This window comes from Gasterosteus aculeatus, chromosome 11, assembly GCF_964276395.1.
Source record: "Gasterosteus aculeatus chromosome 11, fGasAcu3.hap1.1, whole genome shotgun sequence".
Taxonomy (NCBI): Eukaryota; Metazoa; Chordata; class Actinopteri; order Perciformes; family Gasterosteidae; genus Gasterosteus; species Gasterosteus aculeatus.
Window position 1 is genome coordinate 15,948,022 of NC_135699.1, and position 60,948 is coordinate 16,008,969.

General features: G+C 46.4%; 1 protein-coding gene across 1 annotated transcript; it reads left to right on the top strand.

Annotated features, from left to right (window-relative positions):
• Positions 1–18,954: 18,954 nt before the first annotated feature.
• On the top strand, positions 18,955–60,653 carry elfn1a (extracellular leucine-rich repeat and fibronectin type III domain containing 1a). Its single transcript, XM_040191197.2, has 3 exons — positions 18,955–19,077; positions 47,477–47,558; positions 57,731–60,653. The coding sequence occupies exon 3, from the start codon at positions 58,065–58,067 to the stop codon at positions 60,429–60,431; it is 2,367 nt and encodes a 788-aa protein (XP_040047131.2). The 5' UTR covers positions 18,955–19,077; positions 47,477–47,558; positions 57,731–58,064; the 3' UTR covers positions 60,432–60,653.
• Positions 60,654–60,948: the final 295 nt, after the last annotated feature.

Sequence of the window (60,948 nt, forward strand, 5' to 3'; positions counted from 1 at the left end):
AATCAAAAACGCTGTTTGGGAGGATGATGGTTTTCCGCGAGAGAAACCATGCAGGTTTCAATCAAGCGTCGTTCTTGATGGATGGATTCTGCAATAGAATAACACATATTATTCTAGTAATAATCTAGTAAGAGTTCCTGAATACATTCCTGTGTTAGTGAGCAATAATTGGAATGTCACACTAACGAGCTAATGAGGAATTTTGTGGAGCATCGAAACCTGGATGAAAATGCCAGTGGCATGAGAACGCCCACTTGACAGAAACACGTGTGCGCTAATGCATTTTGTCTGTGTGTGTGTGTGTGTGAGTGTCATGCTGCGTGTTGTGTCGTGGCTTCGATTCTACCTGCAATAACATTCCAAGAGCATTTCATCTTCTCTCTTCTCACCTTCACAGACAGAAACAAAGCGCTTTTAGAGTGCAGCAAAACAATCCCTTTAAGTGTGCAGTCTGCCAGAAATGAAAGGCCGCCTCGTAACCTTTGACCCTCCTCTCTCTATTCAAGAAACCCCCGCGGTAGAGCGATGGAAAGTTTTGCAGGTAACAAACACTGAACAGTTTCCAACCCCCACTGATCACCACACTTGGAAATCTGCAGGGTTTTTTTTTTTCACCGTTACGTGAGCTGGGGAATCATTCCGACAAGGCGGCGTAGGCGGACGTCCTTTTGCCGGTACGTGCGGCATCTGTGTGGGCCGCCCGCCGGGCTCAGCTCTCTCGTGGATGGGGCACTGGAAGGGCCGGGCCCCCCCCCTCCGCCCCCCCCCTCCCCGGATGCAGGCAGACAGATGCAGACTGGTGGGCGCCTCGTTGCTAACCGCCTGCAGACGGACACACAAGCGGCGGCGGCGTGCCGGCGCTCGCTTTGAAATGACTGTGATGTGAAAGTACAGCACAGTCGACTTCCCTGACCTCTGACCCCCCCGTCAGTCTGTTTACATCCTGAGTCAGATATCGTGAATGAAAAACAACGAAAACAAGACTGAGTAGGATATAATCTGCATTTATGCATATATATATACATTTCACTTTAAATGTTACAGTGTTGTGTGAAAATAATGTTTTTTAAAGTGAAGAAATAATAACCTGTAACTGTGGCGTCATAATGAGGTTGTTAAGTTATTGAACTGTAGTAAGATGTGTTGTGGAAAAGAAAGAACTACTTTATTTCACTTGATTCAAAGTGTTTTCCTCTGAAGCTCAGAAAGCGTCGTGCGATTATCTCCGCTTGTTACAGTCACAATCAAAGTAAAGTTCAGACGTACCACTGTGCCGCCACCACAAGAGACTTGTGGATGTGGCTTATTCAAAGAAAGGCAACTCAACTATAAACTATTAATAGTGTAAATATTAAATGTTCCGCATTCAAATTTCAAGGCTATAAAAATAAGCATTAATCAAACACAATGTACTTAAGGTGGAGTTTTAATTCCAATATGATGCTAAATAATACTCAGTCGTGTTTTAATGGTTACATTTGGTGAGTCAGAATTTAATCTGAAATGCAACCAGTGACATTACTTTGTTGGTGTAGTACTACATGTTACACAGAAAGTCATGTGCAGCTTATTTGAAGTTACTTTGGGGCACATTGAGTTACAATAGTAATGAAGTTGAAACATCCTGGTGAATCTGTATATCGGTTTGGGGGACTTCTCAGTTGGGCGCCCCATTGCCTCTTGTATTTCTTTCACGGCCTTTTCTTTTCTGGGTATGTCACGGAAGGTGTAACGATCAGGAAGGAAACACGGTTGTTTGTCCCAGTGGTTCCCTGCAAGAAATCTGCAAGACGACCACATGCCGAGCTCTAAACGCAGGACCCGAACCGCCCGCACCTCCTTCTCCGAGGAGGATTTCCCCTCTGCTGCCTTTCTTAATCTCCATCGCCTGCTTGAGATGCTTCTCAAGACATTCCGGATGATGAGAGATGGCATCAGTTCCACGAGATGAATAATGAACTAGTTATTTTGCCCCTTTGGGGTATGAAGCGGCTGCCAGTGTGTGTGCAGACAGGTGAGAGGATTGTTGACTGTATAAACGATGGCATCGAGTCAGACAATCTCATCGTTTCACAGGCGCGCAGCCAAGCTTGTTAATAAAAAGGCCCCAGCATGGGGATTGCTCTGCTTCCAGAGCACTCGCATTTGAATAATTCAAATACAGCAGCATTGTAACATTCATGCTTCATCCGGAGTCACTGAACCTGTGCGTAAAAAATCACGTTCCCCATTGAAGGGCTCTTAATGAAGCAGTCAGGAGCTCAGACAACGTCGTCGCCATCAGCTCCATAGAAAAGAAGACGCAAAGAAAGCACTTTGCTTTGACTGCAATGTCTAATTGACGCAATATTCAAATAAATCTGCCACAGAACTTCCAATTCCGACTCATGTCGTTGTACTTGTACTTGTTGTGGATAAGCTGATCCCACAGGGATGAACAAGCCTCTGAATCATGCATGCAGTGCCATTTTCCCTCTGTAACCCTTGCGTAGAATATTTCCCCTCCTTCCTCCACGCTAATGGAAAAGGAAAAAGGTTAAAAAAAAAAAATCACCAAAGCAGGCACACAGGCACTTAGCCATTTTTAATTATATATGTCTTGCATCCCCGGGCAAAATAATCCCACTGTGCATTCGCTGTAAGTGTATCAACACGAGCTGGACACTATTTACAGACATAGAGCTGCGCTCCCTCGGTTGAAGGGAGGGCGTCAGACCCTGAACCCGAACCGCGGCATCTCATGAGAGAACCAACATCAGATATATTCAGCCCCTCTCTCTCTCTCTCTCTCTCTCCATCCGCACCATAAATAAACCGCGCTCATTCCGGAGTCAGCGGGTACGGGCGGCGTGTCACAGCTGTTTGGAATAGCCGCGTCTCTTTTGTAAAGCTCTTAGTGTAGGTGGTGTGTTTATCCCACCGGTCATGCTGAGGCAGCCACCACGGGGGCCTCGGCCCTCCTCGGTGGAGTGTTTGCTGAGTTTGCCCACGCTACGCTCTCCGCCGTGCCCGGTCTCTCTCCGTCTCTCTGTGCAGCATCTTCACGGGGGAAACATACAGAGAGGGGACATCATTTTCGCTAAATCACAGAGCAGACATGAGCCTCCCGCCCTCCCTCCCTCCCCTCGGGCAAATTCTTTATCGCAGGCCGACGGGGGAATTATGAGGCGAGTCCAACGGCGTGACTGGTCCATAATGAGCGCAGGCAAAGCAGCCAGACAATAAAACCTCGGCCAGGGTAAAGCGACATTTCACTGCAGAGCCCCTGATAAGGGGATGGAATCTCGACATTGGTCCCCTTGTCTTAGAAGACGGGTGATTGATATTCCGGCAGGAGAACAATAAGAAGTTTCTACAGCTCAATGCTAACCTGCGTAGCTCGGCGGAACGAAAAGCGCGTCCCCCTCTAGGTGACGTCTCTAAAACCTTTTGTGAACCCACAGCAGGACATTTTAGATCAATTATCATCTCGAGGAGTTTATCTGCGCTGACTAAATATTTAAATGAATGCAAATGGTACTCCCACAAAGGGTCGTGGCCACGGGATCTGTGTCCTAGTCCCACTCAGCACTACCTAGTGTTTATGTAAATCATTCTTCAAAGCTGGTTTGCTCATTACAATTCTTCGGTTATTGGATGCAGGTTACAGAGGTTCCTGTAAACATATTTCTCCTTCTTTTTATAGCTCTGTTCGGTCCCCGTGTCACCGCTTGTTATTGTCCACTCAATAAAAAGTTAGACGAAGCCATTAAATCCAAATGCTTTGGAATTGTGCATTTGCCGAGTTACTATTTAATGGGGAAATTTAACTGAGAACATCAAGTCAAATACTGCACAGTTAAGTGCACGTGTGAGGGACCGGTCGTATGCCTCTATAGTATGATGTAGGATATATATAGTAATTAAAAAGGATAAATAAGTGGGTTGCCTAAAAAATATCCAGCAAGTTCATTTGTAATCAAAATGGTCCGTACAAGGTGATGCCTTTTTACGTCTTGCGCCAAAAACAGCATTTTATGTCTATGATTAAATGATCAGCATAATAGTTGCGGATTAGTTTCTTAGTAGATGTTAGGGATTTAAGCCAGAAGTGCACCCCTAGTCAGGAAATTATAGTACGTGTAATAATGTTTAGTGTTAGAATTATAGTTTGTGTGATGTTAGATATTAGTTATTACATTAACATGTTAGATTAAGTGAATGCAATTTCAATCAAACACAATTCATAGTCATTTAAATCATATAAACACTGTACACATTAACATTCTGTCACAATGTGATGTTAAAACCTGGGGACGGATGCCAATTGCCGTTCTTTATGGATTTCTCCCAATTTTATCCCCAAAGAGGGTTTTTTGGGAGTTTTTTCTCCTGTCAGGTAATAAAATGAACAACTTATTGCGAGGCAGCCGACTGAGGCAAATGTCTTGAGAATTGAACCACATGAACTGTCTTAGATCTTATGATGAAGTGTGATGAACGGTGATCATTAATGATGGGTTGTTGTAATTAAAGTGTACTAGTTATAAGATGAAGACTTAAACGATGTATGCTTTGTTAAATTCACTCATTGAGGCATAAAGCCAACTGTATCTACATTGAGTGCATTGGAATGTGAGGGACAGCTAGGACAGAGAGGTTTCAGGTTACAGCTGCAGCTTCACACCTCGACGTGAAGGGGACAATGGAGGAGGTGACCCTTTGGAGAAGAGGCCAATGACATTCAAATGCACCAAAGAAGACACACCTCAAGAGGTTTCAAAGGACCATGGCGGGGAAAAGACTGTTAGAACTTCTCCTGCAGCCGCGTTGATAAGTCACTTCAGACTTGCTCAGAGGATTCTCTATTTCGCGAAATATTCCACTGTTCGCTTAGTATTTCACTTTGTAATTGTAATCCCTATTACGTTGTTCAGTTATTAAATAACTTTTGATTTTTGAATTTAAACGAATTGACTCATTCGTGTCCTCGTTTCCGGCCGGGACGAGAACAGAGGATTGAGTCCTCCCTCGAGAGCTTCCGAAACCTTAACAGTTGGCGCCCAACGTGGGGCTCTCGTTGGGGGAAGGAGTTGCTGAGAGGTTTGACTGCAAGTACCACGGGTACAAACAAGGTAAAACAAACTTTTTCATGAATTCTGTGATAGGTAGGTTTAGGAAGATTTAGAGTGGTGCTGGCAGTCGGCCATGAGGCAAGGCCTTAGATGCTAAAGACTAAAGGCTAGTACATTAATGACTTGGGTGAATATAATAAGCTGATATTGAATAACAGTGGGGACATGCTTTTGCAAAGTGAATGCGAATGGGAGCCGGCTTTTAGAAATTCCAAACACGCGCGTTTGGTGCGTTCAGGTACACACTTAGAGCGTTAGAAAAATCCAGGCGGCGAACTGGTCTGCTGGGACATAAAGACCAGCAGGATAAAATCATACAAGTAGACCCGTATGGGATTGGTTAGGGGGTTCGCATGAGGTGTGACGATGCGCATGTTGTCCACTAGGTTTCCCACAATAATTACGGCGTCTTTAGAGAAGACTCTTCTCTTCATTTCCCCTCTCTGTGCATAAAGTCCTTCACAATTAGGTATTGCAGGATTTAATAGATTGGGGGGGGGGAGCTTGCTCTACGGAATTGGCTTACGGATAAGATTAAGGAAGCTTGAAGCTTTAGAGGCCTGGAGTCCTGATGATAAGAAAGGGTTGAAGGCCCGGAGTCCTGCCTTGAATTTAGAGGCCAGGAGTCCTGCTTAAAGTTATAATCCAGCGGCGACTGGTGGAGGTTATAGTAAAGGAGAAATCCAGCATCGACTGGTAAGATCTGCTTATCATTTTCCACCCTCTAGAAATCCTATGAATTAGGTATATAGGTTGTCTAGAAGGGGGTGGGTGGCGGATATGCGCTTTAGTGTAAATGATAGTGTATATACATCTGCATGTGGTGTGAGTGTGAGTGAGTGTTAGTACGTGGTGCGTGAGTGTTGGAGTTGCGGGGTGCATGTGCTTGATTGATGTATGGATGTTCCAAATTATGTTTTTAATACGCGTATGTGATTGTTTAACAGTGTATATATATGTTTAGAATCCGAACTGGAGACTGATCATCTCCGGCGTCGGGTTGTAAAACCGTAGCATATTAAGGTGTTGGTGAGTAGTCCAACCCGGACCACGTGGGCTGCCTAGCTAGCGGCTAACGGGGTCTCATTGGTGATTCCACTGGGGAAATAGCGGGGCTAGCGGGGTGCTGATAGCTTGACCACGTTGTGGGTTAGCAGTTAGCTTGAGCCCATTGTTCTTCGCTACGCCGGCACACGGCGTTTTACGATCCATGTGCTGAGGTGTGAGGCACTTCCTCTTTGGTAGTTCTGTGTTCGATCTTCAGCTATCGGCTGAACAGCGCTTCATGTGGTTGGAATAAGTGCACATCGTGAGGGGAAGCCCCTGAGTGTGCCATCTGGTGGATGTAGAGGGAATTACAAGAGGGGGAGTTCAATTTCCTCACTTGCTCCGTGTTCGGACGTTGACTTTGATGCACATTTGCCTTTACTAACTAGGACAGGGCAAAGATTGATAAGATAACTTGACGGATATCTGGATTGGTGTTGACGTTTATTTGAAACATTAAAGTGCTGTAATGATACGTTGAATATGGTTTGTAATAGTCCTGCATTTGTTTTGGATTGAAATTGGAGATTGAGCTAATTTTGATGTGGCGCTTTTGTGGACCTGTTATGAATTGTTTGATTTCGATCTCCAATGTTTAGCTGAAACCAGATTGACTGTCATTGCATTGTCTCTGGGTTGGGGGTGGATCATTGTTTATATTATGGTATAATCTCTGGCGACATTTGTGGGGGAGTGCTTCTGCTATACTTCCTGATTAATATTGCCGGCAGTTTGACTGTATCATCATAACTTTGAATAATTTTGTAACCTTGATTAATAATTTGGAGTAATTCATTTTTAGACATCAAGATTAACTTTATTGAAGTTTAATTTTTAGACTTTTGAATTTTGAATGATGATTGAGTTTTGATTTGAGATATAGTTAATTCTTTCTCTTTTTCCTCTATTTAATTGTAATCATAGTCTTTGGCGTGGATCATTGATTATACTAATTTTTACAGTTCCGTGATTGATTCGATTTTGAGGTTAGAGGTACTGATAAGTTGATTTAACCTAGTGGTCTAACAAGATACTTTAGTAAATTACACGGCAGTTATTGGACTGATTTGATGTTGTAAATTGCCCTCCTTACTTTTTAGATTTGGTTATTTGTTTTACTGTGTCGATTCTAGTCGATGGTTCGATTTGACATTTCCTCGGACAGCTGTTGGAGGTGACTTGGTTTGGTTTTTCCTGCTGTTAGTGACAGAGTAACACCTAGGACAGAAGGGACAGCTTAGCGGTTGTTTAGAGTATTCCAGGTTGCATGATGGCTGCGCTTACGACTCAGGAACTGCTTGTCAGGGCCAGAGAGGAGGAAGCAGGTAGCTGTGAACATGGCCGTAAAACACCAAGTGAATACCAGGAGGCCGCAGAGGAGCTGTATATTACTTCAGGACTCCTGTCTATCAAAATACACGTGCAGAGGACCCATCCAAACAACGACAAAGAAGAAGAGGTTGCTGATGGAGGATGTCATCACAATAGACATTGTATCCTGGTGAAGAAGGCTCCAAACCGCTATGCAGACTACATTCTCCCGGTAAGAAATGAGCCACCTGCAGCCTCCCCTGTCCCACAGTGCCCACTGCTGAGAAAAGCCAACGGTCAGAGCGAGTTTGTGCCCTGGAGCCATCGGGACCTGGAAGCTCTGGAGAAGGGACTGCCGCCATTGGGAGAAGGAGCTAACCCATGGATCCTGCTCTTTGAAAAATACACAATAGGTGATAAGTTGGCACTTGGAGATATGAGGGCCTTAATAGCCCGTCTAGAGGGAACAGTCAACCTAAGAGCCTAAGAAGCAAGAGCGGGAACCACCAACCAAGAGGATGAGGCTCAATTTGATAAGGTCAGAGGAGTATTTTGGGCCACAATGCGAAACATCTGGCCTACAAAGCCAAGTATGTCCATCCTGATGGGTCTGAGTATGAAACAAGGTGAAGACATGTCTCAATATCTGAGGAGAGCAGAAACAGAATGGCATGTGGCCACAGGAGAAAGACACGACAATAACAAATCTACTGCAGTAACCTGGCGACACACTGTGCAGCAAGGCTTGCCCCAGGCTGTTCAAACAGCGTTGGAGGGAGTAGTGGGACTGGACGACATGGAGAGACCATCTAACCCACTTCTACAAAATACAGAGAGCTGCGGAGACAAGGAGGCAAGAAGAACTGGGGACGATGACGCATCGACTCCTGAAGATCCAACTGGCAGCAGCAGATGCAGAAGCAACGAAAAAACAGAGAGTCAGGAAACAACTGTCGGTGAGAGATGAACAACCTCAATACCCCGTTCCTCCAGAGGCCCAATATCCAGCCCCAGCAGTCAGAGACCGTTCAATGGTTGACCAGCAACCACCACCTCAGCGCAGAGGCAGAGGACGTGGAAATAATAGGGGAAGAGGAGATGAATGCTACTTATGCGGACAGACGGGTCATTGGTCAAGAATATGTCCAACGAACATGCAGTTCAGTGCAGCTCCTCCACGGTCTTCCCGTCAAATGCAGCCCAGGCAGAACCAGAGGTTGGGCACACCCCAGCCTCCACCTCCCCATATGTGGTGACCACAGCAACAGATGCCACTTGCTTTGATGGAGACAAAGCAGACGAGCCCTAAACAACTAACTGGTGACACACCGACCCCCGCTGCTTTCCAACAGCTCAGATAAGCACCCTCGGCCTCCACGGTTTACGACTCACATTCCAGGTAGAGGAGACTAGAGATTATACACTGCTGAGAGTGTCAGCTGAAACTAGACTTAAACCCGTAGGGAAGATTGATTAAAAAAGGAAATCAGTCATTGAAAATTAAGAGATAAGGTTGTGTAAGATTTAAAGGAGGAATGAAGGTGATAAGGAATTAGGAGAGTTGTTGTATATATTGTCGATTTTTTGGAATAATGTTTGTAGTTTTTCGAGTTTTCTCCTGAATTCAGAGATGGGCGGTAAATTGTTGAGTGCTGCTATTGAGTGTATAGTGCACGATACACTTGATACAGTATCTTGATGATGGAAGCAAATGTCTGATCAAAGGAACATTTATAGCACCAGTACACGAAATATGGAAATTTGTTACAGACGGTCATCCTGTAATGTTCCTGTAATGTTCAAGAAATAGTACACCCTTTCATTTGGATACGCTAACCATGAGAGGTTGGTGATCTATCAGTAATGAATGAATAGATTGGATCAAGCTGAGCATGAGCTGAGTTTGTGTTTGCAGGTAACAGACACGTCTCCCACCCTCTGCTTTGCTTTTGGGCTGAAGAGCAATAAAAGTGGAGATTAACACTGGAGGGGGGGGTCTGGAACAGATGGGTCTGATGCTAAGTTGATTTATTATCTCCTGGTACTTTTTGGGATCAAGGGACTCACACTCTTCATTGTTGTTTTATGACCCTGAAGGGTTTGGAGAACCTTTTGTTGATATCACCGGGGTTTGAGGTTCACATTCTGATACATTGATTGAAGTTTTAGAGACTGATACTGCAAATGCTCGACCACTTGTGAAAGTGGTCACAAAGGTCAGCAAATTGACTGTAATGATGGAGGCCTTCAGTGAGGCCATCGAATGGTTTATTTTAATGGGGAAGTAAGCAAAAATGGGAAAAGCAGGTTGAAGAGTTATGCAGTAATGCATAGGTTTTCAAAAGTGATGACACATCATGACAGAGCACACAGGCTGAAGATAAAAGGAGAAGAAATTGACTGTGAGGGTGAGAATGTGGGGTAACATTTTTGTGTAAACTTGGAATGAGCAGATTGCTTTGAGGTTAGACTGAACAAAGAGAACTTGGTTGGTCAATTAGTTGATGAAGACATGGAACAGTCATGCACTGTGTGGGTGAGACCTATAAGCAAAAACTCAAAGAGATCATTGAACGGGGACGCGAAGGCAATATTGGTGTTAATTTTTCATGAGTTGACTATGGGGGTCAATAATCAGTTATGTCAAAGATTCCAAATTTCTATAAATGAATGGCTCCTCAAATCGGTTGGAAACAAGGCCGTTTGAGAAAGGCAATTTTTCAAAACAGTGTGTAAATACTCTAGGAGCAAATAAAGATATGCAGAGGCATTCTTTACGTCAACGCATCACATTTTTCATTCAGCTGAGGCTCTAATCCAAAGCGACTTGCAGAAAGTGAATTTGAACAAGAGGGAACAGAACCAGAACAGCAAGAACAAAGAAGAGATTTCTCCTTCTAAGAAAGCAACATCTGTGAGTGTCATCCAGGTGCTAATTCTTCAGTTGTAGTAGTAGGTAGGTATGTGTGTTTATTATGTTCATTAGGGAATTCCTTCCACCATCAGGTGAACATCAGGAGTCAGGACAAATGATGACTTTGTTGGGAGTTTAGCTCCCAGTAGGAGAAACAATAGGCAGATGCTGAGATGGGAGTGAATTAGGGACGAGGATAGATTTCAAAGTGGATGCAGAGGTTGAAAGGGGATGGCGACTCATGGTCGAGGAGGGAGTGAGCAGACCTCCCTAAACCAACGACTGATAAGAGGAGGAATCCTGGGGAAGTGTCGGAGCCATAAAATCCATCCACAGGTTGTATTTCATCTCAGAGTCACCCAACAGGTTTAAGAATCACACACGGTTGGTATGGGGGGAATTATTTCACTATGACAAATTTACTGACACATTTTTCCTCGAATACATGTGCATGGCAATTGATAACTCTGTTTTGCTTTTCAGTAGGAACAGGCGACTCCAATGCGAGACGGTCCAGATCGGCAACGACACCCAGTAGAAACGGCGTTGTGGGGGTTTTACGACGTTGTTGGATAAGCCAGGAGGTGGCCTGGGGTTGATTAACATCACCAAAGGCTATGTGAAGGGATGCTTTTACACCTACCTCAACATGAGGGACTGGGGGAGAACAGAATACAACTAGAGTATCTGCCGATTTGGGAACATTATTGCATGCAGTGAAAAACACAATCATAAGATTCTAAACAACAGAGATGTGTAGATGACATAGATTTAAGGTGTTAAGAAGAACATACAGTCGTTCTATCAATGAAACAACTCACAAATTGATTAGAATGGTTATAGGAAAACACTAGATGTTAGAGTTTAGCTACTCAAGTGGCATTTTTGGGATAACAGCAGACGATGGCCAACGCAGGAAGATTCAACATGACTTTTCTTCCTGGAACGAATGTGTAATGACATTGCTCTTCTCATACACTGACACAAGGACTGATGTGACACACAGATGATACAATTACTCCACATTAAAAGAAAACGCTAAGACTAGGAAATAAGTGGGTAAAAGGTTGAGTTCCAGTTATGTTTAAATATGCACACACTAGATGGTAGAACTTGTTTGCTTGAAGAGTTTGGTAAACCAGAAGAAAGAGCAACATGAATTGGGAGAACACACACACACACACACACATACACTCACACGCACATCTAGACACACCTACACACACGCACACATAGCTGCACCACTTGTGCTTCTCTATTCAACAGCCGATTGGGGAATCTTGTCCTAATGGGACCTCCGGTTAGCAGAGCAGTCTGCTCACAGGAACTGAGGTGATCCGAGGTCCAAGGAGGGAGCGTGAAGCTTAATCACACGTCTAGGATGACAGCTACGTGTCATCTGACCAAACCGCTGACAACAACAGATGTTCCAGCAGAGGAACATCAAGGAGGAGAAAGCTGAGATCATTATTCAATGCAAGTGGATCCACACGACAACAAGTGGAGAGATGGTGTCCATTTATGGAGGGAGAGTAAACTATGAAGGGCAGGGTCTCAACAATAGACCCACTGGTTATGTTCTCCTCCTCAACATGTGTTTTCAACTTGAAGCATCACTGTGGCACCGCCACATATAGAGCGGCTATTCTGTTTGATGATGTTATCCCTCCAGAAACAAACAGGGATGGGAGCATCACTTGAAAGACACATCCAGAGCTGCCCCTGGGGGGGGGTGAATATATGTCCTATAGTGTTTTTTCCTTTAGTTTCAGATACCTTGTCCCTATATAATATACGTGTTGAACTTTAAGCGACGGAGACCAGATTCACTAAGAGATCCAGGGGGACATCTGCAGGAGGTTGTCCAACAGCAGCCATGTGGGAGAAAGATTGAATAAGGAATTATGTGTTACGAACTACACTGATTCCTCAGGGGAAACTCACGGTTTACCAATGACACTGATGTGGTTAACAGTAGACACAGTTACTGGTAGTTAAGATCACATCACCAGGAATAAACACCACCAGAGAAAGCCTTAAGAAGAAAGACAGATCTACATTAGTCTGAAGGTCACATAAATAAGCGAAAAGGATGCTAAGAAGGTGCCAAGGAGGGTGCCAGATGATGTTGAATTCCAGAATCAGATCACAGCTGGGTGTGGATTAGGGCCCATAAGCGCAAGTGGAGTGATCCAAGGTGGACCGGTCCTTGGGAGGTAGTATTGGCAACGTCACACTCGGTAAAGGTGAAAGGTAAAGCGGGAGCCACTTGGCATCATCTCACACATTGTGCACCTGCTAAGGCACCAAGCCAGACCCTTGCGGAGACCCGATTAAATACCAGGCAAGTTAATTCAGAGCCAAAAGACACAGGAGGGAACAAAGCAGCAGAAAATGTCTCGCCCACAGCGTAAGTATCAGTTGGTAGTAGGGGGTTCAAGTTCAGCTCGGGGAAGTGCAGCTGTTCACACAGGTGACGATGACATGACGTCTGTAAGTGATCTATCCCATCCCAGTCGACAAGATGTTTCCTTACCACCTAACATCCAAGCAGCAATTGCTCTCACGTTGACATTCAAGGAAAATATAACTGCATCTGTTCAATTTGATTATTGTGATATTGCAGCCTGCGGAGTCCGAGACCTCAGGTTTTGGAGGTCGGACCAATACTTGTGTTCCACCACCAACCGATGTGGACCAGGAGTCAGGTTCGGTAAGCCAGTGGAGCAGTACGGCTGTGACTGCGAGGAGGCAGAATGGAAGTTCGCACTCACTGGTAGATGGAAGTCATCTAAAACTGGTCCTAAACCTGGGCTGCAAACCCGTTTAACGATGCGGAAAAACCGATATCCAGATTTGGCTAAATGTGGGGGAGGGTTGTGCAATCCACTAATAATCACATTGAAAAATCCAGAATTGGGGGACAGTGGACTATACGTGTTGAAAGGAGGGACATACGATATTGAAAGCCCACAAGGGTTGTTTAAGATTGTTGCTAAACCCTCTGCTAACAAACAGGAATCCACTGCTGATCAGGTTGGAGCTGAAGCTGACACTTCTTGGGAGGGTGTGGTAAGACGGGAAACTGGATTCTCGGAGTCTAATCTATGGCTCCAGTGGGTACAGTATACTGCCACAAACATGCACAGTACAGATTGTATAGTGTGTTCTCAACCTAGGCCTATGCCCACTCCTATACGTTCCAGATTCAGACCAATAAGTCCTATATCAAATGTATACTGGAGCTCTTTGTCCTGCAGACTCAGCCTGTCCACCATACTTGTCTAGAGTTCCAATGGGATTATCCGCCAGCTACCTTGAGCACGCCACCTCAATTTATGGTTCCAGATGGTACATTTGATTGCATAGTATCAGAGATAACGGGAGGGATAAAAGTAGGTGACATTGTAGGAGTAATCCGTACCACAGTTCAGTTTGCTAATGTCACTCGATATTCAAGTGTGTTGAATCAGACGATTTCCAGAGCCGACCTCTGGTGATGGTGTGGAACTAAGGTTATTTATCCAACGCTGCCAGCTAATTGGACGGGTACTTGTGCATTAGTGCAGCTTATCATGCCATTCTATGTCTTTCCAGTAAAGGAGACCACATTTCAAGACTTGATTTCACCACATCCTCACGTCGCCAGGAGAGCGAAGAGATCCACTAGTCCTGCGGGCTCATTTGATAGTCATGTGTACTTAGATGCCATTGGGGTGCCCAGAGGGGTGCCTGATGAGTTTAAAGCCAGGAATCAAATTGCGAGCGGCATAGAATCCTTTTTCTTCTGGTGGGTGACAATCAATAAAAATGTAGACTGGATTAATTACATATACTACAACCAGCAGCGATTCATAAATTTCACCCGGGATGCCATAACAGGGCTCCACGAGCAGTTGGATAAGACTAGTTTGATGGCATGGCAAAATAGAATGGCACTGGACATGATCTTGGCAGAGAAGGGAGGAGTCTGTAGAATGTTTGGATCTGCCTGTTGTACTTTCATTCCCAATAATACAGCGCCTGACGGATCGGAGTCCAAAGCACTGGCTGGACTGACAGCTCGAACCAGCAGCTGGCAGACAACTAAGGCGACGACAATCCTCTCACCAACGGGTTTGTCAGTATTATAGCACAACGGAAAAGTGCATTCCTGTCTGCGTTAACCCTTCTTGTGTTACAGTCATGATCTAGTCCACTACGGATGAAGCTGCATCTCCTGCATCCTTGGATTCCTGCAGGGATTGATCGATATTGTGTTTAGTGAGACTAGTATACAGGGAAATCGGTAGCGAGTAGATGATGAGGGACAATCACTGTTGACGAATGTGACTGTATGAAAATTTTCCTGTCTTTGGGAGATGCTCACAGTGAACTGTGAGCAAGGAGGGAATTGTTAGGGATTTAAGCCAGAAGTGCACCCCTAGTCAGGAAATTATAGTACGTGTAATAATGTTTAGTGTTAGAATTATAGTTTGTGTGATGTTAGATATTAGTTATTACATTAACATGTTAGATTAAGTGAATGCAATTTCAATCAAACACAATTCATAGTCATTTAAATCATATAAACACTGTACACATTAACATTCTGTCACAATGTGATGTTAAAACCTGGGGACGGATGCCAATTGCCGTTCTTTATGGATTTCTCCCAATTTTATCCCCAAAGAGGGTTTTTTGGGAGTTTTTTCTCCTGTCAGGTAATAAAATGAACAACTTATTGCGAGGCAGCCGACTGAGGCAAATGTCTTGAGAATTGAACCACATGAACTGTCTTAGATCTTATGATGAAGTGTGATGAACGGTGATCATTAATGATGGGTTGTTGTAATTAAAGTGTACTAGTTATAAGATGAAGACTTAAACGATGTATGCTTTGTTAAATTCACTCATTGAGGCATAAAGCCAACTGTATCTACATTGAGTGCATTGGAATGTGAGGGACAGCTAGGACAGAGAGGTTTCAGGTTACAGCTGCAGCTTCACACCTCGACGTGAAGGGGACAATGGAGGAGGTGACCCTTTGGAGAAGAGGCCAATGACATTCAAATGCACCAAAGAAGACACACCTCAAGAGGTTTCAAAGGACCATGGCGGGGAAAAGACTGTTAGAACTTCTCCTGCAGCCGCGTTGATAAGTCACTTCAGACTTGCTCAGAGGATTCTCTATTTCGCGAAATATTCCACTGTTCGCTTAGTATTTCACTTTGTAATTGTAATCCCTATTACGTTGTTCAGTTATTAAATAACTTTTGATTTTTGAATTTAAACGAATTGACTCATTCGTGTCCTCGTTTCCGGCCGGGACGAGAACAGAGGATTGAGTCCTCCCTCGAGAGCTTCCGAAACCTTAACATAGATCTACTAATCGATTTGTGTATTCATTGTTGCAGACACATCATTGCTATTGCACATCTCAATTGTATTAACTCGTCTGATGGCTGTGTGCGGGAACGATGCACTGAACAACAGCAGAGAGACATAATAATCATCTGCTGTCGCTGCGTGTCTTTCTAACGCCCAACGCTCCATTGCCTGCTGTGTTTTAGTGTTGTGCTGAGGACGACAACACGGTTCATTAGTAGGGCTTTTAAACCTCAACCACCCCCTTCAAGTGCCTCTTCCCGCTCCTCCTTCCCAACATTATCATTGGTGAAGCAGCAGAAGATGTCGGTCCCACTGCTTGGTCAGTAAGATGGATGTCCTGCACTTTACCGACAGCCGATATTCCATTATATCAACCAGCAGCCACCGTCTCCTCCCCTGAATCATTGCCGGCCCTGCTACTCGCCTCAGCATCAAATTGGCTTAGCCAGTAAATGAAGGATTTGAATAATACATTCCACCTATCTGACTCCCTTTCTTCTCCCTGGACTTCATTTAGTGACATTATAATCTCCTCATTTGTAGCGGTTCCTCAAGATTTACATGAAGCATTACCACCCTCTCCAATGCAAAACAAGTCATATGGCCCGATATCCAAAGCAGAATGGCTGCCATCTTAATCTTTCTTCATTCTGTATTACAGCTGTGGGAATCTATATTTTAGTAACGTGTGCATGCTCTTAACTGGATTAAAACCTCTAGGAAGAGTTGGGCTGGTGGTCTCTTTTGCTCCTATTTAGCAATAGCAAAGTGATACAAAAGTGACCGCGGGAGTCAAGATTACTTTGTTATCAGTCTGTCAATTGATTTTCAGGGAAATCCAAAATTTAAATTTAGAGTTTTAGAGTTTCTGTGACAATTCAGGAACAAAACCACATACAGTATTCGTAGAATAATTTAGTTGAACTTGAACTACTCAGTCAAACAGACTCGTGTGGGCTGAGTGAGTTATTATTAGAATTGCAAATACTCTTCAAACTTTGGTAGGCGTAGTGCTAAAATGTGATGCTACCTAATATGTCTATCTATTTGACCTCCATTACTAAAACAGTGTGAGAAATCTTGAATAAAAGTAAAATATCTATTGCTGGGTGTATATAATATCAATATCTACCAACCCATCGCGTTATGCCACGGCATTGCACGATTGCAGACATAAAAACAAATATATTCCCCAATATAAAAGTACCTCCCACTGTGCGTAATAAATGATCAGTTTATTAGAAACAGAGAAAGCAATATGCAATAGGAATCAAAATGCATTAAAGCAATCATACCCACAAGGTACATTCAGCCGGGGAGGTTCATTATGAAAGTCCATCAATCTGTTGTGCTTCCTCGTGTTGTATCTGAAGAGAAAATAAAGAAGCAATGAAAAACAGAAGAGCATACTAATGCATTTTCTCAAAATCCTTGCATGTTGCATGCAAGGATTTCAAATCAAATTATAATAAATCAAAAAAATAAATCATGTAGCTGCTCAAAAGACCAATGAGACGTTTGGCTGTGACCCTTTTCTTGCTTTAAATGTGCGTTGCGGCAGCGGTGTGTGCGCGCGGGTTCATGCGGCTCGCCGCGGGGACACTGAGCAGCGTGACACAGTGTGTCCCTCATTCTGAGGGCCGTGACTTCCTGCAACGCCACTGCTGCAACGAGACAAGGCGCTGCGCCGTCTCCGTGCCAGGTCCTCGCAAAGCCACTCGGGCCCCCTCAGAGGGGAGTATATCTGGAGCCCCCCCCCCCCCCCCCCCCCCCTCACCCCACCTCCCTCCGAGCGACGTCATCACAGAGGACATCAGGCTGCACTCTCCACGAATTACACCTGGGACTGCGTCCACGCAGGGACAGACAACGTGGGACGTCGTTTTACCAACAAGGGAAATGGTCAAAGGAATGAACTTTTTCTTGGGTTTTTTATTTTCTATTCAAGAAGGGTCACCTTGCCATAAACTTCTTTAAATTGTATTTAAAAAGGAGGTTAAAGAAACACCCAAACGCCTGCCAAACGTCTCCCATTTATCGAAACCCCCCCACAGTGTGCGGGCACCACGTGTTTGGGTATTTGTATTCTGCAGGTTTCTCTTTTTTCAATAATTCAACATTGATGTGTATTGATTTTCTTTCTGAGGGACCGAGGCTTGACCCCTCCAGTGAAGTATGGTCTACGTCAACCGCTGCCCCCCCCCCCCTCCTCCTCCATTTAATCCTGAAATTTACACACTCTACTCTCACTGGGTTGCAGTTTTTACCCTAAATGGTTTTCATTCAGAGTGATACTGGCACCCAGAAACATATAACGGAATATAACATGTAGGTCCATGTGAATCACACATTGTGTTATGAAATAGTCCAAATAGTGTTGAATGAAGCACTTGTTTGGGTTATTGAGGGGCCCTCTGCTGGTGGGACTATTGGACATTTGTGTGGGGGAACCGCATCTGTTTTCATGCCTCCCCAAATGAATCATGCCCCCCCATCCAGACTGAAACACACTCATTTAAACACATTTCCAGTGCGATGGCGCAACCCGGACGGAGGAAGAGGAGCGAGGAAGGGGGAGGACGGGGGAGGCGGGGGAGGGGGGGGGGGGCAAAGTTTGCACACAGATTGGTTGATCGACCCCTGAAAGCCCGCGTGACGCAGCCGACACTCTCCAACTTGAAACCTCTGCGTGTTTTTCGTTGTGTGTGTGTGTGTGTGTGTGTGTGTGTGTGTGTTTTTTTTTAACGACCCGGCGGCTCATCGCGCGCGTGTCCCTTCATCCGGAGGAGCGTCCGCGACGAACCCCGCCGCCATTTACAGCCGCGCGGCGACAAACAATCTTATTAGGGAGATTTAAACTTCGCCCTCGACCAGAGCCGGAGGATCAACGCGCGCTTCTCCGCCGCAATCCGCCAGCTGACAGCCGAAGCGCGCACCCCCTCCTCCACCCTCCTCCACCCTCCTCCCCCCCGGTGACTGCGCCTGAACGCGTCTCTCTCTCGGAGCGGTGGAAAGAGGCGCGCGGGGCTCCGGGTCGCTCAGCATAAGTACAGGTGAGCGCTGAGAGGAGCTCGGCCCCGAATCTAATCGCTCACCGCTAAACGGATCCGCGAGGATCTCGCGCTGACGCAGCCCGGAGACCTGCGGAGACCTGGGATTCTTTTCTTCTTCTTCCTCTTCTTCTTCTGCTTCTTCTTCTTTTTGGTTATTTGACTTTTTATTTGCTGTGAGCAGAGACAGAAGCTCGTGGCGACTCGCAGTGAAGCCGCCGGCTTCGCGTTCGGGAAGCGGGAGGCTCGCGCGCCGCGACCGTCACGCAAGGTAAGCCGTTTGCTTCACCGGAACACCGCGGATAAAACACCGCACTTTGAGTTGTTTGCAACGGTGTGCTGGAATGTTTTTTTGTGCAGAACCGAAAGAGTAACTCTTCTAATCGCAAGGAGCTCGTGCGGAACTTGGAAATCGGTGCGTTTTACGCTCGTTTCTTTCGCCGAGTTCTCCGCATAACTGAGCCCGCGACCTGGACGGAAACGTGTAGCTTTAACTTCGGTTATTCCGTTACAACGTCCATTCTCCATTAAGTGAGTGATGTTCATTTTGCAGCAACGTTGACACTTTTTAATAAGACCCGGTAGCTTCCGCCGGTAAACACCGCCCGCGCGAGATGTCGCTTCAGCACCAGGGACAGCTCCGGCTCGGGCTCAACTTAGTTTCAGGGATTTACACAAATAAACCGAGGACCACGATGACAACCCGTGTTCTTATATTTGCATTTGTATTATATATAATATGTTTATTAATGTATAACAGACGGTACGGCTCTAACAATGTACAACAAGTAAAACATGACCGGGGCGTTTTATGGCCTGAACCCAATATGCTGTCAGTACACATTCTCCTACTTCCAGTACTGTGGCCCCTGCAGCCCCACTGAGATTAGCCGAGGGTGTTGCTGTGTCTGAGCCATCTGTCTGAAAAAAAAAAAGAATTATATATAGTGAAGGCTCGTGTTTGTTCGTATCGGGACGGGTCTGTTGTCCGTAGCGATGGGGAGAGAACAAAAAAAATGCCGAAACGTTTGGCAGTTTCTCAGGAAAGCAGCCACACGACAAACCAGAGGAATGACAAGCCCATTATCTGTGACTTTACCCCCAGCTGCACCACGAATGTGAAGCTCCATCTGTTTCGTGCCACTGGATTCACTGCATCGGGGGGCCCTTGTTCCACTCATTTCACACGGAAGATCAGCCCGAGCTGAGCTTCTACCATCAGCGTGAATCACGGTCTCACTTACTCCAACTTTTATCGTCTCCGGGTTAGGACGGTTTCAAAACGGATTCGTTTTCGCTGCTTCCTCTAAAGCCGTGTCTCGCGTTAGCCTTCGCATCTCCCCCTTTTTCCTGTCCCCGTCTTCCCTTATCTTGATTATGCAGCTGGATGATTGAGTCAGCTATTTTGTATGCAAGTTGCCTGAGCTTGGTTCTTTGTGGGAGAGAGAGAGAGAGAGGGGGAGAGAGAGAGATCGTGCCAAGGATACTGAGATAGAACTACAGCTTCTCATGACGTTGAGGAGTCGAAGGGAGGAGAGAGACCTCCTCGATACGTTGCCGTTTGAGAGAGACAGATGTCCTGGGGAGACAAGCAGTTTCCCAAAAGGTGACTAACCGTTCCAAATGGAAACGGCGGCGTCTCGTTTGTCTCTTTACGACTTAAATTGAAGCTCTGTGAAAATCGTCGTTGCGTTTCTGTGAATGGATTTGAGAGGTACTCAGAGCTGGGCGTGTACCAAAGTTGTGGATTGCTTTGGAGAATAAAGACTCCAAATCGAAAAACACTTGATCCCCGGTTTCGAGTCCAGCAGCCTTCTTTCCCCTCGGAGCTCATCACGTTCACGTTGCTTTTGAGCGCCGACAGATTTATACGTAAAAGTGTTTTTATCTCTGCTGTGATGCTGATCACGAGTCAAGATGAAGGCGATAAGTGGTGATTGTGATGATAAAGGCTGCACTTCACTCGACACTTTGGTAGTAAAAAGGAAAAAAAGGAGAGAAACATTACACATGCAAATTTGTTTAGGTTTTCACACAGATGTCGTGCTGTTAAAAAGTCCCAGAGGCCCGACTGGCGGCGATGCTCATACGGTTGACAATGTGTACTCTTAGGGGACCAGTCGGGGATTGTGGACAGAGCTGTGGAACATGTGGTATGACAGCATGTCAGACTTCAGACGGAGCTCCACGGACCTCCGCAACCGTACATTTTAAAATCAACCTTCTTGGCCGTGAGCGGAGTGAGTGCCATTTTACGAGAGCTGTCGCACCACCTCAGCTCCAGGAGTCCCGAGTGACACTCAGCTGTTTCCTGAAGGGAAGATGGAGCTGTTATCGGTATTGAAAAATCATGACATCAGACACAGAGTGAACTGAAATTTTAAAAAAATCAATCCCAGTGCTAAACGTCTGGATTGGATGCAGCAGATAAAGTTATTAGCTGCATGTATTTTCTCATATCCAGGTTGTCTAACCTTAAATAAAAGTGTTAGATGATAAGCCTGTCAGAGGATGCATGAACCGTTGGGCTTTAATAAGACATCCTTTCGTCTCCTGGAACGCAATCTGTTGACCTTTATTGGTTTTATTCGATGATGTGGCAGCTCCCCTGACCTATGAGTCACGTATCGCCGCTGGTTTGAAAACCTGTGGCAACGAATGCATTAGAACTGCACACATTGACTTTCAATCTTCGTCTGCATTTCAAGTGGATTGTTTGCAGCAGCCGGAGCAGCTCTTTGAGGCAAAGGACAGGACCGTCGATGAGACCTTGGGAGCTGCGCCTCAGGACAACAGGCAGAAAAAAAGAATGCTGCTGAGAATAACTTAGGAGAAAAACATGACCAAACTTCACCGTGACGCAGCGACTCGCGAGTCATTGTGTTCACAGAGCAGCAGAGGACACATATCAGTTAAATTAGGAGAGGTTATTGAAAGTGGCTGATATTACGGTTTGGGAGCAAAGAGTCCGGTGCAACATGTTGGTATTTTCACGTGTTCCATCCGTACTCGGAAAGGAAGCCGGAGACAGTCGCGTCGGAATGAGCCGTTGTGCCATTGACAGATTGCGGGAATCAACCAGGAGATGTACGGAATCACTTGAGGCTGTGAATCAGTCATCATTTATTTTGGAGTGCACAAAAATTAATCCACCCGTGAGTGCCAGAAACGTTCCTATGTAGTTTCCCCAGCCACCTGCTGGCTGCCTTATGATAGATGGAGCCCTCTGGTATAAACAAGCATCTCAAAATGGCAGAGCGAGGCGTATTGAACGCCGCTGCGTCTCTCCCTCGCCGTCTTCTCTGGAATAAATAATTAGATGCCGGGATGCAAAACACCGCGGCGGTGTGTCTGCAGGCACCTGCTCCGCTTGACGGATATCCTGCACACGAGGGCCCATTAAAGCTGGCGATACATAACGGATCTGTCATTTCAAGTCAAATTCATGGCTTTCTTAACTTTAGATCACGCGCGAGATGACGAGCGTAGCAGAATGCGTTTGTCACCCTTTCGCTACGGAGCGAGGCGGCCCGGGCGAAGGGACCTTTCACGTTAAAGTTGGCGGAGACACGAAACACAGCCTTCACTTCTCATGTGTAGCCTTTCATGAAATTAATTCATCCATCAAACAGGTTTCAATAATCTTAATTATTTAAAAAGAAAACGCCACGTTGTTGTTTTTCTCTCCCGGGCCCGACAGGGGAGTTAATACGTAACCTGCGTAATACGTAACCTGCGTAATCGAACCAAAGGATGAAATATGGGGGTTTCACAAATTAAATCTTATGTAGTATGAAGTTATCATGACTTTAGAAGAACAAGGCTGAACTGATTTAGCCGTCGTGGAACAATGTTGTTACAGGATAATATTGATTAAAGTTTAGTACCATCTTAAGGACCGTGCACATGTATGTATTTATGTTATGATCGACTTACTATCCATCATTATAATGGCGAACTATCTCCGAGGAGACACACAAAAGGCCTCTGTCTGTCTGTCTCTCTCTCTCTGAAAGGTTCACCAATCAAACTAATTGGTTCCTTGGGGAAATATAAAAGCCAAGAAGCGGCTCCGCAAAGTCCACCAAACAGGAAAAATGTATTTTAGACTGTGAGCTGTCGTCAAATGTCCATCAAATTAAAGTCATTTCGCACAGCGTAGTTCGTACCTCGTGCTCGGCGGCGAGCTGAGCATCTTTTGGTTGGATAATCATATTAGATTTCGGCACAGTTACAAATAGTGTCAGAAAAAGTGGCTGATTAGATCCCTGGTCGGGAATGCGGCGTGATTACGCAGTTTGCCGTTTCCTACCAATTATGAAATTTAAAACCCACAGCCTTTAGAGATGACAGATGCTACGTGAATAAAGTCGCTCCCGCGTGCCACACTGAAGGCAAAATGCTTTTCATCGCTCGGTGAGAAAATTCTTTGAGGTCAATAGCTGCCAAAAGTCCCAAACGTGGTGATCAAAACATGGCCCTCCTCCCGCTGAATGTTAAGTAATCCCAGTCTGTGCTTGTAAACAGCTGATGCACTAATGGCGCACTGAGGAAATTAGCCCGTTCACTGACTTCGTCAAACATCTCCTGCCTGTAGGAATCACGTGTGTTTATTCCTGCACGCTTTGATTAAGACCAACAGCCTTGCGTACGCATCCGCGCTAAAAGTGGAGTTCTTTCTTTGGACAACTTATCCTTTTTTCTTTTTTCTCTGCACGCCCCACAGTTTTCTATTATCCCGACCTTCTCAGAGTCCTTTTTTCGCCTCCTAATGCTAATAAAGCCACTCGGTTAGTGAAGGTAACCCGCCTCTCTTGAGTACACAGCTCACACTGTTCCATCGCGTCAAAGTCATTCACACGCAACATGCGAGCAAAGAGGAGACCGGATGGGTTGATTATTGCTGCTCAAAGGTCTCACCGCTTCCCCGTGTGTGTCCCATTCATCCGTCTCTGTCTCCAACTAGTTGTTCAATCAGCTTCGTTTGCACGCATACATACTAGTGAAAACAGTGTGTAGTCCTTTAAAAAAGCCACCAGTGAACCTCCGGCACCCAGAGCCGCCCTCCCCTGTCTGCTGGGGGTTAATGGCTCTGCGTTTTAACTCGAGGGGGGGGGTTGATTGCTGCTTTTTCCCCGTGCAGCCGATTGCCCCTCGCTGCCTGAACAAACATTTAAGCGTAGAATCATCTGGAGAGACAAGGAGCAATCAGATGATCGTCTGAAGATTCCTTGATGTGGTGGGAAGGTCTGCACCTCATGTCGCCGCCAAAAGCACAATAAATGCTTCTGTTATTGTTACTTACAAGGCCAGTACATTTCATTGGTATTGTAAAATTAAGTAATTGTACTTACTGTAGATTTAATTCTCATTCATAATAAAGAACAATATCTACCACTTATTTGCTCATGAGTGTTCGTTTCCACTAGACAAAAGGCCCTGTTTTACAATTCAAGTTGTTGTGATCTGGAAAGCTGGAAGAAAAACAAAATTAAATTCAGCACTTTTACATTTCCTGGTCTTTAAATGGCTCAGTTGTTGGAACACAATCCCAACGCGAGTGAAAAGGTCCGAGCAAAAAAAAAAAAGAGGCACCGACTGAGCTTCTCAAAGGGACCAACAGCGCACAATATCACAGAGTCTAACTTCATCCAATGATAAGACGGCTGCTTCAAAGACCAGCCGAGAGGTGCGGGGAGGGGGGGGGGGGTGAACAATGGGGTATCTGACTCATCACAAAGTGTGTCCAGCTTTGCAACCTGCAGACGACCTTGTTTGTTGTGCTGCAGAGTTCAGGGGTCAGTTTGTGTGAGGAAATAATAAAAATTTGATAGCCATTGACTCGCAGTGCGCGACGTAATGCATACAGCTCACCCTAAAAGCCTTCACAGCGCCTCCGTCACGCGGGCGGATAGCTTTTAAATTTGTGAGCAACTTTGCTTGCCTAAGCAGCGCACGCGTCTGCTGCCCTCACGACTGTCAATGCAATTCATGCCCACCGCCTTAAATGGAGCTACTTCATTTTTTAATCAGTAAATCAGTTGAATAAACAGATTGTCAGTGAGCGGGTGAAGATAGCACGGCGTTACCATGGCAACTGCCTCCAAACTTGGAGCAAGCATACTAGCATCTACTTATAAAAATGTGCCAGTATTCACACCATCGGCGGGCCACAGTGTACCATAACACTCATATTGGAGAGCGTCGCTGGATACTTCACATAGTGTTCATTGACACTATCCGAGACTCCCAATGTGATGCAAAGTATTCAAAGAGACGCATTCCTACAGAGTCATCTAAATGAAGTCTTGTGGAGGGCAAAGTGCAAGAGCTTCGCACAAGGGACCTTGGATTAAAAAAGCAGCATGATAAATTGATGAAGTCTCACAGTTTGCGTCGCCGAGTCACTCTGCGTTTCTTGGTTTTGCGGCTGATGAAACAACGCAGCCGTTTGGAAAAAGAAAGCGTCCATTACGGGAGGAGATTGATTGCAGAGCAACAAAGCGAGGCAGAGCGCTGGTGTTTCAAAACAATAACTGGACTGAGCCACATCAACTGGAAAGAAATCACTAAATCTGGTTGAGCCCAGAGCAATGAAGAAAGTGGTGGACTGTGCCAAGAGCCGAGAGCGCCGCTACCAAATGCTACAGATCATGAGTCCGGGCGCCAGACCTTTCTTGGCAGCTCACCAGCTGCTTACGGCAGAGAATCAGAAACAAATCAATATATACCTGGATCGCTGCCACGCTGAACGCTGGTGTCTCTGAACAACAGCCAGACGGACAACATCTCCCCTTATTTCTCCCAAAAGCCGACGAAATCACAGGAAATCACAGGTACAAAAAAAAAAACCTGATTGTCATCCAGGTGGACAGCTGGCATCAATCTGACGCTCCACCTGTTGCCTCTTGTCTCAAACCCCTCCGCTGCTCATTAAACCCCCGCTGATCGCCCGCTGTGACACCAGAGGCGCGGAGAGGAAACCCATCCGGGGAGCCGGATCTTCATTCGTCTGTGAGGTGTTATTTCCTCAAAAATGTGGAGATTTTTGATTTTTTCCAAGTGAGCCCCGGAGTCAGTGTGAAGCTGTGAAACAGAAAATGTCCTGTGCACGACGGCCACGAGGACGAGGGTGGAGGGAGAAGGAATTCACCACAGTGAATCAAGGAGAGACCGTCTGCAAAACGAAGATCTGGAAAGACCCTTTTGAAGGAGTCTGGGACACACGCAAGAACATGTCCCAGCAGAAGACAGTCCACTCCGTGTCCGCGTCTTCCTACATAGTCCAGAAAGGCGGCTCGAGCCTGTCAAACTCAGTATTGATCCGAGAAATGAAGCAGGGACCCTTAAAGCCAAATCACAACCATCAACCATCTTTTGCTCAGCGATTATTCACAGTAACTAAACCCACGGTGGCAATTTCAGCAAATGGATTTCCGCCCCATTGTGAGTTGACTCTGCCGCAGCAAAACAAGTTTTCACACAACAACGTGAGCAAACAGAAAGTAGAGGCGCTCGAGCGGCACCACAGAAAATTGATTGACTTATTTTTCATTTGATATCGCAGAGCGCAAAGAAATCTGAGCCAAACGTCGAACTCATTCAGGATAGAATAAGTAGCCCGTTCAATTAAGGCCTCTGCATGACAACAACACAAGGTACAGACTCCAGGATACTCACATAAAGAACCTGCTTCCAAGTTCTACTCGTCCCTCAACGGAAAAGGAAAGATAAACACGGCCAATACGTTTGTCTTGGAAGGATCGATAAAATATTTTGTGACCAGGACGCGTGCGTCTGTGTGCGTGGGCGGCCGCGGCTGAGGCTAATGAATGTGTGTGTGTGTGTGTGTGTGTGTGTGTGTGTGTGTGTGTGTGTGTCAATGGAAGGAGGAAATGACTCCACAGGTGAGTTAAGAGAAGCCGCCACGCGAGCGAGTCCGTCTACCAGGACGTCACAGCGGGAAAACAAGCGATCATCACTCTGCTTTTTTATTTTCATTCCGAGTGAATAATTGGAACATTGCTAATCAAATGGTTGACTGATTGTCACTGATGTGCCAAATGGAAAATCATTTCACATCGACCACATAAGCGAGTGAGAAGACTGATAAGCCTGCGGCGAAGTGCCTAAAATAAGGATAGAGCGGCTTCATCTTTATATTCATGGACCTTTACGGTGTTTTGTTCCCCTTAACGTTTTGACACAGCTACCACACGAAGACCCAGAACGCCGCGTCTCTCCGGCGGCTTTCTGCAGGGTCAAAGTGCGCTTCAGAAAGCTGCTCGACGCCAAAAGCCTCGAGCTGTAAGCGCAGAAAATACCCTTCAAACGACGGGAGGAGCAAAGTGCTCGCCTCGTTTTATTTATAATGCAGCCGGATCTCGGCTCACTTGCTGCACTAGATTTTCATCAAGGAAATGCAGCTCATAAAATACAGCATCCCTGCAGGCCGCAGGCAGAAGATAAGCGCAAGTGTTGAGCGTTCCGGTCCCCCCCTCCCTTCCCCCTTGGAACCACAACCTCTTGATTTGATGCAGAAAAGCAGGGCACCTCATGACCTGCGAGTAACGAATGTCACCGCGGCGCCATGTCCCCCCCCTCCCCCGCCGCCAGGCGCGGACTGCGCGGGACGGACGGTCTGGAGGAGACGGGGACGTTTCCTTGAGGAGGACACGCGCGCCTCAGTGCAGCGTCACAGATTGGCGCGGCCCCAAGGGACGACGAGGAGAGGTTCAGGGAAACGGGAGACGTGAGCTCCGCGGGCCAACTGGGCCTCGGCTAATAGCTTTACAGTAATCTTTTACGGTCTGAACGTAGGAGAACACCACTCAGGACCTCCCCTGTCCTCAGAGGGCCGGTGGAGGAACCGCAGGAACGAGGCCGAGCAGTGATTATTACTCCTGTGTGTGATTCATGTTGCATTTGGAGGCCTGAGTGCTTATCTGCCCGCTCTGCTTTCGATCACAGTCCCTCGGTTTGTTCCTCCTCAAACAGGCACATCTTTTATGTCACAGTGAACTTGTTTTTTTTCTTACTTTGTAATTGTAATAAGTGTGTGACTTTGAGGTGAGCGCCCAGCCTTGTTATCAAGGGAGCTATAATTGTTTTTCATCAATAAATTGCATTTTCCGACATTAATTATGGATTTTTAGTATCAGTCGTCCCTCCAGTGTGGATAAACACAATAATGTGTAAACCGTTCAATTCAGCAATTTAACGCAAATATTTGGTGGATCATAATTGTTTTAATAGCCGTATAAAAGAGCTTGAAATTGTAATTCATTTTCCTTGATAGTCCTCTAAGATATGAGCGTGATTAAAAAGCGTAATCCGTTTTGACCAGCGTATAAATGTACATCAGAGGGAGTGGATACGTCCACGAGGAAGAGTGCACACTGTGGTGAAAGTCGGGCTATTAGAGGCTCAAGCTTGACCAAATGCATCCTTTTCTGTCTAATGTGATTTGCACGGCTAAAAGCATGTTCCCAGTGCCGCGTGTCACTGACACTGCACTTACTATTAAACATGTTAGGTCCTTCACGTTTCCATTATTCCTGCCGTCACTACAAAGACACAGAGCGTGAATGACGGAGGAGACACCGATCGCTGCGTGCAGCTACAAGATCTTCTCTTAATACTACATCAACACTGGGGAGATTGATTCGCAGTTCAACCCTTCATCTCGTGTGCAACACATTTCCGACGTTGCTTCTGCAGGAAGAACCGCTACGCGGCTAAAGTGCACTCACTTATGGGACCATGTTAGATAACACAGATAGTTCACAGCAGGTCTCTTCCATCTTTTCCATATTAATTAACGTGTCGTGAGGCATAAATCTTTCACGTGGACAGCGTTCACGGCCGACGCTGCGGCTAAAAGCGTGGAATTCATGCACATGGCAGCCTTTCCTTTTCCGAATACGTCGTGTGCTTGAAGGACCGTCGACTGCAGCCGGGCTTCGGTCCGGCTCAAAGTTTAAAGGGATCTCCCTCTGGGGGAGAGAGACATTTGATCTCTGGTGGCAACGGACGAACAAGTTGAATTCCCTTGATTGACCAGAAGGGAAGTTATAGAAGTTTTTTTATTTTCCACCACAAAGAATTCTCAATTTTTCTCATTTTTGTCCAGCGAGTGACTAATAGCCGCTTCCGTTCAAGCCAAGTATGAGCTTAATGAATATCTCCAACCACCCAGAGTAAACTCACACTTACCACCACGGAGCATTCATTTTTAGTCCTCTGCCAAGAATTTCTAAAGAGGACTAAAGAGGTCAGGTGGCCTTTTAGCGTCTTTAGATACTTATTATAGGCTGACCCCTGCAAGTGGACTTAGTGGCTCTAATGGGCCTGTTTGACGGAGGAGAAAAGATTAGAGATTCAGCTCCTCCCGCCGTTTGCTTTTTATGATCGTGTAATAATTAGCAGCAGGAGGCCAAGGTGATGTTTTCCTCTTTCATAGATGTAAAGTGGAGTAATTAAAAGATGCAGTAATCCACGTGAAAGGAATAGTAATAAGATTAAGCTTTCTGGTCAACTATCTACAGCTCATTACAACCTTTTACTTTCTCATCATCTAATTATTCGCACAAAAGCATTAATGCGCTTAAACGCGTGCTAACCTTTACAATATGCTTTTATCATCCTCTCTCTGTTTATTATCTTTACAATCACAACATGCGATATGAAAAACTGAAATATCCACTCATTTCAATTTAGCGTGTGTTTCATCACATCAATGTCGGAGGCCATTAAGCGGGTTCTCTGTCCTGCGTGTACTTGTCTGCATGCTGTCCGGTCCGATGGAGCCTGTGACTCATTTACATTTACATCTAGCGTGCAAGCCGCGCACCACCGTCCTTTAATGCCGCTGAACAGGGACACGTTGCACTTTGCTCCGGCGTTTATTCCATCGTGAGTGTTGGAAAATACAGTAAGCTCACGCTGGAATACTGTACTTGCAGAATACGTTATGCGTGGCTCACAAATGTGGAATGGGCCTAGTTTCAGGAGTTCAAGTTCATCGCCACGACGTTTCCTTTCCCGTTGTTTCTTCAGTCGTGTCATTCAGCGCACAGGCCGGTGTGTGTGTGTGTGTGTGTGTGTGTGTGTGTGTGTGTGTGTGTGTGTGTTGGCTTAGCAGTAGCTCGGTATGAGAAACAGGCTCTCGAATTACATAACGAGTCCTCGCACAAAACTGGAGAAAAGCCAGTGGCAGCTTTGAGGGACCAGCTGCACCGGGCTTCTCTTCTCTTTTTAATGTGCTCTGGATACACAGCCATGAGCCATCACACTTCCCCCGGCAGCCTACGTGCACTCGCGTCGCTTTCCATTTTTTTTCTTCTTTTTCCCGGTCCTCCGGGTTCGGCCTCCGAATCCACGAAGTGTCTGTCTTTAAACTCCAAACACCAGCGTTGGTTTTAAACGGGCGAGTGTGTGTGGGGGGGGGCACTCACCTTCTTGTTGTGTTGTTATTGACTCAGTCAGTCGGGGAGCACAGAGCGCTGGAGGCTTACGATAGATGACAGTGTGACAATGGATTTTTGTATCGGCCTGCTGTGTCGAGGCGGCGGGGGGGGGGGACGGGGGACAATTCATCCACGTTGCAGAGTTGATATTTGGGGATTTGTAACTGCTCTTCGGTATTAAAGCAACGCACTGACTGCTCCCCCTGTTCTCATGGGCAAACACGGCAAACCGCGACGCAATTCCTTTGACTTAAACGCGCGTTCACCTGGGCGCTGTAAGCTGTCCCGTGCGCGGCCCTGGATGACCTGTCGCCATCGATTACCGGGAGTCACTGTGGAAAGGATCTGGGATTTTCTCTCCCTCAGAATTAAGATAAGCTCCTGCCTGCCGGTTTGAGATGCCCCCCGTTGACCCACCTGTCGAGCGCGATGTGAGATGTGTGCACTTCCGCTGTGGCCGTATTATCTCTCACACACACACTCACACACGCACGCAGACTTTTGGCGAGGTGGCGGTCGCTCGCTGTCCTCTGGCCGTTTCTTCCTCGTCGCCGCTCTCATTTGTTTTCAGTCCTCGTTCTTCTCCTCTCTGCTGTAATCCCCCCTGCCGAGCTACTTCAGCTCTTTTGCACACAACTCGTTAACAGCAAATGTCTAGAACTGCAGATTTCCGCTGTTATCCAATCAGAAATAAGCAGAAACATTCTGCTTTTTTAGTTTTTTGAAAATTTGAAATATATAAATAATACCAATAGCAATAAATATGATAAACCATTGGACTTTGAATGAAAATTCACAAATATATAGAATTACTTTTGGATATCATGAGGACCGTTGCGTGAGGACATGTGGCCGAATGAGATGATAGAATAGTGATAGTCGACCCCCAAGATTGCATTACGAGTCGAGGAAGATTATTGGGAGAATATTGACTCCTCACAAAGGAAATAATCAAATGAAATTTGAAATGAAATAACTCCCTCACCTCTGCATCGGCACCACAGCGGAACTCATGGCTTCTCCGAAGAGAATAAAACGTGAGCTTAGATATTCAAACAGAAATCTCAGCCGGAGACGGACAAAGATCAGAGTGCAGCTCCAAAAATGAGTCCTGCTAGAAGGCTTATATGTTCTACTATTAATGCCTTCCAGATCTCCCTGACCTCTGGTGCTCATACGTCTCACTAACATATGGAGGCGTGTCGGGGGCGAGAATATTCTAGTGTTAACGCCCGGTTCATTTTCTCCTTTCTTACAGAAGAATGTGAAGCTCCTTGAGCTGGAGTTCAGACAAAGTATTTACGAGTCGGCCCGTCTGGTTTCCGGCTCATAATCAATGGAAGAGCTCCAAGGCCGTGCATCAACACGACACCGCAGTTAAGCCTTGGTCCTCTGCGCTTAGAGAGGGAGTTTTTCACTTTATAGATTCCGATTGGACTTTCTAATGCCCCGAGAAAATGATATGTGACTTTGCGGTTTTCCCTGAACCACCTCGAAAGCTTTCATCAGCCGGGAGACGCCGGGCCCTTAAACGAACGCTTCCCGTAATTTGCACAGCCTCAAGCTGAACGTTAAGTTGATGAGAGTCTCGCGGAAGCGAGTCTGGAATCTAATATCATTTCAGCAGAGGGCTGATTGGGCCCTAAATGGCGTGCAGACTTTTCAATATGTTGAGTTAAATAGAAAATGGGGAAAATGCATCTTCATGTTTTTTTTTTTATTCTGGGGGATTTCAATTTTCCAAATACCGATGGGGGTCTTATACCAGGAGGAAATAATGTGTGGCTTTGTGTCTTCCTTCTAAACTCTTCATTTCATTTCATCCGGGAAAACACGCAGATTTGCAAATGCACCTTCAAAGATTAAATTGAATTACAGATTTTAAGTTTGAAAACGTTTCTTAATTCTGGTAAATAATCCAACAGTACCAGAGAAAAACTGCACAGTAGCAAGTCTAGCGAGACCTTCATCACCTTATCTGACACGAGGTGGGTTCATTTGGGTCCTTATCAGAGCACTTTGTTATTGTATTTACATGTACTAATCCCCGAGGTAATCCGATCCATTTCACTGCGGCTACTCTTGTCAAACTGTTGGGACGGAGTTTTCTTATCACGCTCAACAACTTCTTATTGGCAGAATAACTGTGGCCGTGTGAAGACGTGAGAGGTGCGGCAATAACGGCCCCGTAATTGGATTCATTTGGAGATGATCACTGTCCCCATTAGTGCCATTTGTGTACTGTGATGCAGACTCAATCTTTTATTGCCTTTCATCGCCTCCTCCTCTCCCCTCGGAAATTAACAATTATCTCCCGTAAATTGATTTCTGCCACGCGGCGAACGCGCGCACTTGAAAACGCAGCAGAAGCGCGTCAGAGAGGCGCACCTTTTCCTCTCCTTCTCGGCACGTTCAGGTCCGCGGGGGGGGGCGGGGGGGGGGGGGGGGGGTTCAGAAAAAACGTGATTTTTTTTATTTTTTATTTCACGTTCGCTCGCCTCCAATCCCCCTCGATCCGTCCGTCATTCGTCGCGCTGAGAACACGCACGGTTGTATTTGAGCCGCGGTCGGGAAAAGGTATCGAGCGGCCTCGGGGGGGGGTCACATCCCACCCCATCGTTCCCCTCCGTGCTGATCTAATACGTCTGAAGGTCAGCGCGTGAGTCCGGAGGGGACGTCGCGTCTTCGGTCGTACACGGCAACAGGAAACCCGGAGAGGCGGAAACCTGACTGTCTGCTGGTCGGTCAGGTGGATTCACGGTACCGCAGAGTCGCTGAAAACACACAGACTGTTGTTCCTCACACCGGCACAGACATCTGCACATCGGAGGTTCTCCGAAACCAGTTTAAAGGATTATTAATCTCTCAATACGACAATTATTTGCAAATAAGTGACTATTAGATTCTTGACCGTTCGATTTTTGCAATATTTGTATTATATAAACAATGATATGCGATATAATACAAATACATTTGAATTGGTATTGTGATTGGACTAACCGATAACTGATTTAAAGAAAATTGCTTGTTTGCTTTTTGGGTTTTAGCGTTAGATTACCTCCTACGGGCACCTCCAGAACATATCAATCAAAATGCGTTTTCTAATTTGTTTAAGACCGGCAGAAACTTATGAAGCGGTTTCCAGTCCCGCTGCCGAACTAAGCTAAACGCAAAGCCTTTGCTGGCTCTATTTTCACATTTACTGCACAGATATTAGAATGGTATCAATCTTTTTATCAATCTTATTGCCAGACTACAAATTAACAAACTTGTCCAAATGTTGAGCTTCAACAAACGTCTTTTCTGCATCACTGTAGGAACACACAGTTACAACAATGGAAGATAAACTGTTGCGTCTCAGAATAATGCGACTGAATGACACACGCTGACGCTCTCTGTTTAATCCCGTTCACTGTCTCACAGCCTTGCGTGGAGGATTACAGAGGGAATCCACAGCAAAGCACAGCTCCATCTCCCCATTGTGGTTTTCCTGATCTCGAACAGCTTGCGATCTCTCTCTACGTGCAGAACTTTCACCCAACGTTGGAGGCGAAGCGGAGCATTTAAATAAAGCACCTGTGCAGAGGCCGCCGGTGGCTGAGGCCCCCCCCCCCCCCCCCCCCGCGCGCCCCCCGCGGAGACCCGGTGCGGCTCCTGCGGGGCGCGGAGGCTGAAGGTGCTCGCCGGGTGCCGTCTGAGAGGCGGTCCGGGGCCCCTCGGCCTCCTCTCTGCCGAAAGCCCCCGCAGACGCTCGCTCTGCACCGCTTCTTCACGCCTGCCTCCGCAGATTCCCACCTCGCGGGGCGGCGGCGAGAGGAGAGCGCTCAACATGCACGCAGTCTGGGCCTCTCAGGCAGGAGACTTGTTCTCTCTCTATGTTTCATCGGCGTATTCTGGAGAGAAAATGAAGGTGGACAGCAACAAGAAAAAATGTCAATCCACTGATTTTTGTGAAGAGGGGCCCTTATAGGCGCTCCCTGCGGCGGGGAACTTCTGCAGGTGAAGCTACTGAGACGACCCGCCTGCGAACCAGGGGGGGCAAACGGACACACAAAAGAAGCCCCTGACAGACAGACAGACAGACAGACAGCGTCATACTTTTCCCGCAGCACTGAGGCACGAGTCAATCGGGAACATCACGCTGACGGACACGCGTGTCGGGTGCTGAAGGAAAGTCAAGCGGCCGATGGTGTTCTGCCTTTCCGTGTTAGAGGGAAGATAGACTGAAGTGTTGCTCGGTACCTCTTCCTACGGATCAGCTGTGATGCTCAATGAACTGACAGTCGGTTCCAGGTGGGAAAAACGGTTCGTTTTCTTAACCTCCGTTTGTCGTACAGCATTCCTCTGAGGACGTTGCCCGTCTGGTCGGTGGGGATATGATGGAGGTAACTGGGGGCCTTTGTCAGGCAAAACAAGCATTGAAAAAGCTTCTAACAGGCTGGCTGCAAGTTGATGTTAATGTTCAAAGACCCTACTAAAAAAAGAAGGCGACCACATTAACAAGAACCTTTACATTGTAACTCAACTGTACAGTCATATAGTCAATTATTCATTATTCATTCAAAGCAGCATGCGACCGCTCTGGTGGTCGGTAACAGTGGTTGTGTGTGTGATTAAGATGCTACACATCAGTCACGATCAAGAGCAAACACCGATAGCACTCAACGTTCAAGGAGACAATTAGTTGTAATCGTTGGGATAGTTGGGATACTTTGGATTCATTCACCGATTACTGCTCTAAAAAACCCATCAGGCGACACTATAGATCGACCTGACTGATCGCGAGCTGCTACGGGGCCCGAAGGACAGTAAGTTCCCTCTACCATCCCGGTCCGCCTTTATAGGGCCCTTTAGCACATATGCATGAAGCCTTCTCGGGGATATTAGCGTATGTTGGGCCATCCAGAAGGATCCCACTGGGTCCTACGGGAGCAGCACCACTTCTCTCACTGCCAGCGTGTGTGATGAAGTGCGATTACTTCGTCCTGTGCCCTGACGCCGACACAGCAAGTGTAATTATCTTCGAGGTCGCCCAATTCGGCCCTCATATTTTAACCCTTAATCTCGATGCCTATCTACCCTGAAAGGCTGAGGGAGGGAGGGGGTGGGGGGGGGGGGGGAGACAATAGACCGTAGACAATGTGAAACTGCCAAACGAGTCCAATAGGAACAATCCGACACGTCGCGGCTTCGTTGGGAAGCTGATGGGCGGCCCTTATTGTAGCAGGATGTACTGTTCCTGTAATGGCATTAGCTTGTGTATCCCATGAATACGTACATGGGCAAAAAAACTGCTGATTTAAGCAGGAAGAAAATTACATGAAAACAAAATTCTTAGGGGAACTTTGCTCTCTGGTTGGTATTTGAACGTGTGTGCGCTCACAGTAGAAGGCAGAACCCTCTCATGGTAAACAAACGCAATATTTCACACCAGAGGGTTTTGTTCTGGTGTTAATGTCCGTTTTGCAGATTGCTCAAATTGAGGGTATTCGGTTTAATGCTTTTTACACCCCCCCCCCCCCCCCCCCCCCCTAGGCCTCCTATTAAGGTGCCCTGGTAGAGCGATGATGTCAGCACACAGGTGCTTTTAGGTGGCTGGTGAGCAGCCAGGAAGAGTGAGACAAAGCAAGGAGGGATGAGAAAATCACACTTAGGTGAACACAATCTCTACCTTGACTCTCAGGTTTCATGAATTATGCAGCACGTGCAAAGGAAAACATCTGGATTCTCCAGGAGCAGAGACAAATACCTTTAGAACTGCGCTTTAAGTGCACTTGTCTGAAAAAAGACTAAAAGCATGATATTCTTGTCCACTGAAGCTGGTCGTCTTCGTCACTGCACCGTAGTGGAGTATTCAAGGGTCCAAACATTTGTGGTTAGAGTAGTCTGAAAATGGCATGTTCAACCTCAACCTGTAAAATACTACAAATAACCAGTAAATAAAAAATAAGGTTCGAACGTAAGACACAAAATCTGCTTCTCTGTCTCCCTCATTGACTCTCTTCATTGAGCATTTCGATGTCTTGATAATCGGGCACGCGTTGTTGGACCGTTGCATCTACTACTGCGTCATAAGGAGAATACTGAGAATTAATGTGAATTTGTTCGCCTTTTATGCCAATTAAGGCAATTCCTTCCTCCGTGAGAGATCAGTTTAGTACAGTATCAAGAGAAAAGCCAACGTGAGCATAGATGCCACCAATGAATCCCACCAGGTCAAAATAGTAGTGATACGAGTACCAAAGAAAAGACGCGGAACGTTATGAAAAGACGGGAATCCAAAAGTTGAACGTAGGCGAACAAACAGTTTTCATTTCTACTAAAGGCCGCTGTACGTATCCTAACTGAAATCAGTCTGGATTAGATGTATTGACTTATTTGAGTCGGGTACTGCAACACTTGTGGCGCAGCATTAGAGAAAGAAAGTCAATGAACAAATGAGAGCAAAAGTGAAAACGAGGGGGACAAATGAGGAAAGAGACAGACAAAGGGAAAATAAGGAGGAAGGCTCTCTGCCTCGGACAGAAGCATGTGGGCCTTTGTGCGATAGCCGGCTGTGAAAAGATAAGCTTTGCTAATGGGCTGTTTCATTTGTTATCATACCTCAGTAATGCGCCATTCAGGGGAGCTTCACTTTGTAGGGGCCGCTCCAAAAAAACCTTAACTGCACAAGAGGAAGGCGGGAAGTGCAGCTTTAGAGCAGCAACGCCAGGTCCACACGCCGGAGACGCCGTCCCCCCGTCCCCCGATCGCTCCCACAAGCAAGCACTGTTTCTCCGCGGGTTTGTTCTACTCTACTCAGCCCAAAAGACGCGAAGCTGTGATTCCAAAAATGCTGCCGATTCCGATTATCTGTCACTTTATTCAACAATAGAATAAAAAATTAAAAAAAGAATTGAAACCGTCCTGAAATCCTGTTGGTGTTGGACGGCCAATGAAAATATGAGTGGATTTTTGTCGGGCTCCCAAGTCGCTTGTAACCCGCTAGTCACGTGACACGTCAGTCAGTCATGTGACTGAGCGGATACTGTTTCTTTTGCAAGAAAAGCACATCTCCCGTGTGGGATGACCAGATCCGTTTGGGGGAAATCCTCCACACGACTCATCGTAAAACGCTGATTCAGAAAACAGTGACGTTCGTCTCGTGCGTTGTGGCAGGAAAGAACACGACGGCACGATTTCTGTTCGATCGATCGACGTGCTGGTGATACGAACCCATATTCAACATTTGGTTTTCTCTACGTACTTTCCATGTTGAAGCGTTGCGATGAAAGCCGCTTCCACATCGCGGGTACCAGTCTCCCTCGTACTGACTGAGCATCCTACCTGCAGTGTTTAGCGCTGTGATGTACGACCTCGTGGCTGCTGGCTCTCTCTTATATTTAGCTCAGTCACTCATTGCGTATGACTTTATTATTTTGTCAAGCTTGTTCTGCTGTGCAAGCGTTTCTCTACGAGGCATTAAAGGATAACTTTGATATTTTTCAACCTAGACCCTATTTTCCAATGTCTCTGTGTCCAAATGACTAATGGGGGACAAAAAAAACGCATTATTATTGAATGAAGGTTCCGTAGTGTCCTGACAAGATTATATAGCAGCCAATTAGCAGCGGTTGTCCCCAGCGCTCTCGATCAATACTTGTCCAATTTTAGAAATTGTTGTCTCTATTAGTTAGGTAGACACAAAATAAGTGGGAAAATAAATTTAAAAAAATACAGTTATCATTGAGCACCGAAGGCAAGACTTTTAATCCATGAGTGAGTCAGGAAATGATCCTTATAGAGTGGAGAGCGCATTCAATAATGCAAAACTAAGGAGAAGAGAGCAGGGTAAAGAAAAGGGAGTTGTGCGTTGTGTTGTAGTCGACAGGAGGAGAAACTCGGATGCAGAGGGGAAGAAACGTCTCTTAGACAAACTGCCAGGAGGAGAAAAAGAACACGGAAAAAAACAAACCATGGAAACGTTACATCAGCAGAGAAGATGAAGAGGACGGTTGACCTGTCGGAACAAATTAGACCTTCAGAGTGTTTTTTTCTTCCTTTTTTCGTCTCGGACATCTTTTCTCCAGCAGCGAAAATAACTGATGTTCCCGACAGTAAGAAAGAGGCTCCCACAAAGAGCAGGAAGAGATAGAGAAGCCGGCTTTGTGGAGCACTCGGTGGACTCAATCGAACATCTGAAAGAGGGAATTGAGCTTCCTGATGAGCGACCCAAACCATAGATGCAGGATTACGGAGATCTACAGTGATCTCTGGGGGAGATCTACAGACACGGACACGGCAGTTTGTCTGCTGTAGATAGAATACATTCAACTGCTGTGACACAGATTTTTGATTTCAAGAAAATGTATTTGACAAAAAGCTCATTTGCATATTTCAACATATTGATAAACCCCAAAGAAGAACATTAAATCAATTGCTGTGACAGATGCAAATGTCGTCAGCCTGCTACAATCCTCAGCATGAGCTCAGCACCAACATGAATTCCAACAGAGTTGACCAAACTGCGTCTGTGCCTCGGCATCAGCGATGAGACATTAGTCTCAACGTGCCGCCTGATGCCGATCGGACATTTACAGATGTTGCAAGTCTTCATTTCTTCCCAACATCCAAGTTTTCCCTCCACATCCTGGCGAGAATTCAGAGATCAGAGGTTGTTTGGGCATTAATGACCAATATTCTACTTATAAATATAGAGACAGATACACTTTTCCTTGAGTCATTGATCTGATGTGTTTGTTTGACAAAATACTCCCCAAATGACGAAATAACCTGTGTTGGTTTTGCCTCAGTTCATTAGAATCTTTATTTAACGGTCGGCTTGAATCCAAACCCGTCAGCCTGTTTAGATGAAGTCCTTTCAATCATCTCTGCCTCAGGTGAATTTGTCTTTGTGGGGGTTCGTGTTACTTGTGATTGGTAATCCATCACAGCAGACAGCAGGCCGTCTTCCATGTTTTTTCATAGCAGAGCTGTTGCATGCTAATGAAGTTGACGTATTAGCAGAAATTTCACTCGTTAACTTGAATTATGAAAAGCTGTTTTAGAGAAACCGCACTGCGGCCTTTTAGACGAGCTGCTTAATATCCGATTCGAAAGATGAACCATCGTCATTTAAGATAAATTCCCTGTGCAACTGACATCATTTAATTACCCTGAAAACAGTGTGGTTGGCGAATTTAGTGACCTATTTCCCAGAGTTAAGAGGTTAATTTAATCAGGCGTCAGCACAAGTTTCACTGACATAAAGTTTGCTCAATGGACCATAAATGAAATAGTGTCATCGTCGTAGCCTTTTCTGGTCTATGTCACACATATAAATACACTTTCATCAGCTAATTGTGTTTCAGATAAGTCTGTCACTGTAATCACACATTGTATTTGCACATTCCTGCTCAACTCTTCCCTCTACACCACACTTGACACACTCTTCATTTGTTCTGTTCGTACTATTGTACGTTCTCATATTTTGGAATGATGTTTTAAACTATTGCACCCCCTTTATTGTTATGCAACAACCACCTCGCCAAACGCACTTAGCAGCAAACCAGTAATTCCAGTAAGACTTGAAATGATGTTGGTCGAAGTGGAAAAAGAATTGAAACAGAATTAATAACAAGCTCTTAATGACAAATCTTTTTGAAAAAAAACAGCACTTTTGCGAGCACATCGATGAAAAAGTAAGGCCTAAGTGCACAAGGTTAATGTGCTTTAATAAGCACTTACAAAAAGTTTGGGTGGTGGAATTAATTCTGCTTGAACAACTGAGTGAATAATTCCGGGTAGTGAGTTGGCTGCTACTCAGAATTTAATAACAACTTTGAATCTTGGATGACTCAGATAATGGAGGTGATTTTTTTATTTTTTTATTTTATAACTCATTACGCACATTCCTCCCATAATGTGTTCAGTGAAAACACAACGCACGTTTACAAGCTGTTTCTAATAACACGCAGGGTAACGTCCTGGTACGTCTAAACGTTCCCTTCCCTTTGCAGAGCAGAACGCCTGCAGGGGACCGACTGCTTCACCACATCCAAAGTACATTAGCAGCCGCACTCAAACCCTCTAATGAATCAACCCTGGCAAGACCCATCAATATGAAGCCACTGAATAATGGCCTCCGCGCAGGCGCTCCGCTTCTTACCCAACCCATCCCATGAGTGCTGCTTGAGGAAAAGGGGAAGTAGCCGCAGTGCACAGGTTGTTCTCATCTACCGTTTATAGAATTAGCTCCACGTGCTACGTGGTCTTAAGCAAGCGCCGAGCGCCGCTGATTTAGAGGCTCGTTTTCCAGACTCTCCGCTGTACTTTGTAAGTTGAACCGTGAAATTTTACCCCCACCGGTCAGTTTTTCTTGACCGGCTCTCTCGCGGACAACAATGCCCTGTCCCGCTCGTATCTCCAGTTACTTTCTACTCTTTGTATTATAGATGATGTCTGTTCATTTTCCCTTTTTAATTATTCAATTCCGTCAAAGGAGCCAATTACTCTAATCGTCACTCATATTGCAGGAATCGGGGGTGATTTTCTGCACCGATCTCAACTCTCACGTGCATCACTTACGTCTGCAAAGAGAGAGAGCGCGAGCAGGCCTCCTTCGCCAGAGAGTTTGCTGAGTCATCACAGCCCTTCCTCTCCGCCACTGGTTGTGCTGCCTTAGCGTCTGCAGCGTCCAAGGAGGAGCGTTCTGCTGTGATTTATTGAATGGGCTCATTGCGGGCCGGGATGCAGGGAGATTTAAGTGCCCTCACCTGGAAAAGGAGGCTGGAAGGGGTCGGGAGGGATTTTCCTTGGGCTTTGCGGCTCGCGCCACTATAAAAACGAGGTCTGAATAATCCCGTATTCATGAGTCAGCGACTCAAATATATTCTCAGCGTTCCCCATTGTTTAATGTGCAAATGAACAAGAGCAAGTGAGCAGGAGGTTGGAACGCCGACCACACCGGCTAAATAATGAACACACTGGACGTTCTGCAGCACTTGCAGCTGAGCGAGCCTGCAAACTGCTCGCCGTGGCGGCGCTCTGCACACGGCGGGCTTCCATGTTATCGTATAGACACTGCAGCTACGTGGACCTCACACTCATCTGGACACACAGAGAGTCCCCCCAGGGTGACTCTCTGTGTGAGGGTGAACTCACAATCACAGTTTGAACTTGTGTCTCAACGGCACTGATGACAGGACCCATTTCAAATGAATGCTGTTGATATTTTGCTCCGCCGCAGGTCTTAATTTAATCGTGGTAGCATTGCTGGAGATGTTCTGCCGCTGCTTCTTGATATGATCTTTATTTGGAATTAAGAGGAAGCCGCGGGGCAGAAGTTGCACTGCGACATCAGCGCTTTAATGCACCATTTGTGTTGCAGTGGAAGTATCAGAGAAAAGGCTTTCCGTCCTCGGCGGCGTCTAGACGCAAAGAAAGACAAACAAAGTGTCCATAGTTCCTTTTAAATATTCAGAGATAGTGAACGTCATCCCTGCTGAACAGGAACGGCATGTGCTCTACATGACTTCACGCATCTGCATAGATGAAAGTGCACCGTGTAGCATGTGGCCTTTCTTTTGCTGAAAGAGCCTCCGTGCATTAGTCTGTTTTCGGCGTGCACGTGTTCTCCAGGGTCTCCGTCCATCCCAGAGTACCAGCACACAAGGCCCTCTCCCCCCCCCAAAGAAAATCTGCTGAAAGCATCAAAGGCAGTGGAGTAAAACCGTGCAGATCCACTGTTGCTCTTGTCGTCCTCATCATTCCGGCCCACTTATTCCAGATAATAACTAATTCCCAGCCGTGTCACTCAAGAGCTCTGACTTTGACCCGGAATAAAAGTCATTACGGTGCTTCACAAGACGTTCCTGATGGACAATGGTGAACAGAACATCGCTCGCTGATCCACATGCAAGTGTGCACGGGCCGCTCTCGCTCACACACTCCTGTTTCTGTTCTTCACTATTCAGAGCAAAGAGGAGACTACTGTACGAGGCAGAAAGATCCAGCGCGTAACGAACGATTCCCCGGGCGAAACTAAACACCCCGCAGCTTACGGCTACTTATTAGGTGTCCGGCCTGCGTAGGTCCGGTCTGTCCCCAGAACGGGTTAGGATTAGGGTTAGGTATAGATTGTGAACGCACCGCTGGAACGAGGTTTCCACACGGGGACAACATTAAAGATGGTCAGGAGAATATTATATCATCAAATAATAGCAATGATGGCTACACCTTCGCAACATGAATTCAAACACACCATCAAAAGGATCCTAGATTCTAGCAGGAATGAGTTGTCATGGTAATACCGGCAGACAGAATGAAGTGGTTTCCATTTATACTTTCTCAGTTCAGGGTCTCGATCTGCAAAAAGCATGTTTACTTCTCACCTCGGGAATCTGAAATGCTGCAGTCTTTTATTTTTGTCCGTACATTGATTTCATTTCATATCCGTGATATCTGTCGTAGGATCAAATGAAAAATAGATGTTTTGCGTGTGCGTTTGTGCCGTAACGCAGAGGAGACGGGAAACGAGGCAGAAAACTTGAAGGCTGTCCGTCGCTCGCAGCCCACCTCGGCCCATAGGTCTCGGGACGCGTCGTCACGGCAACACCGGCTCTGGCCGTCTTGACGACGGTGGAGATGGGTTGGTTAGGCGTTAGTCGACGGAACGTTGCGTCTCACGAGGACCGTAAAGGGCCCCCGGGGGGGGGGCCTCCGTATCAGGCCCCAGCAGACCGAGCATGACGCTGCTTTTCACCTCATTACCGTTGAAGCACTTTTAATTAAGTTTGGGTTTTCTGACCCTGTCTATAAAAACACAAGTCCAGCAAATACGTTTTCTATGTTATGGCTGTTCTCTAAATGTGGAGGGGACCAAACAGAATAAAGGGAACAATGGGGAGAGCCTTACTTTTTAATCAAAATTATTCATGATCACCTCATGCCGACCCAGTGATTCTCATGCAGTCCCTTCACTATCTGTGAAGACATCCAATAATAGTAGAAATATTATACAGAAAATAAAGTATTCAGTGTGTAGAGTATATGACTAGAAGGTGGCTTATTGGCAGAATCATTAACAATTTAAATCACCTAAATTGTCGAGCCACTATACGACTGAATATTTGCATCTATTTAAGGCAGCGTGCACAATTCAACTTGAGATGTGCACATTCATAGCAAAGAAAACCCTGCGTCTCATACGGTTCCTTTCTCTTTCCGTGCGGCAGAAAGCCTCCACACAGTCATTTCGCCGTTAAGTCCACGAGCAGCCATGTTCTATTTTCCTGCAGAGCCATTACAACATAATTATGTGTGCTCTAGAAAGCATGCCATGCTAGTTAAATATTGAATGAGTGAAGGAATAGCACACCAGTATCTTGCTTTCATTAAGCTATCAGGAAACCCATTCTGTCTCCAAATGTGTTTTTTACTGTAGATAGCATTTGCTATGGTTGAGGCTACAGTAAGTATTACCGCATGTCTATTTTTAGGAAGGCAATTTCAAACTTTACTGTGTGCAAACGCATGCGCATGGCCAAGTGTTTGAATGGAAGCCTTCTGTGTGTGTGTGCGTGTGTGTGTGTGTGTGTGTAGCTTTGCCCGAGGCTTGTTGTTTGTGTGTTTCCAAAGGGGAAAGTAGCCGCGTTGCTTCTCCATTCCGACACCTTCAGGCTTTACTGAGGCTCTCGGAGTCACTCAGATGCAAACCTCACATTAGATTAGAAAATACCATGTGAACTGAATAACTCCGCCTCCGGTTCGGTTTTGTCACGATCAATTGGATCCACCAGCGTTTATATTACATCCCGATGTAACACCGCCATTCCGCCGGATCTGTTTGGTGTGATTATGGTTCTACACCACGGCGCTGCTCAGCCTCGTGCTCCAGGTTGTGCAGATGTACTTTTCTACCCTCTTCAGCATCTCGCAAGAGCCCCTTGATTGGCAGCTCGGGGTCCGTGGAGCGTAAAGCAGATGTATTCGCCACCTAAACCTTGTCATTGTGTCAAGATGATCCGATGCGGGTTACTCTGACTGAAGTGCGCCACGCGAGGAGCCAACCATGTGTCCCTTCCTACCGCTTAACCACTGAGATTTATCCTCTCTTGCTACAACAACGCAGGTTAAAACATTATATTACAATACAATATGAAGAAGTTCACCGGTCTATGTTTTTTTCCCCCCTCACATGTACCAAACAGAATTTGTGTGCCGAGGTCAGCACATTTCTGAGGAAACTTTCTCTGCTGCTGGTTGTTGGTTCCATCTGCTGCTCACCGGATCCACCGAGGAGTCAAACTCTGAGAGCCGCAGTCGTATCTTCTTGTAAACAGTTTGCATCCACTTTACAGTTGCATCTGCTACATTTAAACCTCTTTCATTTTCAAAATAGTTTCCTCAGAGCTCGACTCAAAATGCTGAATTTGACTTTCCTCCCCGTCCTTGTGAAGAAATGCATGTGTGGCTCTGCTTCCCTTTCCAGGAGATACTTCTGATGTGCAGATCTTTTTAAGCGTTCAAGCCAAAAGGACAAATGTTTTATGGTGCCGGCTCATCGAGCGCGGGAATCTTTCTTTGACTTACATTATTGGAAATCAAACATGCTGCGGACTGATCAGCAGACAAAACAAAGGACTTGCAATAGGCACTTATACCGGTTTCCAATTAGATCAATAAATCATCTAACTGCGCCAATAATTACAAACTGCGCCATCGTTTACACTTTCCAGGGGAACGTACTTCTGCTGGAGGAGGTTCACAGTTGGAAACAGTTGGAATTGTTAACATACAAACAACCGAGCGAGCTGCGCTTTCGTCTGAAACTGAATCTGAAACTAAACCTGATGACGTTAAATCAAAAGCATTCATGATGATTTGGTCATCATGATGACCAAAATGCCAGCGGTGTATTTAAATGTGGAAGAGATCTTCTTGACAATCCTACTTTTGGAACACCTCCTGCTTTTAATGAGCTCAGCATTGTCTCATGTATAAGTAACGTCTGCTCGGGGACGAGATGCTGGAACCACATGGCCGATTTCACTCTCTGCTGTTGTTGTTCTGAATGTGAGGCCTTCACTCTGTGGAGCACTTAAGCTCACTAATCTCCTCAGTTAATGAAGAGGCACAAGATGGTGCACCAGAGGACGAGGGGGCACACATGCATTGACTCCAGGTCACTTCTTTTCTGCATACTTTGACTTCTTTATTCATGCAAATATAAATACACACGGCCGATCCCTCTGCTCACGTGTTCCAAATTGGATTTTTTTTGCCCAGATTATCGGAAATTAACCTAAACATCCTTTAAGCACGATAACTGAATATTACTACTGTGTGACGGAAGTCGTCTCATAGAAAGTTGATTAGCGACAAAACAAATTGGCCACGATTTCAATTCTGATTGATTCCGGCGAGCTATTTCGGTCCTAACGTCCACGTGCGCTCCTCCTCGCCGCCTCAGCAGCTGGGCCGAGTCGGTCACGCGGTGCCGGTGCTCAACCTTTCAATGCTCTGGGTCAGCGTCCTGCAGACGTGCCAGAAACGTCAGCTCCTCAAAACCATATGGGATCCGTCCCTCCTCCTCCGAGCCGACACGTCTTATGAGGAGCAATTAAGATATTAATGCAGCATCCACCGGCTTTTCGTTATTAACACGTCACTGTACATGTATGTACCTTCTGACTTTATCCCATTTGGAGCAACAGAGAGGAGAATCAGCACTGGAGCAGAACAATGTCCGCTATTCAATTTCAGCCCCCTAAAGGAATCAATATTACACTCTAATGTAGCTGCAATATTCTCGCCTTCATCTTGCCGCCAGACAGCCGATTACCGACGGGGAACAGAAGAGAAAATAATATGTATCTATGCACCAAAATCACACAGATGAATTTAACTTTCTATTCCGTTCTCTGTTGAACAAATATTCTGAACATTTGCAGCACACTTTTGATTTCGTCGGCTACAAAACGGTTCTCCTGCTGCCCCCCGTCTACAGCAGAATATCATTCTGCCTCCACGTGTGTTTTACCGCAATCCACCGTTAAAAAACGGACTATAGATAAGAACCTCATACGATCGTTCTTCAAAACACGCAAACCCTTTAAAGCCCCGAGGAGGGGGGGGGGGGGGAGGGTGCCCTCTGGATTAAAGCATGGCAGGCCCGGGGCAGCTGCAGGACGGTCCCTGCCAAGGACAGAGAGCTTCCCATGCCCGTTCAATGCCCTAAAATGGGTCATTGAACGGCTAAATGGAGTCATTATGACGAGTAATTAAAAGAATACCGCTGAAGACTGCCGAGTTCGCCTTTTCTCTCGGTTCCGCTGCTTTTTGTGTTGTCTCGGGCATTTGCCCAAAGGCAGCTGCCTCGGGCCACTTAAACCATCACCCCTTTCACCGAGATGCAAATAGCAGCTTTAGCAGCTAATTGAATCGCATTATCTATTGTGCTCTCATTTAAGGGAAAATCGAACCATTTTGCAGATCTCCACCAGCGATTGCTGGAGATTGAATTTCGCCGCTGCGTTTCATGCCGCGCACTCTGAATCACGAGGGGGTGGAGAGCACAGAATTGTTTCGCCGGAGCAGTAACGTGAATACTGATTGCGCAGTAATCTGGAGCTCGTCTTGCGCGGATATTTAATATGTGCTGTATGTAGCGTGGGAAATTTGCGGCTTTGCATCGTTGAGCGCTTGTGGAGAATAGAATCCTAAGAGAGCGGGGACGCAAGATGGAGAAGAGATGAATCGTCTTTCATTTCTGTTTCATTTATTGTAGTGAATACAAAACATCCATCCCTCCCGAGCAGGAAGCTTCGCTTCGTCCAGCTTTTAACTTACCAATGAAAATGCATAGAGTCGTGGCCATGTAAACTCCCGCGTGCAATTTGTGCAGCACATTCCCTTCAGGGTGGGGGGGAGGGGGAGGACGTAGGGCGTATTTGATTAATTAGTAAAACTAACTTTGGCGAGACCGGACACTGAAACACAGACTTTCATCAGCTTTGCTTGCCAGATAAGGTTAATGAAGTGGTTCAGACTTTTGAAAAGAGAAAAAGGGAACATTCATGCTGCTGAATTCAACTCCGAGACGGAAGCGGCGAAGGAAGGTCGCCTCCACTGAATGCATTGTGTCCGGTCAAAAGCAGTGGCTCGAGAAAACATCTTGAAATGAAACTTATCGATATCTTTCTCTGTCGTCAATTTCAAAAGGAGCGATCGGTGAAACGTCGGCGCTGCAGGAGGTCACCAGGGATGCTTTCTCACACCGCCGATTCCAACCCAGATACCCGAGGTGAGTGCAGGTATTTCTTCCTCTTGTGGAGTCAACTGCAGCTCTGCATGAGTAAACACCCCGTAAGAGGATCAGGGAGAATCCTTTGCTAATCCACTGTTCAATACACATGACGAGAACAGCGGCAAAGGCGAGTCACTCAAAGGACACGTCATCTGGTCTTTTAATAGGCCGTGCTGCTGAAATGTAGAATCATACGTCTGCAAATGTCAATGAATGCTTGAGTCCTTGTTCTGCTGTAATATGACCCAAGTCCAACCAGCTGGTGGTGCACGACCTATACGGTAAAAAAGGGCCTTTGGCTTCAACCAGGCGCACGCCAGCAGCAGTAGACGTCGGTTTAAAGGCAACACTTTATTCTTGGTGTTTAACTTCTCATGTGATCAAAGTGAGATCAAACTCTTCGGAGGTAAACATCCACGGTTCATGTCGCTGTGAAGTGAGAGATGCCACCTCACGGGGCAGTCGGAGTAGTTATAAACATCTGCTCTTTCATTTAAAAAATAGCAGTAATTCCAACTCGGAAAACAATAACCTGACTCGGTCTGCGCTGATGTGGCCATTAAGCCAAAATGAAACTCCAGCAGTCAAATCTCAAAAAGTATAGGCGAGATAATAGCAGCCATTCAGTGGTAGCAAAGCTCTACAGAGACAATGAAGACTGAAGATGATTCATTCAGTGCTTTGTGCATCATCTTCTAAATCAGCTCGCGTCGAGACATCGAGTGTGTGACTTCTGCCAAAAAGCACTTAAGTTGATATTCAATTTGGGGTTCTGGAGTCATCAGGAACAAAAGAAGTCCTCGTGATTGTACTTTTGATGCATTTCTCATTTCTGTGTGTCATTTTAATTTGAACTAGAAGTTGAGAGACAATGAGCCTTTCCCTTAGTCTTGATAATCACATGAGAACAGGCATCTGGACCCATTTCAAGTGTAAAAAAAAAAACCCAATTGGACACATCAGACGTGTGTTTGAGGGCCGGATCAATTGAGTGACTTTGATTTAATCCTCCGTGCCTTTCAAGTGGGGCCAAAGGGATTCTTCTTCTGTCCAACTGTCCAGAAACATTTCTGCCACACCAACTCTACCAACATAAATATGAAAAACTCTCCATGCACAGTGCAACACAACCAGCCAAACAACTTATTGCCATTCTAAAACAAGTTTGGCAACCCATGAAAGAGCTCCGGCGGGTCTCTCGCCGCTGTCATTAGAACTGAAGATGTAGTGCTGCTGCTCATGGAAGTTAGCGAGTCTGTGAGCCGGAGAGGGACCAAAAAACTCCCAGTTTAATTATTTTATTTGATAAGAAAAAGTGTCCAGACCAGTATTCTTTAAGGAGGACTCATAATTCATAGTGTAGATATATGTGAAGTATACAGGAAGAAAAGCCCACAGTAAGAAACACCGGCACTCAGTCAGGAACATTTTCCTTTTGTCCAATTCACCGATTTTATCATAACATTAATCAATGGACTTAATTCATCAAAAACATCAGCAAAATAAGGCTGTTTTACTGCGCTGGTTTCATTTGCGAAAAGCCATAAAAAAGAAACAGTGTCAGTCGTGGCGATAGACAGCATGAAACTAAGCAAACCTTTTTCTGCAACATAATACGATTATTGAACCTAAAAATCGTGGAGGAAACAGACGCTGCTGAAGGTCTCTGGTGCTTCGTCATTATCTGGGTCCGGGTCGCAGCAGCAGCAGCACCATCCCCATCAAGCTGCCCAGCGTCAGCTCCTCCGTCGGGCCTGATTCCTAATTGATGGTACTAGAGAAGAGTTATTTGAACGGATTACCGTAAAGAGCATCATGGATTAGCCGGTGAGAGACACGGATCCCGGGGGAGCCTTAAACTGGTCACATCAAGTGTTAATAAAACATCTGTGTGGTCGACAATAATTGGGCTCCCTCCTCATCGAAGGGATTTAACCCTTCGTCCGCCGAGGAGCCCAACTTCCCGCCCCGCCCCGCCGGTCCTCCGCCTTCATGTACTTCACAGTCCATTAATTAAGTGACGAGGGAATCGTCGACAAGAAACACGGCCGCCCTGATTAAAGACTTCGCCCTGTAAAAGATGAGGGGTCCAAAATCGTTAATCTATGCGATTAATGTGGCCGCGATTAATGCGACTAAATATATTTAACATAGTTTACGTACCTTTGTTTTCTTCCGGTTTACGCGGGAACGAAACGCCCGCTAGCTGCAGTCCGTTAGATCGGAGAAAGCGAGACGGTAGCTGAAGATGGATGGAGGTGTTTGCATTGGAAGTAAAACAAACAGAGACGCGACACACGGCGAGAACTGCGCAGAGGAGTTACTGGCAAACGGACCACTTACAGCACCGCTATGCTAAACTAGCTGCTAGCTGCTAAGTAAGCTGGAATTCTGTCTCCAAGATGATCAAATGTGTGAAGTTTTGTGTTTAAAATAGCATTACAATTAAACAACAGTCTCTAAAATACATGTTTTCTGGAACCCACATAACGCACACAGCACATCAACGCGAGGAACTCCTACGCGGTGGTAATAAACGCCGCGCACAGCAATGAGAAAGGCAATAATGGAGAGAGCGAAACGGGAGTTACGACGGGGCCTCGCGGCTCTGACGGACACCTGTCGGCCATTCATTACGAGCCGACAGACCGGTTCTCCGCGGCGCCGCGTCACCTTTTCACCGGCGTGACGGGGCTTTTCCTCCATCCGTGACACCTCGGCTCTCCCCTCTTATTACATGCCACTCACTCAGTCAGACCTCGGGGGGGGGGGGGACTGGAGGTCTCCGCGGTTTTTAATAACTGCGCGGTCGGCGCACATGTTTCAGGCGCGTTCCTGAGTGAGACAGGAGGAGATGATTGAGGCTTTATCGCCCACAGAGAAGGATTACAAACCTGAGGCGACGCTCCTTTAAAGGAGGATCTCTGGCCATCTGCTGCCGTTTCCTTTCCTCGAAGCCTCCCCTCCATTTCTTTTGTGTGTCTTTACACATCTAACGTTATCCAACGTCCTGAAATATGAAATATGAAAAGTAATAAAGTATGCTGGTGAACCAGGTTTACATCAGGTGAGCGTAATGACGTGACTTGTGTTTATAATGAGCAGCTAAAACTCAGGTACAGAATCTTTTTTTGGCGCTTTGAATCTTGTTTAGTGATTTTCTTTAGAAGCTTCCTTTGGTCTGAAAGATAACGATGATGACGAGATGAGAGACTCAAACGAGATTCATTTTGTCCGGGTATCATTTGATAAACCATTTGCCTTTTATTACTTTTTAATCTCTCCGACTCACTTGATTATTTGTTATTTAACTTTTTAAATTCTATAAATTGACATCACACCCTGCTGTGTTACTTCTGTTCAACCGGCAGTGACCTCGCGTCCTTTTCAGAAGACAGCGCTACATCTGGAAACCGCGCCTCAAATGGATGACAGATCAGTATCGGCGTCTAACTGTCCTACTTGGGCGGCGAGGTGTCAGGACCAACAATCCCTCACCCAGGTGGCTCCGGGAAAATACATATCAAGGTGTAATAAATCTGCTACGTGTCATCGATCCGCGTCTCGGACGCCATTTGTCTCCCATCAATCCGCGATCCGGGTTTGCGGCGCAGCCGCTGCGTTTTGCTTGTTATTCAGGAAGGGATGAAGCAATTAAATCAACAGGCGAAGCGGTGACACGGGAGCAAATCTGTATATTGTACTGATATGGAAATCAAGATTCTTTAATAGAAAACACATATTGGGTCAGACGGGTCGACAACTGGACATATTAAATAATGCGGTTAAAGCAGGTTGCTCTGCTGTGCGATATATCTTGTCATCTGACCTTTCTACTTTGATGTAGGATGATAATTGACTCCTCCTCGTCTCTTTGGTACGTTAGAGCACAGGTGACATTTATTGACTGGACACCCTCGTACAGGTATTTTACAAGAAGTGGGCAAAAACGCAGCGTGGCTGAGGAGCATCGTGGGAAACACGGACAGTTGGTTGGTTTGTGTTATATTAACGGCTTGTGTAATCAATGTTGGAAACCTCATTAAAGCTTCTGCTCTTTTAAATAGTTAATGATGTATTCTAATGGAATCCCTGCCAGCGAGGAGGCATGTGCGAAGGGGAGGTGAATGCATTGTTACAGCCGTGACAACACCGTAACATGCGCGAGCCACTGAGGCACAATGGGAGTCTTTTTTTCCTACAAACTACCATCATTCTCCTCTGAATAAAAAAAATGTTGTTTTCTTTCTCAAAAATCAGCAAAGCAAACCCTCCCTCTTCCCCTTTGGTGCGTCCGTGGAGGTAAATTAAAATGGACAACAGCAATAAAAATGCAAATCCTGACACAATGTTATCGGAGCGTTTTATGTGTGTTCATCCCCACTAATGTGCCGGCCTTTATTTGTTGCATCCTGCTCCCTGACTGGGATGAAAAACCTTCCCAGCGATGTACCCGTCGTCTTGCGTCGAGACCTCCTTCTGCGGCCCGGAAGAAGCGCTTCACTCCTGTGATTGTGAGGCACCAGCTCGCCGTAGCGTCCGCCGCCCTTTATGGAGCCCGGGAGAATTTGCCTTGTCGGAAACAACGACTTCCCCCTTCGAGACAGAGGCGGTTTTACTGGTTGTCTCCTTTCGGGTTCTGTAAAAAAAGCCGCTCAGAAGTTCAAACACAGTCATTATCTCTCCCCGTTTCCCTCCCAAATCCGATGATGATGAGCGCATCTCCCTCAGCGCCATCCATACTCCCACACACACATTAACAAAACTCGGATCATGGTGCCGCCACCATCAAATTCTCAAACTCACTACCCGTGGCTGAATTACTGATTACTGCCCGTGAAGGTAGGTTACCTCATTAAATGCTCCATTTGTATCTCTGCCAGGGGGCTTTTGAGCACAGCGACAGTCTGGGCTCAAACCGGCTCAGATCGGCTTCGCGGAGGGGGGGGGGTGATCTCAATGCGATGATGTCCCGATCAATGGTTTGCCTGCTCACAGCCTGTCAATCAGCGCACTGAGGCCGGCTGACCCGCCAGTCAGAAGCACGTCGTCGCTCTGCGCCCCCCCCCCCAAAAAAAAATTTAGCCGCAGTCATTTTCTGAAGGTTAATTGGCGGGGAAACCTCGACTCAGCATGGCGAGGTAATTGACAAAGATAAGGGGAGTGAGTCTTATCGCAGATTTTGTCAGCATATTCTTTAAACATAAGATTTTAATAAACACGTAAAGAGCCGGCCTGTTGAATCCACCTGAGTCGGGAGTTTTCCGTAACCACCCCAGCAGCGAGAGGCAAGCGCCAGACGAGGCTTCGGCTCCGAGGCCCAAATAACCGCTTGAGAAGGCGGCGGCGTGCATGCCGAGCGGGACGCACCTTTCCTCTGCCTTGTTTTCTGATTAATTCCGCTTTGATTCTCCTGCAGGGTTTCACAGGAGCGTCTGTCTCAAACACTGCGATGCGTTTTCTCGAAGCTACTCGGCTCGCGGCTCATCGTCTCCTTGAGAGGAGTCACCCAAAGTTTCTATTTTGTAATGAGATTTTGTACTCTGGTCCAAGCTCGGCTCATACTGGGTCGTGAGCCAGCTGAAGGACTCTTGATACACTGAAGAACAATAGAGTGAGATATTGGGAATTTGCAAGAGTCGGCAGGGCAGTGAGTCATTTAAAGTTTTACGGAGTGTGACACGTGTGTAGAATAACAAGCGGTAAGTGGGCTGAATGTAACTTCACAATAGGCCAGTTTCGAATTCAGGATGCCGACGCTCATCTGTGTCAGCCCAACCTTTGCACCCGTTGGCCCTAATTATCCAAAAAGCTTCTGTTATTTGACATTTAGCACCAATGTATCACTAGTATTAATTAAGACCAGCCCACACAGAATGAGTCATCCGTGTGCTTAGTTGCAGCCAATTAGCAGGTAGAAGTTAGTTAGATGTACTAATTGGCAGCAGTTGCTGCTGTCGTTTAGACTCAGAAACAATGAATCTGAAAAGTCTGGTTATTAGGAAAAGTAACAACCTCTTTTTAATGTGACATTTTTTAGATGTAGATTAGATTTTTAGTTTCCTTTAGATCAAGTGTTCCTTAGACAGCTGGTATGACCGAAATATAGCTTCTGAATACACGATCGGAGTCACATTCCGCTGTATAAAGAGCAATTTGTTTGGGTGTGATGCTGCAAAATATGTAGGAGAAAATTTAATTAAAAACAAAGAATAAAATCACATTACAATAACAAATGTTTGAAATACAATGAATTGATTATTTAAATATTCCTAGCTCAACCTTTAGCAAACATTAGTCAATAAAAACATCACCATGATCAATTATTCTACACGCAATATTCCCCGAGTAATTAATGTATGAGTTTAATATCCTCTGACATAACACAAGCACACGTGCCCCCGTCCTCCTTCTTCCCTCCAAAGCAATTCAGCAGCTCAATGAGCACAATGTTTTTCCTTCCCCAGGAGAAGTATTTCCATTTAAACTCAATTGATTCCCCACTTCTGGCTTCCAATCTCTACTTACTTTTCATTCAACCCGGGAAAAAGAGCATCGTCAATGACATCAAAAAAAGGGCAGTCGTTGGTATGGATGAGCGGAGCCGCGCGCCGACTGAGGCGCCATCACCGAGAACAAGATAGGAAGCGCGGGGAGGAACAATGGAGCAGCACGCCCTCAAACCGCAAAAACACATCCTTTCACGTCCCGCTTTTTGTTGACACTTGGAACAAAAAGAAGATGGAACAGAAAAAAAAAATCGATAAGATAGAGACGGAGGGCGGCGAAGGGGCGGCGGCGGCGGTCGGCTTGCGTACAGCACGTGCGCGCGGACGGAGATGAAAGCGCTCCGGAGATTGTTCCTCTTGAAAGCGAGGGCGACTCGTCCGCCTCGCGTCCCTCCTGGGGTACGACGCAGCTTGTCGCCACCGCCGGACGAACACTTTGCTCAACTCGGGTTGCTTTACGGATGTGTAAAAAAAGAGCCCTGTTTATGTACATTAACAGCCACCTTGAAAGGTTTCGCCTTTCACGAGCAACAATTTCTTTAGCAGAAGCGATAAAAGCAACAGGCCCTGAGCGACCGGAGCGGGAACATTTTCAAGACGGCGTTTGAATCGTTGTTCAAGGAGCAGGGTCTCAATAGGTTATCCACAGAAAGAGAAAAGCCTTCATTACCCGCCGCATAAAGCCTAAATGGAAAAGAGGCTGTGGAATGGCTGCCTGTGTCTGATAGGGGAATATACTCAGCTTTGATGCCTCGGGCGTTCTGGCCCGCTGCACTCAGGGCTCGCACTGGACCATACAGATTGCTGCCATTATGGAAAGTGGGTCTGCGGTGACAAACAGACCTACGCTCTCAAAAGGCAGCACACCCGGCTGGACGCCTCGGGCTCCTTTCGAGATCTACATAAACAATATCATCGCATTTGCATGAAACCAAAGCACCAAAAGATGTATTTTAATGTAGTTTGTTGCTTTCTTTGTCGCATGACTCAACACCTCAGGCGGGTTGTTCTGTTTTTTTGTTGGCGTACGCTGTGGATTCTCTAGGACACGAGTGCAGGAGTTAAGACGCAGCGTTGTGATTTTTTAGATCTGCAGGCAGAAGCTCCCGCGCAGTGTCAACTACTGTTGTGAGCATGCTTTGTGTGTGTGTGTGTGTGTGTGTGTGTGTGTGTGTGTGTGTGTGTGCGCGCACAGGGCTCGAGCCCCGGCTGTAATTTATGCACGGCTTTCAGCGGCGAGGCGGTGAGTCAGCGGCGGGCTCGCTACAGTGAGTCACTGTGGACAAACACAACCCAGCCAATGCACCGTGACCCGAGAGGAGACTTCTCCGGTTAAAACCCAAACGTCCGTTTAGTCACCGCCGGGTCTTGAACCGGCGGCGCGCTGTGGGCGGCTGGAGATTTGGGTGGGGGGTTTTAGGTGAAGTCCGCCTCTGCCGGTAAAGGTCACGGGGGCCCCGGGAACGACAACGAGATCCGCGTGGCCTTGCAGAGCTGCATTTCTCTCACATTCATTTCATGGAACATTTGATTCGCAGCCTGTTTCCGTCCCGGGGGCTTTCGAGGGGTCTCTCCTCCTCAGCGCTCCTCCGCCGCTGCTCTTTTGTCGCCGCGAAGGTGGTTCTGTAGCGGCGGCCTTTGGCATTCTGTTGGCCGTGGCCTCCAACCACAGCGTTCGTTAATTCGCTTTACCTCGCTTGAATGGCGGACCGGAGCTTTTACTGGATCACCCTTGAAGCTGTCAGCATTGTGTGAGCCGAGCAGAAAAAAAGGGGTTTCTGTTCTAAAACGCCGTCCAGACGGAAACATGCATGTTGACGCTAACGTGAAAAGAGATTTTCAGCATTTATTCTGCACATAGCAAAGCAACCTGTGCATATCTGCACGCATCGTGCATTCATTTACCACGTTTGGGAATTGTAAAGCAAAAGCAGTGAACCGTGTTTCCACATTCACAGCAAATTTGAGCTAAAGATTAATAAATGAACTCAGCCCGGAGGCCAGCTTACAGTGAGTCTATGTCAAACGTACGACGCGTCAGATAACACGTTGAGCGCTCCGGTTATCAGTTTATCAGCGAGCAGCACACTGTTTACTGTTGGAGACGATTCCCAGCTGGAAAGCCCACTTTCCCCAACAGCAGATTCAGTGTCATTATTATTATTCTGGCGTAGTCTGTATATATGTGCAAACCGGCAGTAAATATACTTTTGGGGTTTGTTCGTGCACGTGATACGTGGAAAGCACAGGTATTTGTCACGGCGCGGTCCAGCTGGCTCAGCGGTTCTGACGGACGCTTCACTGCCAGAAGCGCCGTGGATCAAACTGCAATAATGCAAACAGGAGAAACACACACGGAGCTCGGCTCGGCGTCGAGCATACGGGTCGCAAAACAGCTAGTTAGCATTAATGGTTCAGTGCAACAACGTCCCATGACGCTTCCTGTAAGACCCCCCGATCACCCAACGATGTCAGGTGTTTTATCCCCGACTCGATGTGCGGTGAGGAAAACCACCACATGATAAAACGGCCTTCAGGTCCTCGATGGCAAACCGCGGGGGTTGAAATGTATTCTCTCCGCCATAAAGTGTCACATTTATTTCATTCTATTATCGCTGTTGTGAGGAGCCGTGTTCTTCAACACAGAAACCCCCCCCCCCCCACACCAACAAAAGTTGGCCTTGGTCAGAGGCAGACTTGGTAAATTTATTAGATTAATACTACTTAATTCAGTTCCAGTAGATTTTGAACTCTCCTTAATTACAAATTAGTGATTAATACATTCGTTAACACTAATCTTAAATATCCTCCTTGTGACTGACTTAATTAACGCCGTCAAATAGTGTTCTCCTTGATCTGCTTCGTGCATTTTCACCCGGGGCGGAGGATGAACATCCTCTTGCTAAAAAATACCTTATTATTGATAATGTGCACCACAAACCTGAACAGCAGGTTTTGTTTATTACTTTGTCACAATAACAAGATGAAGGCTGTATAATAATGACTGATTTGGTGGTGTTTGTTTTTTTAGGGTTGTTCAAATGTGTGCTGCATTTTGTATTTGAGCAGCAAGATTAACACAAAGTGCCAAATGGGGATGAAAGAATTTTGAAAGATTTTTCTTTTCGTCCTCTTTGCTATTTTTGTTGCTCCAATCTTTATAACCTTGGCTCGCCAACCCTTTTACAAAAGATCTACATTTCATTTTACTGTCATCCAAGAACACCCTGTGCTCAATTTCACTCTAGCATCAGTGTTCAAGGATTTCAGCGGGCGGAAAATCCTAAATACATTGATCCAAAGGGTCTTCTCATGTGTTGTTGTGTAATTGATTTAATGCAACTTCTTAACATTTGCCAGCCTCCGTTGTGTCTGACAGAATGGTGTGTAATGCTGTGAAAACAGGGACCCTGCTTTCCCCAACCTGTCAACTGGTAATTGGCCAACAGTTCCCTTAAATTGGAGTCTGCCACAGGGGCTGCAAACGCGTCTCGAATTGTGGACGCAGTAATTGGTGGGGCGAGAACATGGAGGGCAGGCGGTGCACAAGAATACCAGGCTTCCAATGCGACGTTTCTAAAGCGGCAAATGCAATATGAGTGTATTTCTTATCCTGATCAAATGTAATTAATGTCAACGATGTCTTCTTGTCATTTGCAGGTTATTCCTCCATGCGCGCGCGAGAGACACGGAGAGGTGGACGGTGGCAGAAACAGTAAGATGAGACCATTAAATGATGGTGACCTCTGAGGAAAAAAGCACAAGCCAACCTGAAGCGGTTTTCACTGCAGGCAAACCTCAATGAAAGAAACTCGGGCCAATTCCCCAAACCGCTCTGATTGCTACATGGCGACGATACCATCCATCAATGAGGAGGAGACACACAAAAGGATTACAGAGAACAGTTAAACATCCGGCTGACAATCCAACCAGATCGCGGCTGCACTGAAACCACACCGGCGTCCCCCTCCTCTCATTTTTTCGGGTCCTGCACATGACTCTCAGAGAAGCCCCCATGGCCTGCAGCTCAGGCGTGGTGATGAGTGCCTTGTTTTGGTCCGTAGCCATTGTGTATTTGACTAACATCGGCAGAGTCAGCGGAGACTGCTGGTTAATTGAGGGTGAAAAGGGCTTTGTGTGGCTTGCGATTTGTAGCCAAAACCAACCACCTTATGAGGCCATCCCACAGCATATCAACAGCACCATTGTGGACCTCCGTCTGAATGAAAACAAAATCAAAAGCATCCATTATTCTGCCCTCAGTCGCTTTGCCAACTTGACCTACCTGAACCTGACGAAGAATGAAATCTCCTACATAGAGGATGGGGCCTTTTCTGCTCAGTTCAACTTACAAGTCCTCCAAATGGGCTTCAACAAGTTGCGCAACCTGACGGAGGGGGTCCTCAGGGGTTTAGGAAAGCTGCAGTACCTCTACCTCCAGGCAAACCTGATTGAGACCGTGACACCCAATGCCTTTTGGGAATGCCCCAACATAGAGAACATTGACCTCTCCATGAACCGAATCCAGCAGCTGGACGGGTCCACGTTTACCAGTCTGACCAAACTGACCACCTGCGAGCTGTACACCAACCCCTTCAACTGCTCGTGCGAACTGCTGGGTTTTGTCAAATGGCTCTCGGTTTTCCCAAACCGGACGAACGAGCGGATGGTCTGCGACTCCCCACCCGGCGTCTCCGGCTACAGCTTACTGAGCCCGAATCCCAACAATCCGACGTTTCGCAACGCGCTGCACATGCTCACCACCGTGTGCACGGACGACTACGTGACGCCGTTCATCCCCGTGCCCACCGAGTCCTCGACACCCCCGCCGGACCTGACGCTGTGCGGGCTGGAAGACTGTCCCTCGGGCACAGAGCCGGAAGACATCACCATCAGCACCTACAACGTGGTGGAGGTGAACCCTCTGATGAAGCTGAAGCAGGTATCGAACACAGGCGCCACCGTCACGGTTCAGATCCCTCACCCCTTCAAGAAGATGTACATCCTGTCTCTGTACAACAACAGCTTTTTCAGCGACATTCAAACCCTGAAAGCTTCGAAAGAGGACGTGGAACTGAAAAACCTCAAACCCCACACCAACTACACGTACTGTGTGTGTTCCATACGCAACTCGCTGAGACACAACCACACCTGCCTGACCATCACCACCGGCACTCTGAAGGGGAAGGCCAGAGACGTGAACAACGCGACCGCCACTCACTACATCATGACGATTTTGGGCTGCCTCTTCAGCATGGTCATCTTCCTGGGCGTGGTCTACTACTGCTTGCGTCGAAAGCGCCAGCAAGACGAAAAGCACAAAAGAGCCGGCAGCCTGAAGAAGAACATAATCGAGCTCAAATACGGACAAGAGCTCGAGGGCGCGACCGTTTCTCGAATGTCGCAGAAGCAGCTGCTGGCCGGCGAGAGCATGGCACGAATGCCCTACTTGCCATCTGCGGCTGAAATGGAGCAGTACAAATTCCAGGAGATGAGTGACACTCCTAAGATGATGAAAGGAAATTACATGGACGTGCGCGGCGTGGACCACCACGAACGCAGGGAGTGCGACATGGGGATGGCCGGGAACAGCCAGGGGTCGGTGGCGGAGATCTCCACCATCGCAAAAGAGGTGGACAAAGTCAATCAGATAATCAACAACTGCATAGATGCTCTGAAGTCGGAATCCACCTCTTTTCAAGGGAAATCCGGCGCGGTGTCCACCGCCGAGCCCCAGCTCGTCCTGATATCCGAACACCCGCAGAGTAAATCGGGCCTCCTTTCCCCGGGGTACACGGACAGCTATCACCACTCCCTGCAGAGGCACCGGTCCTCCGACGTCTCGCCAAAGAGGCCCAGCACCGCCACGGGGGGGCCCATGCGAAGCCCGAGGCCTTACCGCTCCGAGTCCAAGTACATAGAGAAGACCTCCCCGAAGGGAGAGAGCCTCCTCTCTGCAAACCCGGCCGCCGCCATCCTGAGGGCCGAGGCGGAGAAAATGCGTCAGTACGGCGACCACCGGCACTCCTACCCCGACGCTCAGATAGAGGAGCTGGAGGGACCCGACGGCCACAAATCCTCCATGTTGGAGCCTCTCACTCACTCCCGCTCCAGAGACTTAGCGTACTCCCAGCTATCGTCCCACTATCACAATCTGAGCTACTCCTCCAGTCCGGAATACTACTGCAAACCCTCCCACAGCATCTGGGAGAAGTTCAAACTGCACCGCAAACGGCACAAAGATGATGAGTACATGGCTGCGGGCCATGCCCTGCGTAAGAAAGTCCAGTTTGCGAAGGATGAGGACCTGCATGATATTTTAGACTACTGGAAAGGCGTTTCATCCCAACAGAAATCATAACCTCTTTGGCTGTTTTATAAAAATGGACCACGCAGTGCAGAGATGACACGAGAGCATCATCTCAACATTCCAATCAATGGATACTTCCTTATTATTATCAACTACTTGCTCAAGATGATCACGTTCTCTTTTGCGTGTGAGGAAAATGGGTTACAGAGTCTTTAAATTTGTCATATTATGTAGAGCATTAATCGGGGAAACCTGTATTGATTGAAGAGAAAATATCTTGCAAATGAATAATACATATATATATATACATATATATATTTATATATATATGTATATGTGTCACAATGGATTATGGGTTTTGGGGTATCGCATGGCCAAGTCCTGTGACAGTGGATTTGCTGTTGTGTAATCTGAAACTAATATATGAAGAAATGTCTACTGAAACTTTTTGAGGAGTTGTTTCACTCAAAAAGAACTTTTATTTTCTTCCCTTCCTGCATATATTTAATTCAACAAAAACTATGTACAGATATGGGCATCTATATTTGCAATGTTGCTGTGTAGATGG

Coding starts and splice junctions, on each gene's coding strand:
- elfn1a (XM_040191197.2), top strand. CDS start 58,065: ATGACTCTCAGAGAAGCCCCCATGGCCTGCAGCTCAGGCGTGGTGATG.